A 72,089-nucleotide genomic window follows, 5' to 3' on the forward strand; every position below is an offset into this window, starting at 1 on the left:
AGGGCAATTTTAACTCGCTTTTGCTTCTGGGAGCCTCATTTGGTGCAAAGAAATTGCGTTCTCTCAATTTATTGACTCCAGGTGATGACTCTGGGAAAGCCCTTCCTACTTTAATTCCACACCTCAGGCATTTGAGAGTGCTTAATTTAAGTGAATGTGGCATTAAATTGATCCATAAGTCCATTGGTGACTTGATGCTATTGAGATATCTGGACCTCTCCAACACTACTCTTCAAAGACTACCCGAATCTGTTTGCCACCTCTGCAATTTGCAGACGCTGAACTTATTAGGTTGTAAAGATCTTGTGGAGTTGCCAAGTGGAACGTCAAATTTGATTAACCTGAGACATCTGAATATGAAGGACTGTGTGAGACTCATGAGCATGCCAGACCACCTTGGAAAGTTAAGGAACCTTCAAACACTGCCAATCTTCATCATTGGGCACACGTTAGAGAAAAGCCTTTTCCAACTCGTGCATCTGGAGCTTCGGGGTGAGTTACAAATTAAGCGCTTGGAGAACGTGGGAAAAATTGTAACGGATCTATGCTTAGTGAACAAGCAACTTCACTCACTGTCACTATCATGGGGAAATGACAATGAAGGAAATTTGGACCATCATTCATCGGGCCACATTGTTGAAGAATGTAGCAGTAATGTCGAGAATATGATCAGATGTCTTCAACCAAACTCGAATTTAAAAAAGTTGTCTCTAAAGGAATACTCGGGTATGATGTTTCCACAATGGATGAACCATGCCACACTCCCAAACTTGACAAAGTTGGTCCTTATCAACTGCAGAGGATGCAAAAATCTTCCATCTCTTGGCCAACTTCAGTTTCTCAAGGTTCTAACCATGCAAGGAATGGATTCGGTGGGGAAAATTGGTGGCAATTTCTATGGTAAAGAAAGCAGAAATCGATCTTTTCCATCGTTAAATGAACTAACCCTAATAGATTTCCCTGAATTGGGAACATGGGAAAGCATGGATTCAACAGAAGCATTCCTTTGTTTGTACAGACTAACCATCATCAAATGCCCAAAGTTGACAAACATGCCGCGCTTTCCATCTCTTTTTCATTTGGAGTTGCGGGAATGCAATGCACCTATATTGGGGTCCGCCGCAGAGCTGGACTCACTTTCCAGCCTTGTTATAGACACCTTCCCAGAGCTACTCTCCATACCAGAAGCATTGTTCCAAAACAATTTATTTCTTACTTCTTTAACAGTAAGCTCTTGTCCCCAACTCCGCTCACTGCATCCAAGATTTGCTGTCTTTGCTGCCCTAAAATCATTGACCATCCACGGATGTCATGAACTAGAAACTTCGCTGCATGAATTGCTACAATTGACGTGTTTGGAGAACTTGGAGATTGTGGAGTGCCCTTGTCTTGACTCTTTGCCAGAGAAAAGCTTTAGAGGCCTGAAATCACTTCAGTCATTGCACATTAAGAATTCGTAAATCTACATTTAGATTTGTAACAATTTGAGACTGCAAATCTTTATGGAACACCTCACGGCACTGGAGCTCTCGACAGTTGTGCGCTGTCCTAATCTGGTTTATCTACCAGATAGTCTGCACTGGATCATCAGCATTGTGGCAGAGACAGGACATGGTCCCCGGGTCTTCAAGTAGAAGCAAATAAATTCAGCTTCTATTCATGATCGACTGGGTAAGTCAGTTCAGTCCTTAGTTTTAATATTAATTTTTTGCTTTGAAAGTAACATTGCACAATTGGATGTGTGCTGTATTCCATATAAGTTGTCAGTCTGTTCTTCAAAGAAAATGAACAATCAGATTCCATTTTCCAGAATTTAAACTTTTTATTAAAGGTTTTGTTGAGGAATGCTCATGGCTTGGGCTTCACAGCAATGTTACAAATAATTTTTTAGCAAATCAATTTTGATCTCCAATCTTGTTTTTTACACAGGAAAAACCTCAATTGGAAGCTTTTATTTATTTATTTATTCTTGTATATATATTTATTAACTTTGAATAATATTTTTTATTTTTTATATTATGAATTGTTTAATGCAAAATTTATTTTTCTCTGAAGTATAGGTATTTATTTATGGGTTTTGCTATTAGAGGCTTTCAGATAATGAGAAATTTTTAGCTTTCTTTTTAATTATTTTTTTTGGATTATGAGGTTTTCATCCTTTTTGATTGAGGGTATTTGTACAAAATTGAATTTGTTTTTGTTGGGCCTTGGAGAAAGAGGTTTTTCAATTATTTATTTATTTATTTTTAATAATAGGCTGCCTTTGAAACATTTATCTGGGCCTGTCAGGGAAGAAGTTTTTTGGGGCACTTACCAATGCACAAAATTCAAAATTCATCTAATTTTAAAACAAAAAATTTACATCAATTAGTCTTACATATTTTTAAGAGGCATTTACACACAAGTCTTAATTTATAAGCTTATATTCCATTCAGTCCTAATTAAGATTTTTTTGACCTTAAAATCTTATTAAATTTTTAATAGTCAAAATCATCCTTGAAACATTGATTGTTCATGATTTATGTTTTTTTTTAATAAAGAATAAGGATTGAGACCCCCTTTCCCCATCCCCTTTTGACCCCATTTCTTTTTTGATTGGTCACTTTTTCTTTTTCTTTTTTTTCTCCTCCTCCAATCACCACCCGCCACGTGTGTGTGGGGGTGGTGGGGGTTGAAGTTTGAGGGGGTCTAAATTATTGTTGTTTTATAAAACAACATAATGATTTGACATTCATTTTGATTTTCAAAACTTTAAAACTATCAACTTTTAAATTGAAAAAACTAAAAACAAATTATGTAAAAATAAATAAGAATTTTTTTTTTTTTTTTTTTTTTTTTTTTTTTTTGTGTATGTGTAAAATTGAAAATTTTATATCTATAAAGGGGCATGATGATGGAACATTGATGTGCAGACAATAAGTAGAATGACAAAAATATTTAGGCCAAGTTTGGCTAACAAAAAAAAGTACACTTATTTCATCTTTTTATCTTTTTGGGATCACATCAATCAACATCTTCTCTCTATTTTTTTTACACATAATACAAAAAAAGTCAAAAAGTACACTTATTTAGTCTTCCCAAACTTGGCCTTAATCTCATACTTTGTTTTTTTTCCCCCTCAGCTAGTGAAACTATTATCTGGTATATTTCTTAATTTTAAAAATTAGAAAAAGCTGATAATATTATCAATTTTACTAAATAAGGCTTATTGATTCAAAAAATCTTAAATAGGACCTGAGCTACCATAACATTTGTAAATAGGACTTTTATGTAATTAACTCTATTTTTAATTGTTACCAAAAAATTATTTTTTTTATAACTTTAAAAACGTTGTTACATCCCACCATTATCGGATTTCAATCAGACAGCCATCAGAGACTTGTCAGAATATTCAACATCACTGGAAAGTCGCTAGAAGTTTGCCAAAGTATCACCGGAGTGTTCTAAATGTCACTACAAATCGTTGGAATGTCCAGAATATTCACTAAACGTCAAGAACATCATTGAAGACTCACCGGAATTTCCAGAATATTGCCAAAAAAAAAAGATTAATTAAGAAATTATAGTGAAAAAACATAGCAAAATATAATAAATATTGATAAATTGAAAGGGAAAAAAAAAACATAACAACAAAAAACAACAATAGGAAAAAGTATATATTATTTTCAAATAATCTCCAATATTGATCAAATTGAAAAGCAGGCTATAAAACTATAAAATGTTACAGTTTCAAAGTATAATTCTATTAAGCATTTATCCTTATTAATCAAACTGAAAAATATGTTATGAAATTACAAAATTTTACAGTTCTAAAGAATGTTATGACTGCAAAATTTTACAGTTTTAAAATATGATTCATTTCAGCACAAAAAATTAAAATTGTAAAATTTTACAGTTTTTACCTCCTATAACTAAAACTTAAAAATAACTTGTTCAGAACTTGAAAATTTTCTCTATTAAAATAAAAAAAATAGAAATGTGTAACAGAGGAAATGTAGAAAAATTGAAAAATTGAAGGAGAGAAACAGATATAGAGAGAATATTATAATCCGGCAATTATTTTTTGTTTATATTTAGTCGGATCTCATGTAAATTTGCTCAGATCTGATGCAGATCTGAGTAAATCTACATCAGATCTGAGTAAATCTACATCAGATCTGAGTATATTTACTCATCTTCTTTGCTGAAAACCTGTTCTTTTGATGTCGATAAGGATGAAATAAGAAGTCGATGATTAGTGGTTGTCGGTGAACTGTAAGCAATAGTGGTCGTTTGTCGCCAGCGATTATATATTAGAAAGAGAAAGAGAAAAAATAAAACATGGTCGCCAGTCATCGAAAATTAGGAAGAGAATGAGGTAGAGAAGAACGAATGTAGAGAGAATAATGAAGAAGAAAAATACGTAGTGAACTTTTGAGATTATTCAAAAGGTTGTGGGACTAAATAGAATTCTCCTCTTTTAAATAAGACTTTTAATTTTTTTTTTGATTTTCTTTTTAAAGCATAAAGTTTTTAAATTTGGACAATAAAGTTTTGGACCAAGGAAGTTTTCTTTTGTTGGGCTTTCTTTCAGAGCAAAAGGTCTTTTATTTGTTGGGGTTTGGACAATAAGAGCTTGGGATCTATTTCCAATGAGACAGGGCCCGGAAGTCATTGCTTCAATGTCTTGGGCCTTAAGCTGGGCCATGTTGTTTCAACATAAATCCATTTCTCTTTTTTTTTTTGTATTCTTTTTGGTTAAAAAAATTGAGAACAAATAAAAAATAAAAATAAAAACTTAAATTTATTAGAGAATCAGAGAAATTACGAAGGATAAAATTAAACAAACAAGACTAAATGACTTATTCCTTTTTGTTTTTGAAACATTTTTGTTTTCAAGCTAACCAAAATGGTAAATAAAATAAAATTTTAATTCTTGATTCAGATTTATGACAACCATTTTATGATTTATATTTTAACCGAAAGAAAAAGACAGAAAAGTTGTTTTATTTCCATAGTATGTGTTCAATTATTGCAAGAAAATTTGGGTCTACATTTTCTTATTTTTTAAATGCATTATGAGAATATTCAAATTTTATTTATACAAAACTTTCATCGAAATTCAATGATTAATAGAAAAGTAAATCATTTGTATTTTATTTTATTTATTTTTCCTTTTATTTTCTGAAACCAACTTGGATGGTTTGACATTAATTGGTGTGTATGTTGAGAGACTCCAAACTCCAATATGCGGATTTAGTGGCTTCAGTTTGGGGTCTGGAGATATTGCTCTCTCACTAAAGTGCTATCAATTTTTTGGGTCACGTCTGTGGATTTTGTCTGAGATTTATCCAATCTACGTAGGGGGAACGTTTTGCATGGGTCTCAAATTAGTCGAAGTGCACGTAATCTGACCTGAAAAATAAATAAATAAATAAATAAACCTCCATCTTTTAGTCAATTCCTCAATTATCCGAAAGATTAGCTACTTTTAAGCCTTTGCTATCCAAAGTGACATCCTAGCAAACTCCAAAACAAATATATATATATATATATTACAATCTTTGTCTCATTAATTGCTCTGTCAATTTTTTATTTGATCTTTCAATCGAGATGTGTCAACAAAAAATCGTCCAAATTTTAATTGGGTCCCATCCCATTTTCTTATATTTTGTTAGATGATGTAACAATTTCTTTCTGGTCAGATGAGAACTACCCATTTGAAATTTCCAGTTTTTCATTGTCTTTATATTTCTTATTACATAATGGCATGTTTCCTCACCCCAACACCCCCCCCCCCCCCCCCCCCCCCCACCCACCCAAAACAAAGAAAAAGAAAAGAAAAAATGTTCATAATGGCATGTGTAAAAACAGAGTAAATCAATTGAGATTGTGTATTGTCCTTCAACAAATTTATATAAGAAGCATGCATACCCATAACCTCTGGCACAAGTTTTTTTGTGTGATCGATCACTATATATATCCACTGTCACCAAGAGGTTGCAGCAGCAGGGTATGGCTTAAACATAAACACCCATTTGGATGCTGGGAAAGAAATCTACAAACAACAATTGCTTAAACTTCATGTTGTTTTTTAGTACATTAATACTGCATCGAAGAGAGAAGGTTTGATCTTGTTAAATGACTTGTTTCCCAACAAGGTCTCACTTTCTATCTACATGTTTCCTCAATAAAAGTACTGTTGAAGGAACTCATAAAAACTGATGGAAAAAACCCTATCTCAGATCTCCTGCCATTCCTTCAATCAATTATTAGGATTACTTTATTTTATTTTATTTCATTTTTTGAGTTTGATGTTTCTGTGGCTCCGGTATGGATTGAAGAGTCTAGTTTATGTGCGTCAATACTTTTTATGAATTAAAGATTTAGATTTTTTTTGAAAAATAATTGGGTATCTGGGCGAGTTTATGCGTACCTCGACTAATTCCAAGAGACCAATCCCACCACCGCCCACTCGCAGGGGCAATATTTAAACCAGGGCAAACACCTTGTATGAACATGGCCTAAGAAATTTATTGTTATTAATGAAAATTGAACCTCAGACCTACGATGAGCACTCCCCTAAACCCCAAATTTTTCCTACTATGACTTATTACATAGCATTGGGTTTGCAAGTAAATAGGCAGAATCTAAAATTTTAATTTACCAAAAGTGTCAACATGACATAGTCGTTGTTTAGCAAACAATTTTTAGTTGGCTTTTTTAAGTTAGGATTTTTTTAGTTTGGGACTAAAAAATTTGTTTGGGTTAATTTTTTTGACTTTTACGAAAGAAAAAAGTAAAATGATTATGATTTAAATATAATATTTTATCTTATTTACTTATTTAATCTATTTTATTTTTTTTGCGCGTTTTAGTTCCAAAATCCCTAACCAAACAAAGCCACAATTTGAGAGTTCGAAGTGACTCTCCAATTATACTTACTAAAGAGAAGTATTTCACTTTTTTGTTACTTTTAGTTGTTATCATATGACTCTTTGGGCTTTGCCTTATTGATTTTCACATTTATGTAATTACCCGTCTCAGATATGTCAAATAATTTTCGAAAATAAGTCTTCAAATAAAGGAGAAGTAGGAAATGAAACCTAGGTTGGTAGTGCCTAAGTCAAGTTGAAAACTTTTTTTCAATAGAATATATGTAACAGAATATTTAAATTATTTTTTAATTAAAAACATAAACAGAATATCTAAACAAATTGAAAACACGAAATTTTATAAATTACTAGGGGTGCTCGCGATTTGACGGTTCGGTTGTAGCCAAAAGAATTTCAAATCCGTCATCCATCCAAAACTAGACAGATTAGAAAAAAAATCAACCCGCAACCGTCCGTTCGTCATCACGCATCCATCCAAAATGTAGCGGATTGGTTCAGTTCGGTCGGTTTAAACAGATCAATATATCCGCTGCTCACCCCTAATTGGTATAGTCCTTCAGATTTCGAACCTGTCAGGAAGGTACAGATGGTACCCTGGGGTTAATTCCTTGATAATATGCAATGGAATTGAATTCTCATTTAACAAAATAGAGATTGAAAGGGAGGGCATGGTGCAGGTATATGTTACAATGATGTGCAATTGTTTTTGTTTTTGGTTATGTGGGCCCTATTTTTTTAGAAAATTATGTTCTTTAGAAAGGAGTTGGAGTGGTTAGTAATTAGTAAGTGTTAGTTGGAATTTAGGTTTCATTATAAACAAGGATTGGTCAGAGAAATTCTTGATTAATTGATGATGATTTTATTAAACACCCACCCATATACTTCCATGATGAGAGTTTTGACTTTTTAATACATGATTGTGGCCCATTACAACACTAAAGATGATTACTAATTACTATAATAATAAAAATATGCAATCAATTATTTGAAACCAACATTAGTGTAAGGCATGCCCTACATTTGATTATGGAATCTGAAAAAGAAACTAAATTGTTCTAATATTAGGAGGGTTTGCATGCAAGTTTTTATTCATTTATTTGTTATTACTATTTATTTTTAGCAAGTTTTTGCATTTCTAATTGGCATTGAACTACAACATTTTGAATGTTTTAGTCTTACAAATATATATATGTATATATATATATATATATATACAGGTATTGACATTTCATATTTGATTGCCATACAAGAATAATATTTCTGTCAATAAATTTTATAATTTTATGATTTTTGGCTCAATTTAAAGATTGAAAATATTTAGTATAACAGGTACAACTTGGTAATGTCCTTATTACACTCAGACAATGACTTTAATCAAAGACATCTTGAATCAAAAATTTCAAAATCATGTTAAATTACCGATTGTCACAAAAACTTAATATATAATTTATCTTAATAATATTTAGATACAGCTCGAGAGTGGTTCATGAGTAAACAATCTCATCAATCTTATTTTGAGATGCAAATGGGGGGCTCAAAGGGTGGGGATGGGTTGTTCATGTCACATGTTTTTAGATGCCAATAGTTCATCATCATCCTATATGTTTTATGTCATGATCCAAACCTAGTTGCTTAGGGCTGAAATTGTAATTTGTTAACTAATTCCTTGATACGAAGCAACTAAAATATACATAAAATATTATAGCATGGGACAAAAGGGCCTAAAACAGCATGGACAAATAATATTTTGTCACCAGCTTTCCATGATGATTTTCTGTGATAACTCAAGATATACGTAAAATTATAGTGATTCAAAGTATAATATTACTCACCTTAATATTGATTCCTCACTCTTATTTCCGCCATCAAAGGCCTTCTTAACTTGTTTGCTTCATTCCTTTCCAATATTTTTCCATTTTGTTGCTTTGAACTTGAGCCAATCCTCCCTATAGGGAGGCAACCGTGGGCATCAAGCCACAAGGCTACCCTCGGATCATACACATGTCTAATCCAAATCCTTATCCATTTAACTCATACTTATCTCTAAAATGTGCCATTTTAGCTTAACCTTTAGTTTAATTACACTTTGGTTCAATTCTCAAAATAATTATACACTATTTTTTTTTTAAATATATGATCTCCAATTAAATTATACTTTATCACATACAACCATAACTATTATATATATACATTTTCGTTTTTACGTGGTATTTAATTTAACATTTAGGGGTGTTATATTTCCTCTCTCGTAAATAGAAGCTTGTCCCTAAACTTGTCGTACCTTGGTTTTTGAAAAGGTATAGGTATTTGGCCTGCATTTGATTTTCAGTTTCTCATGTTGCTTCTTCGACATGGTAATTTCTCCATAAGACTTTTACAAGAGGTATAGACTTATTTCGGAGAACCTGATCACCACAATCGAAAATCTACATTAATCGTTCTTCAAAGATCTTATTGAACTTCCAGGTTCTGATAATTGACAACAAGCTCTGAATCTTGAAGATATCATCGAAGCATTGAAACGTGAAACACATTGTGGACATTGGACAGTTCAGGTAGCAGTGCAAGGCGATATGCCACAGGGCCAATCATTTCTAGTATTTTGAATGACCCAATTTAACGTGGGTTCAACTTTCCTTGCTTTCCAAATTGGATAACCCATCTTGTTGGTGGGATCTTTAGAAAAACATGATCGCCTATTTGGAATTCCAATTTCCTTCTTCGTTTATCTACATAGCTTTTCTGGTGGCTCTAAGTCGTGCAAATTCTGTGATGACTAGTGCGTGTTTTGCTTTGTTCTCGTGAGCTATGTTGGAATTATTGTTATTTAGATGCCGGGTAAGTTGTTGAAAATTCTTTCTTAAAATATTTTTCTGTTGTGGATTGTCTCAGTTCTGAGTTTTCACTCGTTCCGGAGGGTGCGGGGTCGGCTCCGGTGTGTCGGGAGTGAAGTCGAGGATTTTTTCAGGCTGGGGGCCAGGGTCACACGTGCAGGAGGCTAGGCTGCACGTGCGGGAGGCCAGGCCGCATGTGCAGGAAGCAGGAAAGAGTGTTGTGTGCACGCTGCCTAAAAGGCAGGTGCGTGAATGGAGGTGCGGAGGAGACCGCATGTGCGGGGGTGGTAGCCGCACGTGCGGGAGGCCGCTCCGCAAGTGTGGGGGTGGTAGCCGCACGTGCGGGAAGCCGCTCCGCAAGTGTGGGAGAGGGCGTCGCACGTGTGGCTAGGCACGTTTTCTATTCCGTTTTTCGTGCTTTCAGCTATATTTTGCTCTTTTTGTCCTTTTTTCACCCATATCTGAATATATCACTCTCTCTCTATAATGTTTATCTCTTTTTCTCTCATCTCTCTCTACCCAAATCCTCAAAGTTTTACATTTTCTTTTGATCCCATAAATCCATTGAGATTTTGGTGCTAGTCCTTTATACCAAAATGATGAGCATGTCGAGGGCTTCGTCTTGACCAGTGGAGATCGAATTCCGGCGGAGTTGATTTTTGGGCTTTTCTCCTCTTCTCTCTTGAGGTAGGGATTTCCTTGATTTTCTTCAATGCTTCCCCTATAGATAGACATGTGGTAAGTTTTATTGCATAAAAACCATATTATTGAGGATTTTTCAAAAAATCATGATAGAGGATTTAAGATTTGGGTGTTGAGATTGAGATTTTTATGAGATTGGTTGATGTTGGGTTAATTTGTGGTGTGATTTAACATATTTAGGATTAGAGAGATATAAAACCCTAATTATTTTGTAATAATGCCTAATAGCTAAAAAGGGGTTGAAATAGTGAAATGATCATGTTGTGAATTACAGAAGTTGATTAATGATTTGGTGATTTATTGTAATTTAATCGGGTCTCATGATCTTTTTTTTTTTAAACATCTACTTTGTGATTGAGTTGATATTAATTAAATATAATGAATGGTTAATTTTGATTAATTGTTAAAAAAGGAATTTAACCATAAGATTGGGAATTTTGGGCAATAACCTTGTTGAGTTGAAATTGAGCGGATTATGATTTTGTATTCGGTGGGTTGAGCTGTTGGTTAAATGAATGAATTGAGTCTCTTCATTATATATGCTCATGTACAAAAGTTGGTGTATTGCGAATTAGAAATTTCGGAAATTGACATTAGAACGTAGAGAAAATTATAACTCTTTTGTGAATTGAGAAAGAACCTTGATAAAAGTTAAAAACCTTGGAACATCAGAAATGTTGTTGGACCTGATGCCTCTTAAGAATTGAATAATTGTATTTTGTGCATTTAATACATTTTGCTTAGAGGTTTGTCCTTGGTCATCGGTGGAAGATGACATTGTTGTGTTGATAGTTGTGTGTATGCATTACACCTGTTGATTGTATTGTATCATGTTGTGATGGTTGGTAACGTGTATTGCGCTGATAATGAGAGGTACCATTCCCTTCCAGCTAACGCCTGGAGAATTGGCAGGGGTACCATTCCCTTCCAGCTGGTGTTTGGTAAATTGGCATTTCATTGTGAGAATATGTATTATTGGCTTATCGTGCTTGAGGCAAGTAGAGTGGAATTGATTTAATACTATTACTTCGGTATATTTAGTGTGTTATGTGTTATGGTGATTATGATTCAATAAGGTTGAGTTGCCTCATATGTTGAGTAGATGTGTTCATGTATGTGTGGACGTGCTAAAGGGTGTTACGGGAATTTCCTACCTTGAGTTATTTTATTGAAGGTATTTTTTTTTTAAGTTTTGAGTCTAAGATTGAGAATGTGATGAATGTGTGGAGTCAAACTTGGGTTATATTATGGGCATGAACAATGTGAAGAACTCGGATTCAGTGAACGCGCTTTCAAAAGAAGGAAAAACAAAGAGAAATAAAATGGATATTATGTGTTATTTTGTCACTAATGGAAAATACAGTTATCGTGTAATGATTGTTTAATTGGGAAATAGGTAGTAAAAACGAACCTTGGTGTTGTTGAATAAACTAAACGTTTTTTAGAAAAGTAATTATGTATGTATACTTTGGTTATAAAATGTCACATTATTTATATGGTATAAGACTAGCATTCACGATCATAGCTATCTGTAAGTTATTATTGCTGAGGATCAAGTTGAGATACCTACTAGACTTTATGTTCATCCCACATTGCTAATCCTTTTTTAGGTGAACATCGAGGTGTGCTACAAGGTCATGGATTTTCCTTAACTGTTGGGCACAGGGCCTTTTATTTGTAGGCGGAATGCCTTTGATGTAAAAAGGGTTAAACCCTTTCTTGTACTTTAAAGATATAAGCCTGTGGGCAATTTATTTAGTTATGTTCATGTCGTATTCGTTTTATATTCGCTTGAGAGAACTTTTCCTTATGTATTCTTTATAAATATAATGAGCTTCTGTATGCTATCTCTAAAATGGAACTTATGATAATGGCTTTGGTAATGAATTCCGAGTAATAAAAAGTGGGGCGTGACAAATTCGCTGTTGGATGAGTTAAATTTTATTACTCATTATTTGCACGATTTTAGGGCCTAATAACTTTCTATCTCTAACTTCCGCCTAGCACAAGGGTAATCGACACCTCCTTCCATATAGTGTTTCGTATGGTGCCATTCTAATGCTTGCTTAGTAACTGTTGTTATAGGCAAATTCTACTAAAGGTAGGTGCTAATCCCAATTACCCTTGAAGTCTAGCACGTAGACACATAACATATCTTCTAAGGTCTAGATTGTCCTTTCCGATTGTCTATCCATTTGCGGGTGATAGGCGATACTAAACTTCAGTGTGATTCCCAAAGCCTCTTGCAATTTGTTCCAGAATTGAGATACGAAGCGGGGGTCTCGGTCAGACACGATTGAAACTGGGGTGCCATGCAATTGAATTATTTCCTTGATGTATAAGGTAGAAAACCTATTGAGAGTGTACGTGACTCTGACTGGTAGAAAATGCGCTGACTTTGTCAATCGGTCTACTAAAACCCATATTGCATCATTCTTCAAGACTGACTATGGTAGCCCAACCACGAAATTCATAGTAATGTGTTTCCATTTCCATTTAGTAATAGGGAGTGGCTGTAGCGTTCTTACAGGTCTCTAATGTTCTGCTTTAACACGTTGTCAATGCAGGCATTTGGAAACGTGGCTTGCAATGTCTCTTTTCATTTATGTCCACTAATAGTGTTCCTTCAGATCGTGATACATCTTTGTATTGCCATGGTGGATTGCAAACCTCGAGCTATGAGCTTTCACCAATATCTTTTTCTTGAGCACTGAAATGTCGGGTACGCAAATTCGATTTTGAAATTTTAACATCCTATTGCTTATAGTGAAGACAAAATCGGGTATACTTATTTGCTTCTCATATTTTTTCTTCAAAAGTTTATCTTCACATTGGCGTGCTCTAATTTCTGCTATCAACGTAGGTTCCATGGTTATGTTGGCAAGTAATCCATTGATCTTGCGGGGAACAAGGGTACATGCCAAACTTCTAGTAGTCTTTCGACTCAATGCGTCAGTTACTATGTTAACTTTGCTTAAATGGTGATGGATCTTTACATCGTAGTCATTCATAAATTCTAGCCATCGTCGTTGTCTCATATTTAGTTTATTCTGGGTAAACAAATATTTAAGACTCTTGTGATCAGTGTAAATCTCGCAGGTTACTCCGTAGAGATAATAATGCCAGATCTTGAGGGCGAAGATCATTGCCGCTAATTCTAGATCATGGGTTGGGTAGTTCTTCTCATGAGTCGGCATATGCAATGACTTTTTTATTTTGCATAAGAATGCAATCCAAACCATTGTATGAGGTATCGCTATAAATTATTCGTTCCCGTAAGAAGTGCTAGTATAGGAGCTGACACAAGTTTGATTTTTAACTCTTGGAAGCAATGTTCTTGTTTGTCAATCCATTCAAAGGGTGTGTTTTTCTAAGTCAGCTGGGTCAAGGGTGATACCATCTTCGAGAAATCTTGAACGAAGCATCGGTAATAGCCGACTAGACCTAGGAAGCTTTGAACTTCAGACATGTTAGTAGGTCATGGCCAATCCACGATCGTTGTAACTTTTGGGGGGTCAGCCGAGATGCCATCTTTGTTAATGACGTGACCAAGGAAATGTACACTAGTGATCCAGAATTCGCATTTCTTCAACTTGGCATAAATCTTGTGATCACGTAGTGTTTGCAGGACTGTTCGTAAGTGTTGCTCATGGTCCTCTAGCAACTTAGGGTGTGTTTGATTGGGGGGATTAGGAGGGGGGACTATCCACTATTTGGATTGTAATCTAAATAGTGCACCTTATCCGTCGTTTGATTTTTTTTTAGTCCGGCGGACTCCATGTCCGGCCGGACTCCATGTCCCCCATATGGGGGACTATCCTGTCCTGGGGGGGGGGTGGGACAGAAAGTGGGGGACTAATCACTGTTTGGATTATATGCGAAAATGACCATTTTGACCCTCTACTATTTAATTATGTATTATATTTAATAAAATTCAATAAAATTTAAATGTCTCAATTTAAAAATAAAATAATTTTATTTAACTTTTTATTAATGTTTTATTTATTTAATTTTTAAAAATAATTTTTTATAGATATTTTATTGGTGTTTTATTTTAAAATTTTGTTTATGTTTTATTTAATTTCATTGTTTAAATTTAATAGATGTTTTATTTGAACAGTTAAATGTTTAATTTCAACAATAAATAATTTCATTTATTTAAATTATGTTTTATTTAAACATTTAAACAGTTGTACATCAACATGTTTATTAAATTATTTCAACATCTGTACATCAACATGTATATTTATTTAACATCTATTAAATTATGTTTTAATACGTCAACATTTGATTACATCTACATTTGTTAATTGTTAATTACATCAACATTTGTTAATTGTTTAAACATAATCTATACATTAACATTTATTTAATTGTTAATTGTTAATTTTTTAAACATAATCTGTACATCAAAATAATTTCAATGTTAATTGTTTAAATAAAAATTTAAACATTTAACCATTAGTATGTTTAATTTCAACAATAAATTTTTATTTGTTTAAATAAAAATAATCTATACCAATCAAATTTTTTTATCAATATTAGTATGTTTAAATATCTTTAAACAAAATTTAACCATTAGTATGTTTAATGTTTACTAAAAATAATTAAAATATTAAAGATATGTTTAATATTGCTATTACATAGTAAACAATTGAAAAAGGGTAAAATAGTCTTTTGTTCATTTATCATATCCAGTCCGTCCAACCAAACGTTGGATTCACTGAAAATAGTCCTATCCAGACATCTAATCCCATGAAAAAACAAACACAGGATACATATCCAATCCGACCAAATAGTCCAGGGGATTCACAGTCCCAGGATTCAAGTCCGATGGATTCTAATCCCCCATTTTCCAGTCCGTCCAATCAAACACACCCAGAGTATATGAGAATGTCATCAATGAAGACGATAACAAACTCATCAAGATAGGGTTTGAACACTCTGTTCATGAGGTCCATGAGAGCTGCTGGAGCATTTGTGATGCCAAATGACATGACGAGAAACTCCTAATGCCCGTAATATGTTTTGAAGGCAGTCTTTTCGATGTTTTCCATTTTGACTTTTAGTTTATGATAGTCAGAACGCAAGTCAATTTTCGAGAATACTTGGACGCCTTGAAGTTGATCAAACAAGTCATCGATTTATGGTAGAGGGTACCGATTCTTGATGGTGACCTTGTTCAATTCTCGATAATCAATACACAATATCATGGTACTATTCTTCTTCTTTACGAACAGTACTAAAGCTCTCCAGGGCGAGCTACTTGGTCGAATAAAGCCATTGTCCAATAGTTCATGGAGTTGGGTCTTCAATTCTTTTAATTCTGTTATTGACATGCGTAAGGAGCTTTAGATACTGGTTGTGTACCTGGTTGAGTTTCAATGATGAATTCAATTTCTCAATCAACTGGGGTACCAAGTAGGTCTTCAGGAAATACATCTGGGAATTCTCGAACCACAATGATTACATCAAGTGTGGGGGCCTCTTGTTGAGTATCGATCATATAACAGATATAACTACAATAACTTTCTTAGAAGTCATTAAACTCCAGTTCCATCATAGACAAGCTCGAGTTGGTTTGGTAACTGGAGGGAGACCTTTTTGGCTTTGCAATTAATAGAGGCGTGATTGGCAGCCAACCAATCCATTCCTAAGATCACATCAAAGTTACCAATGCAGAGGGGAATCAAGTCTATGTATAAGGTTTCGCCTTTTAAGGGTATAGCACAAGATTTGTACACATCAGTACCAAAGGCAGAATTACCAGAAAGAAATGACACAAATAGTATATATCTTAAAGGTTCAGGTGTTGATGCTAACTTGGAAGCAAAGTGTAGTGCAACAAAAGAATGAGTTAAACCAGAGTCAATGAGAACGTGAGTTAAATGACCACAAACAGAAAATGTACTTAACACAATGTTCTCGGTAACTTCCGGGTTTTCAGGCACCAAGGCAAAAGCTTTTCTTTGATGTTTTGGGTCCTTCCTCACTCCTCCAGGTACTACAGGTTTTGGGGCTGGTTCAAAGGGGCCTACTATAGGATTGGTAAACTTTGGATAATCTCTCAGCAAGTGACCAATTTGCCCACATTTAAACCATGCTCCCGTGTTTCGATGGCATTGTCCCCAATGAGCCCTTCCATAAGTAGGGCAATTTGGAATGGTGCCACTTTTGGAGTTAGTAAGACCTTGATTGCCTGAACTAGTTGAGCTTGTATTTACCTTCTTTGGGGGTGTAGCACCAAATCTTTTGTTGTCTTTTTTCCAAAATCGTTTCTTTTGGCTCGTTTCCCCGGAACGTGAGACTTGAATCCGTTTTTCGGCAATGTATGCTCGATCCACCACTTCTGCATATGTTGGCAACTTCAAAACTTCAATCTTGTTTCTGATGTCATCATTTAAGCCGACTTCGAACTTCCTAGCTTTCCGGGCTTCGGTAGGAATGACATATATTGCTAATCGAGCTAGTTGAGTGAATTTGCTTTCATATTTGGCCACCGACATCATTCCTTGGTTTAGATGTATGAATTTTGATACCTTTTGTTCTCGTAGTGAATCTATAAAGTATTTTTCGTAAAACACTTCCAAGAATCTTGCCCAAGTCACGATTTTTTCTTTTTCCAAGGTAAGAAGCCATCATTCCTACGCATCATCTTCGAAAGTGAAAGTGGAAAAGGTCACTTTTTGTCTTTCGATGTAGGATAGTGTGCGAAAATTTTTCTCCATGTCCCTGACCTAGGCTTTTGCTATCAGTGGGTTTGAGTCGCCAGTGAATGTGGTGGATTTCAGATCCTAGAACTGTTTTATTGTAACCGGCTCTTCTCGGCGTTCTGACATTCCATTGTTTATGTTGGTTTGCAGAGCTTGTAAAAAGCTAATAACTACTCTTTTCATGATTTTTTTCCATTGACTTTGTTCTGTTAACTGACGACCCAGTTCCGTTACTATCATTGGCCATTACTACAAGGTAAAATTAGTGAAAATAATTTAATGAGCGTGACATCATGTGTACAAAGCATCATATATATATAGAACACCAACTTTACCATTGATAGAAATATGGTATTAATACTACATCCTTATCCAAAAGTTAAAAGTTATGTTAGTGTCTAATCCTTTGAGTACAAAAATAGGGATTAGAACTAATCATAGTTAGCTCACGAAAAGGATCCTCCTCTTTAGAGTCTAGATCGGAGAGTCAAACGGCTAAGGAAAGTAATGCTACATAAGAAAATTGAATTCCCATCCCAACTACACCACTCCGAAATAAACCCACGCTGCCTAAACTGTATAAATGGAGACGGACTGTAGGCATCCCCAAAATGCTCGGTCAATGATCCACCAAGGTGTCTCGACATATGTTAAGTCATTACTGAAATCGACATTCTGGACATTAATAATGTCCAAGGGGGTTGAGGATGTCGGTGAGTATGTAGTTGTCGGAGAAAACGTTTTCCCTCATTTCAGCATAACTTGGGGGCAAAGGGCCAACTATGTACTGAGGGTAGTCTAGTCTTGGGGCAAGCCTGACCATGTGGGTAGGTTCGAGATACCGTCCTCGAGTATAGGTACGGCTCTGTTTCCATAATAAATATGCCAAATTATCAGGATCGACTTGTAGATATATCGATCAACCCATTAGCTGGTCAAGGCCCAAGTGTAATTGTCTGACTATGTCCTCAAAATCTCCCCATCTTTTTGGCGGGGTAGGGGCGTGATATTCTCCTAAGATTCCTTTTAGACTCAAACTTTCGAGGTCATTCTAGAATGCCTCACTGAGAATTTGCTCGAATATCCTTACATCACATAACAATTAACAATGGTGCAAACAAATATTAATCTCTAGATATGTATATATTTTGTTTTAACCTTGCTCTGATACCACTTTTGTCACGACCCAACCTTGGTTGCTTAGGGCTGGAATTGTAACTTGTTAACTAATTCTACTTTAAAAAAATTAAGTAGCGCAAGCGAAGGCGGAATAAAAGCAAAACAATAATTAAATAGATAATTAACTTGATTACTTAGCCTATGACTTTAATAAAAGGAAATATACCCATCGAGCTTTTATTATTTTTTTTTCTCAGTGACAGACAATTTGACAATTATTACAAAAAAAAATAAAATAAAATAACTACATTGGGTCTCGTGTTAGCCCCATTATACGAGATTATCGCTTTTCCTTACACGTCATCACCTGAAAGGGAATAACAACTATAAACACATAGCAGAGTGAGAAATATTATATCAAGAGTATAGGGCACAAAATTACCATGGATAATTATTTAGGCTAAAACATTATGCATTATTGAATTTGAGCTAAACAAATAATGTTAAATAGCATAAATGATTTTCAGAATATAAATAAAGTAATTATAATCACAGTACAAAACATAATAGAACAGAGGTCACAAAAGTAACAAGCAAAATAGAGATCAATGGATCCACGACAATAAAGAGTCACAAAGTGTCCAGTCAGAGACCAATGGTTATTTAAGTCCCTTAAAATATGGAACTCCCGTGGTGGTACTCACAAAATAAATATTTATCTAATTATTATCTAATAAATTTCAAAATTTAAACAATTTTATCCATAGGTTTCAAGCTAAACAAATAGGGTTTATAAAGTCAGTAACGTAATTGAAACATGAATATAATTATTAAACATGAATTGTATAAAATAAACCGTAATAACTCAAGATATACGTAAAATGTTTTATGGTGACCCAAGATATAATATTACGCATCATAATATTGATTCCCCACTACAAAAAAATTTGTTTTTTGCGACGGTACACGGCCGTCGCAAATGCCCCGAAAGCCGTCGCTAATGTCTTTTGCGACGGTAATGTGGCTTTTTGCGACGGTAAGGGGGGGTCGCGACAGACGGGGTTGCAAAAGACTTTTCGCGACGGTAAGTACCGTCGCCATTAGTTTCTGCGACGGTAAGCCAAGTTTTTTGCGACGGCATTTTTCCCGTCGCAAATAATGGTGAGAAAATCACTTTTCGCGACGGCACGTAATTTCCGTCGCTAAAAGTGAGTTTTTGAGACGGGAACATTACCGTCGTTAAAGGCTCTGGCATCTATAAGTATTGGCGACGGCACGGTTTACCGTCGCTAAAGGTGTCCTGTACATTCAATAAGCCAGCTTTTGCGACTGTGTTGGTACCGTCGCAAAAGCCTATTAATGGTTTTTGCGACGGGTTCTTCTCCCGTCTCAAAAAATAAAAAAAAACCCTGCCGATAAATTATTAAAAAAATTAAAATAACCTGTATTAGATAAAAAATAAGTATAAAAAATTGAAAAATTACAGAATAATACAAATACGTACATAAACTAAAATTGACAAATAATGAAAATTAATAATATTGTTCAATTCATAGCAATACATAAATAAAAATTCAGAACAATAAAAATTATGCCATTACAAAACGTCGCATAATACATACATAATGTTGCTCCCAAATTTAAATAACATAAATCAAAATCAAAATCAAAATCAAAAGTTTTCGTCTTCATTCGTTCGTGGGTTACAAAAACAAAAATTAGTCATAATCTTGATACGCCCGCATTCCAGAAAAAGCCAACTGCTACTCAGGAAATATCTGAAAAAAACAAGATAAAAATAATTAAAAACCATATAATGTGTTAATATTTTAATTATAGAAAAATATAAAAAAAATTGACTACTATATAATTAGAAAGATAGTTTAGTAAATAATTTTGACTGGACCGAAATCCGGCTCTAACTCCCAAACCGGGAACCCGATTCGAGCCCCGTCTTCTCCCACAAGTCTCTCGTGCCTAGGCGGACGTGTGTGCCAAGTTTCGTGCTAAACCGACGCCGTTTGGTGATTTTGGGGCGTTAACGCCTCGACTTCAAGTTTCTTAAAGAAGTAGTTTGCCTAAAGTGAAATCCGACTCTAACTCCCAAACCGGGAACCCGATTCGAGCCCCGTCTTCTCCCACAAGTCTCTCGTGCCTAGGCGGTCGTGTGTGCCAAGTTTCGTGCTAAACCGACGCCGTTTGGTGATTTTGGGGCGTTAACTCCTCAAATTCAAGTTTCTTAAGGAAGTTGTTTGCCTAAAGTGAAATCCGACTCTAACTCCCAAACCGGGAACCCGATTCGAGCCCCGTCTTCTCCCACAAGTCTCTCGTGCCTAGGCGGTCGTGTGTGCCAAGTTTCGTGCTAAACCGACGCCGTTTGGTGATTTTGGGGCGTTAACGCCTCGAATTCAAGTTTCTTAAAGAAGTAGTTTGCCTAAAGTGAAATCCGACTCTAACTCCCAAACCGGGAACCCGATTCGAGCCCCGTCTTCTCCCATAAGTCTCTCGTGCCTAGGCGGTCGTGTGTGCCAAGTTTCGTGCTAAACCGACGCCGTTTGGTGATTTTGGGGCGTTAACTCCTCAAATTCAAGTTTCTTAAGGAAGTTGTTTGCCTAAAGTGAAATCCGACTCTAACTCCCAAACCGGGAACCCGATTCGAGCCCCGTCTTCTCCCACAAGTCTCCCGTGCCTAGGCGGTCGTGTGTGCCAAGTTTCGTGCTAAACCGACGCCGTTTCGTGATTTTGGGGCGTTAACGCCTCGAATTCAAGTTTCTTAAGGAAGTAGTTTGCCTAAAGTGAAATCCGACTCTAACTCCCAAACCGGGAACCTGATTCGAGCCCCGTCTTCTCCCACAAGTCTCTCGTGCCTAGGCGGTCGTGTGTGCCAAGTTTCGTGCTAAACCGACGCCGTTTGGTGATTTTGGGGCGTTAACTCCTCCAATTCAAGTTTCTTAAGGAAGTTGTTTGCCTAAAGTGAAATCCGACTCTAACTCCCAAACCGGGAACCCGATTCGAGCCCCGTCTTCTCCCACAAGTCTCTCGTGCCTAGGCGGTCGTGTGTGCCAAGTTTCGTGCTAAACCGACGCCGTTTGGTGATTTTGGGGCGTTAACGCCTCGAATTCAAGTTTCTTAAAGAAGTAGTTTGCCTAAAGTGAAATCCGACTCTAACTCCAAAACCGGGAACCCGATTCGAGCCCCGTCTTCTCCCACAAGTCTCTCGTGCCTAGGCGGTCGTGTGTGCCAAGTTTCGTGCTAAACCAACGCCGTTTGGTGATTTTGGGGCGTTAACTCCTCAAATTCAAGTTTCTTAAAGAAGTAGTTTGCCTAAAGTGAAATCCGACTCTAACTCCCAAACCGGGAACCCGATTCGAGCCCCGTCTTCTCCCACAAGTCTCTCGTGCCTAGGCGGTCGTGTGTGCCAAGTTTCGTGCTAAACCGACGCCGTTTGGTGATTTTGGGGCGTTAACTCCTCCAATTCAAGTTTCTTAAGGAAGTTGTTTTCCTAAAGTGAAATCCGACTCTAACTCCCAAACCGGGAACCCGATTCGAGCCCTGTCTTCTCCCACAAGTCTCTCGTGCCTAGGCGGTCGTGTGTGCTAAGTTTCGTGCTAAACCGACGCCGTTTGGTGATTTTGGGGCGTTAACGCCTCGAATTCAAGTTTCTTAAAGAAGTAGTTTGCCTAAAGTGAAATCCGACTCTAACTCCCAAACCGGGAACCCGATTCGAGCCCCGTCTTCTCCCACAAGTCTCTCGTGCCTAGGCGGACGTGTGTGCCAAGTTTCGTGCTAAACCGACGCCGTTTGGTGATTTTGGGGCGTTAACGCCTCGAATTCAAGTTTCTTAAAGAAGTAGTTTGCCTAAAGTGAAATCCGACTCTAACTCCCAAACCGGGAACCCGATTCGAGCCCCGTCTTCTCCCACAAGTCTCTCGTGCCTAGGCGGTCGTGTGTGCCAAGTTTCGTGCTAAACCGACGCCGTTTGGTGATTTTGGGGCGTTAACTCCTCAAATTCAAGTTTCTTAAGGAAGTTGTTTGCCTAAAGTGAAATCCGACTCTAACTCCCAAACCGGGAACCCGATTCGAGCCCCGTCTTCTCCCACAAGTCTCTCGTGCCTAGGCGGTCGTGTGTGCCAAGTTTCGTGCTAAACCGACGCCGTTTGGTGATTTTGGGGCGTTAACTCCTCAAATTCAAGTTTCTTAAGGAAGTTGTTTGCCTAAAGTGAAATCCGACTCTAACTCCCAAACCGGGAACCCGATTCGAGCCCCGTCTTCTCCCACAAGTCTCTCGTGCCTAGGCGGTCGTGTGTGCCAAGTTTCGTGCTAAACCGACGCCGTTTGGTGATTTTGGGGCGTTAACTCCTCAAATTCAAGTTTCTTAAGGAAGTTGTTTGCCTAAAGTGAAATCCGACTCTAACTCCCAAACCAGGAACCCGATTCGAGCCCCGTCTTCTCACACAAGTCTCTCGTGCCTAGGCGGTCGTGTGTGCCAAGTTTCGTGCTAAACCGACGCCGTTTGGTGATTTTGGGGCGTTAACTCCTCAAATTCAAGTTTCTTAAGGAAGTTGTTTGCCTAAAGTGAAATCCGACTCTAACTCCCAAACCGGGAACCCAATTCGAGCCCCGTCTTCTCCCACAAGTCTCTCGTGCCTAGGCTGTCGTGTGTGCCAAGTTTTGTCATAAACCGACGCCGTTTGCTGATTTTGGGGCGTTAACGCCTCGAATTCTAGTTTCTTAAACACAAAGATGTATTTTAGCTTAGAATGCAAAGATAAATTTTATACCTGATCTTCTGGTGGTGGTGTATATGGATTCTCGTCTTCTGCAGATTCCCTAAATGCCCGGTGGCCACTCGATGCATCAGGAACCTATGTTAGTCAATGCATAATGTGTTAATCATATTCGAATTTCATACATAATCTTGAGTGAAAATTGAACTATCAAACAATTGTGATGTTTATATGGAACCTGTCTGTTGGGATCCACACTCGCCCCCTGTGACACAAGGGCCATCATCTCAGCTCTCATCTATAGCGACCCCGGTCTTTTCCCATTTGATTATTGTATCCGGACTGTTCCGTAGATTCTGTCATTGTATAATTGTTGTTGTTGTTGTTCTTTATTTTCTCTTTTGGAATTATAGGATGTGTTGGGCAGGTTTGTTCAGGTTGGTTGGGTTTAGAAACCAAGTGTTGCTGTCCAGAATTTTGGTTATTCGCTCGAGCGAGGAGTTTGTCGCTCGAGCGAGATGTTGTTTTGGTTCTTCGCTCGAGCCGGGGTTTGGTAGCTCGAGCGAGAGTTTGCGTCTGGGTTGGACCTGTAGCTTTGCATTCTTGGCTCGAGCGAGCTTTTCTTCGCTCGAGCGAGTTAGTTTGTTCTTCGCTCGAGCAATAGTTCCTTCGCTCGAGCGTGAGTCTGGTTTCAGACCTGAGGGTTTGAGTTCTTCGCTCGATCGAGCTTTCTTTCGCTCGAGCGAGCTTTTGGGTTATTGGCTCGAGCAAGGCTTCCTTGGCTCGAGCGTAGATTCTCTGTGTCTGGTCGCTCGAGCGACCAAGTCTTCGCTCGAGCGAGCCTGTCCAGTTTAAATACACAGCAGCGGGATTTGATCAGTCTTTTTTCATATTCTTTTGATTCCAAACCCTAGGTTCGACCTCTCTCTCTCCCTACTCACCTTCTCTTTTAGGTTTGATCTGTTTAGAGAGTGTTTCAACCCTAGTTGCTTTATTAAAAAGATAGAGGGAGTCAAGAGCTTTCATTTAATCTGAACATTTGGCAATTTGGAGCATTTTGGTCTTTGGGCACTCATCTCTGTCTTCACCATTTGGGTTGTTTTCTCTGAGGTAGGGATTTCCTACTCCAATTTATAGGTTACGTTCTAAGTTTTGGTGTTTTAATATGTTGGGAATACTTTGGTAAATTTTGGGAAAAACCCTAGTTGAATTATTGAATTGATTTGTATAAGTAATTCATGGAATTGGGGAATTCATTGATTAAATGGCATAATTGGATAATTTGTATTATTTGTCTATTGAATTGTGGACATAGTTATTTTCATTTTAGAAATAACTGTTTTGGGCTATCGGTGGAGGATAGTCGTGATTGTTGTAGTCATTGCATGTGGATTAGGATTAACTGAAACTAATCACATTGGTTAAGTCATAAATTTTGACTATTGCATTGATAGAGAATAAGTGTATTGATTGAGCATTGCATTTGCATACATTGTTTTGTGTGTGGGAGGAGATAGGGGATGTACTCCACGGTTTAGGGGAAGATAGGGGATGGACCTCTAAACCGGATTTTGTTTGGGAGGAGATAGGGGATGGACTCCATTAGCATCACTTTTATGTGTGCTTATTTATATAGAAGTGTTTTATTGATACAGCACTAAAATGTGTATCAATCTGGAAGTATGAAGTGTTTTGATTTATTTGAGCTTGAGTCTCATTTGTTTGTTGATATTGGAAGGATGTGAATACGATATATGTAATTCACTGTTGTAAGTTTGGCCAGGTTCTGAGCCATGTTGATAAAACTGGGAAGTAAAACGTATCTTAGACAATAGTGTCATGAGACTGTAAAATGAAGTAATTGATTATCCTGGTTAACCATCTGTTGAATGCTATTGCTTTATTCGTTACTTATATGTGGTTTAGTATATTTCTACTGGGCTGTGGCTCACCCTTTATGGGAACATCATTTTCAGGTTCAGGGGATAAGCTACCTCCAAGGACTTAGCTTGGAAGGACTTGGATTCTGAAGACTATTTTTCTGTTGTTTGCTTTTATTTGTTAGTACATGTAAAAACTCAAGCCTAGGGCTTTTCTTGTATTGAGTTAGAACTCGTATTTTTGTATCCAAGTGTTGGCTTGGAAAGATGTAAGCCTGTAGGGCATTTTATTCGATTATTTAGTAATACTCTGATGAATGAATTAATAAAATGTCTTCTTTAAATAATGCATGTCGATGATATATAATGGGTTAATTTTGAGGGCGTTACATCATCTGCTGCAAATGTGTAGAGAACTCTGCTCGCAGCTCCTCCCTCAACTCATCCCTTAGCTCAGCACGAACCTGCTGCGTGATCTGATCAATAGTCGATGGATGGGGTGTTGACTGTGATGGCCCAGCACCATCCTTATACACCACTCTCCGAGGCACGATTCTCCCGTATGTGCGACAATATCCATGTCTGTCATGACCTATCAACTCATGGAAAATGGCATTCCTAGCCTCCAAAGTCCGACCATCCTCAGGTAGCATAGAGAGTTGACGATTAAACTCATCCTGTATTGAATAAGACACACAAGTATACGCGAAATTAAGATGGTTGACACACAAAAAATAAACTTTAAATACAATCAAAGGTGTTTGGAAACTACCAAGGTCTGGATAACCTCTGGGTCATCTACTCTACGTGTCATAAGTCAAACATTCATCTTATCAGTAGACTCCCCCTTACTGGTCATCTAAATTTTTTTTTAGAAATATGAAAATTAGAATCCAAATAATTTGCAAATATACAATGTTTATTTATATAGAAAAATAAAACAATAAAATGTAAACCTCATGCCGTATCTGAGAGAAAGTAGTACGCCCTGTGGTATGAGCTATGCCGTGAGCTCGCCGATTTTTAGCGTTCCTACTTGCAATTTTCTATAACAAGTTCAACAAATGTAAGTATGTAAATATGATTTGTATGTTTACATATCATAAATATAACGTAATTGTATACCTCAACATCGGAAGTATGCCAATACTCTACAAGTTGTTCCCACTGGCTTGGCACAACGTTCATAGGAACATCATCCTTCAGATTAGGATCAGAGCTTCTAGGCTTGAAATACTTAGCCTTAAGCTTGTTCTTGTGATCCTTCCATATGCTGTTGCAGTTTTTCATGCAGATTGGCTTGTACTCCTCTGGACATATATTCAAATTGTCCTATAAAACACAAAGTTTAAGGCTAAGTATAACACAAATTTGGAATTCGAATTTGTGGACAAAAATATACTTTTACCTTCACATCCTTCCAGATAGCATCAACAATATCATCAGGCACACTGTTCCAGTCAACAAAAGTAAGAGGAACAATGTTACCATTCCGGACAATAATGCCAAGTTGAGTAGTTAACTTGGCCACGTTATCCCCTATTGGGCAGTAATTTCCATCAAATTGTATGTGCAGCTTTTTACCAGTACCCCACTCTTTAATGCCCTTGGCACATCCTCTACCACGCCTAGTCGAGGTCGATGAAGAACTAACATGACCTGCGATATACAATAATAATAAACAATATGCAATGGTAACAACCAAATGCAAATTTAAATAATGTGAATACAAATCATATCAAATAAACCTGATGTGGGCTGTGAAGAAGTCGAAGGGTCTGCAAAATACAATGAGAATAAACAAGTTATATATAATGAGCATAAATAAATGTATGTGTAAATAATTTCCATGCAACTCAAAGCAAATTTAAATACCTGCGGATGGCTCATAAACTGATGATGATAGCTGCTGTGGTGCCATTGATGGTGGACGCACCGATGGTAGGCGTGGAGGCCGAGTACATGGTAGCTGCTGTGGTGCCACTGATGGTGGTCGATACAGTGGTAATGGCCCCTCAGATGCTGGTGGCACTAATGGCCCCTCCGATGCTGGCCGATGTGATGCCTCCTCTAATGGTGGTGCTACTGATGTCCTGTTATGTAGCACATCAAACATCATGCGCCGGGGATGATCAGGCTTCCTCTTCCTTCCCATAATAATCTTCAAGCAATATAACATTAATTGACATTAGAAACATAGACAATGGTTTGTCATCAACTATAATATGACATAATTTGAACTAATACAATTACAAAGACAAAGTAAATTAAGAAATTGATGATTAACTACAACCTTGGCCTTAATTGAATTACTAATGTTGATTACATATCAGCCTATTTGAACATCAACTGTTTCCCCTTCTGCGGCTTCCCTCACCCAACCAACTTCTTCATCACGAAGCATTATATTTTCTTCCAATTGTTGGCTCATGTATGGCTCGATTTGTGGATCAGTTGAACTCATATCAAATAAACCTCTTTGAGACATCTTCACCACGACTTGCCAGTCTGGTTGTAACGGGTCTGCAACATACCAAACTTGCTCTGCTTGGGACGCCAAGATGAAAGGTTCATTGGTAATTCGATCATCTCGGTACAACAAATGATTGAAGTTCACCAACGTGAAATTGAAGACATCTTCTTTCTTTCCGTGAATGTTGTCAATCCAATCACACTTAAACAACACATGTTTCTTCTCATTGGAATATCGAATCTCAACAATATCTGTCAATTGTCCATAATAGTACACAGACCCCAGACGAGGATTCTTGTCTTTTCGACTAGCATAACTTATGGTATCTGCCTTCAAAGCTACACCACAATTTTGTGTGGCTCGACGATCATCCATGGCCTTTACTCGATACCGAAACCCATTCAGTATATACCCGTTGAACCTCCTTGCCAGGTTATGAGGACCATTTGCCAATAGAATAAGCTCTTCAGAAAGTATGACATCAGTAGTCCTTCGCAAAGTTTGGACCTATTTAACACGAAATGTAAAATTTAAAATGTACATCGACTTAAGTAACTAGAATCTATAGAGTTAAATACATACATGTTCCTTGAACCAAATGTGAAAAGTTTCAAAATGTTCACGCCGAAGTTGATGATCGTCGACACGAGGCATTTTGAGCTTAAGTACTTCAAGGTGTTTGCTGTGTAGATTGAAATTTTAGCCATACAAAAATTTTAGTTGAAAATTCAATAAACATAATAAAATATTGAGTGAGTGACTTAACCTACTTTATGAATGGTTGAACCGCGCTTGTATTGCATAAGTTGTACCGATGAGCTTGTACCCAAGAAGTATTATCAAGATAAAAGCTTGTGTTTTCACCAGTAGCATGACCCAAATTATCAGCACCACTATAGTTCCTCACGGGTCGACTAGATTTGGTTTCCACATCACTGAGATATTGTGCACAAAAATTCATGCATTCTTCCATAAGATATCCTTTAGCAATTGATCCTTCAGGACGAGCTCTATTACGCACGTATTGCTTCAAAGTAAGAAGATACCTCTCAATTGGATACATCCATCGAAACTGAATCGCTCCACCCAATAACGCTTCATCAGCTAGATGTATAGGCAAGTGCTCCATTATATCAAAAAAAACTCGGAGGAAATATTTTCTCTAGATGACAAAGTGTTACAGCGATACGATCTTTAATATATTGCAAATCCGTCGCACGATTCACTTTCGAACACAATTGTCTAAAGAAATTGCTCAATTCAATCAAGGGTTCAATTACATTCTTCGGTAACGATCTGCGAATAGCCAATGGAATAAGTTGTTGCATCAGAATATGACTATCGTGGCTCTTAAGACCCCAAATGCTTCTATCATGTAAGCGCACACGACGTGATATATTGGATGAATACCCGTCGGGAACTCTTACTTCCTTCAACACTTTCAAGAACAAATCTTTCTCATCCTTGGTCATCGTGAATTGTGCTGGTGGTAAATAGGCTTTATTCGACCCTCTTAACTGCAAATGTAGGGGTTTTCTAATATTCATATCTTGTAAATCACGCCGAGCATTAACACCATCCTTCGATTTTCCTGCAACCCCTAATATTGTCCACAACACATTGTCACAAACATTCTTCTCTATATGCATCACATCGAGGTTGTGTCTTATTAGATTGTGCTCCCAATATGGCAATTCATAAAAGATACTCTTTTTCTTCCAACTATGGGTGCGATGTCCAGCTTTCTCCTTCTCTACCTGTCTCCTATGCCTCTCCTTAAGGTCATCCCTATTGTATTGGGTTAAAATACCCTCAGATTCTAATTGTAGCAACATCTCAGTTCCAGACAACAATTTTGGTTTGAGTCTGACTTCCCAACTACCATCAAATAATACTTTATCCTTCCGGAATTTATGGCCAGTAGGTAAAAATCTGCGATGACCCAAGTATGATTGTTTCCTACTATGCTTCAACCAACACGATGTAGTTTCCTTATTGCAACAAGGACATGCATATTCTCCTTTAGTGCTCCATCCTGACAAGTTTGCGTATGCAGGAAAATCACTAATTGTCCACAGTAAAGCTGCATGCATTTGAAACATTTGATTTGTTGATGCATCAAATGTTGACACACTCTCATTCCATAGTTCTTTCAACTCCTCAATCAACGGTTGCATATAAACATCAATCTTGTCACCAGGTCCTTTCGGGCCGTCAATAAGCACCGATAAAATTAGAAATGGTTGCTTCATGCACATTCATGGCGGCAAGTTGTATGGAATGAGCACAACAAGCCAAGTGCTATGAACTATGTTCATCGTCCTGAATGGGTTAAAACCATCAGATGCTAAGCCAAGCCTTACACTTCGGCAATCATTACTAAAGTCAATATTCCGACGGTCAAAATCTTTCCATGCAAGGGAGTCCGCAGGATGCCTGAAGACACCATTATCAGTTCGTTCCTCTGCATGCCATCTCATTAACTTGGCCGTCTTGGATGACATAAACAACCTCTGCAACCTTGACTTTAAAGGAAAATACCTCATCTGTTTTGCAGCTACTTGTTTGCCGCCTGTGTTAGGACCATTTGAACCACCATCACCATTTGATTTCCATCTAGAACTGTTGCATATGACACATTTATCAAGATTGGCGTCCTCGTTTCGAAACAACATGCAACTGTTGGGACATGCATCCCACGTCTCATACGTGAAGCCCAAATCTGTTGTGACCTTTTGAGCTTTATAATATGAATCCGGGAGTTTCACACCCAACGGAAACGCCTCATTCAATAACTCAAGCAACATGTCAACAGACTTGTCCGTCCACTGATTAAGCACCTTCAAATGTAGAAGTCGAACAATGAATGACAAAGATGTGAACTTCTGACAACCCGGATACAATTCACTTTGTGCATCTTGAAGAAGTTTGAAATACTTTGCAGTCTCTGCATTTGGACCGAGCTGGGGTTCAGATGCACGGGGATCAGGCCCCTGTGGTTCATCACCCTCAACACTTGTACCGGCATGTGGATTTCCCATAGCCCCTTGTATCATTCCAATCATATCATCTCCAATGTCTAAATTAGCTAATGTTTCATTCTCTCGATTACTATGCAGAGATATGTAAGATTCCCCATGATTAATCCAATGTTTGTATTTTTTAAAAAAACCATTCAAAATCAGATGCTCCCGTACACCATCTCGTACAAAATAGTATCGATTCTCACACTTCCTACACGGACAACTGATCATCGAACCTTCAATCCTATTGGTGTAGGCAAACACAAGGAATTCATCAATCTCATTAATGTATTCACTCGACATCCTATTTGGCAAATCAATCCAACTCTTATCCATCATCTGTACACATCCACAAGAATATCTCACCAAAGTAACTCTAAATATAATACCTACACATAAATATTCACTCGACATCCTATTTGGCAAATTAACGAAATGTCTAAAATTCCTATTTAAGGTTTAAATTAATTAAACCTTCTTAAATTAACTTTATAATTGAGTTTATAATTGAGTTTGTCTCATGGTTATTTGTAATTGAGTTTGTCTCATGGTTTTTTAATCGTCTCAAATTAACTTTATAATTGAGTTTGTCTTATGGTTATTTGTAATTGAATCTTCTTACACACCAATATAATTTGAAACGATTTAAACAATTAAAGTATTAGTTTAATTTATTTCGTTCTTAAGTTCGTAAACTCAACACAAGTAACTAAAAAATACCAAAAATAATATATTTTTAATGTTTCACTAGCTGAAACTACTAACTGCATTTACTGAGCCAAAACTACGAAAACTAAAATAGCTAACTTGATAGTTATTAGTTCAATGGAGTTGAAATTTAGTGATTTAATCACTGTTTTAATTAAAAAAATAAAAATAACTATTTTGATAGAGATGCTCTAATATAATATGAATAAGAAAATAGTTGTTTGGCCGGATGATATGGTTGTCTAAATTATAAGATTAAAATTTTTCACATTATGTTAGGTTGCTACTGTTACTGATTTTGACAAACTATTTCTAATTAGAGCATATGATTTGGAAAAAATAAAAAAATAAAAAACTTGAAGGATTGAATGGTAAAATTGATAATTTATGGATGAAATAGAAAAAAAAATGATAATGGTTGAAGAGATATAAATGAAAACAACCATAAAAATAATTAAAAAAAATTAAAAACACTAATTGATAATAATTGATAAATGTTGATAATAATTAAAAAATAAACATATATATATATATATATATATATACATATATATAGACAGATTTATTAATAACCATGAGACAAATCTGTTATATATAGACAGATTTCAGATTTATATACATATATATAGACAGATTTATTAATTAAAGTATGTTCTTAATTAAAGTATGTTATTAATAAACAGATTTATATATATATATATAGACAGATTTATTAATAACCATGAGACAAATCTGTTATATATAGACAGATTTCAGATTTATATACATATATATAGACAGATTTATTAATTAAAGTATGTTCTTAATTAAAGTATGTTATTAATAAACAGATTTATATATATATATATATATAGACAGATTTATATATATATATATATAGACAGATTTATATATATAGATTTCGGATAAACAGATTTATATATATATATAGACAGATTTCAGATTTATATATATATATATATATATAGATTTATATACATTGCATATATATATATATACACAGATTTATATATATATACACAGACCGAGAGAGAGAGAGAGAGAGAGAGAGAGCGTACGCAGAGGGAGAGAGAGTCGTCGCCGGAGCACCACTCTTGTCGCCGGAGCCGTCGCCGCCGCACCACCGATGTCTTCCTCGTAGGCCGTTTGGGGAATTTGGGGGTGAAGTTAGGGATTTGGGAGGAGGATCGAGCGGCAACCAAGAGGAAAAAGAAGGGGTTTTTTTTTTTGGACTTTTTGCGACGGTATGATGTAGACCGTCGCAAATAGAAGGCAAAACGGCGCCGTTTGAATTAATCATTTTTTGCGACGGCAAATTTCCGTCGCAAATGATATATGCCGTCTCCAAAAAAAGATTTTTTGCGACGGTTTTATTTACCGTCGCTAATACTTCCGCATTTCCGACCCCTCCGCTTGGTTTCATTACCGACGGGTCAGTACCGTCGCTAAAGGGGTATTATTTGCGACAGGTGCAGTTACCGTCGCAAAAAACCGTTTTTTGCGACGGGGGGCGCGGCGTCGCTAAAAATCCGTGTTTTTTGCTATGTTTTCTTGTAGTGCCCCACTCTTATTTTCCGCCATTAAAAGCCTTCTTTACTTGTTAGTTTCTATCCTTTCCAATATTTTTCCTTTTTGTTGCTTTGAATTTGAGCCGATCCTCCTCATTTATAGGGAGGCAACCGTGGGCATCAAGCCACAACACTGCCTCCAAATCATACATGTGTCCAATCCAAATCATTATCCATTTAACTTATGCTTATCTATAAAATATGCCCTTTTGGCTTTACCTTTGATTTAATTACACTTTGGTTCAATTCTCAAAATAATTATATATCATTTTTTTAAAATATATAATCCCCAATTAAATTATACTCTATCACATACAATCATAACTATTATATATATATATATATATATATATATGTGTATACATAATTTTATTTTTTTTACATGGTGTTTAATTTAATATTTGGGATGTCACACTTTAGGATTGTCCATGTCAAATTTTGGATTAGGTCCCATTGTCTTAAATGTGGGAGTAAAGCATTAGGTTTGGCATTAAAAAGGTGAAGATTTTTTGGTTCATAGGCATTTGTGGGTGCAAAGGCCCTTTCATCAATATTGTGGGGCTTAAAAAACAAAAGAAGGTGCTAAAATGGAATTCACAAATCATTATAATCATTGAAAAAGTACTGTATCAATTCAATTCAATTCAAGTGTAAATCTTTGTGTTTTGGAATTGAATATTTGTGCTCTAATGCCAACCTTGAAACATCAAGGACCAATTAACAGTGGGCTATGTCCTATGGACATCTATCAATTAGGCACTTTTGGGTCCATTTGCCATAGTTAAATTCCACAATAATGTTGTCCCTTGTTCCAAATTCGATCTTGAAAAGAAAGGAAACTTAAAACAAAATGACAAAAAAATTTGAGAATTAAATATCTAATTTACAATTGTTATTTTGATCAATCAAGACATGATACAGATTGAAAATAAGAGATTTGAGTTATAATTATTATAACGACCAATCAAAATATATGACACATCAAAATATTCATAACCAACAGTGATTTTCAGAGATATGATTGTGTATTGCACCCTAAGAGTTAGAGACCCACCTACAAAATCTCACATAATCTTAGTGGTTGCATAGATCCCATATCCAAATGATTGGGAATCATATAATGCCCTCTTGAAAAGCTCAACAATTATGAATTCATATGCTACATTTCTCATCCCAAAAGTCAATTTCGCTTGGTGCCACCAAATCAATTTTTTATATATGCATTATTATTAAGATTGTTTTATCATCTTTTGAGTTTTTTGTTTTTGATTTTTTTGGTTGCTTTTTCTATCCAGTGTGACATTGATTTTACTTTGCTGGTTTTCCTTTTTGTCTTATGACGAAATAAAAATGATTTTTTTTTTATAAAAAAAAATTAAAAGTAATTGTCACTTGATTGGAATGATTCATCTAGCTAGGTCCATTAATATTCGGCCCCAACCTTTGTGATTCACGCATTTATGTATGCAAAAATGCCTTAGATCTCAAGTGGGTGACCCTACCATCCCTACTATTTTTTGATTGGCTCACATTTTTTTTTATTTTTTTATTTTTTTAGTTTTTCTCTCACAGCCCCTACGTGGAGGTGGAGGTGCTGGGGCCCCGGTACTGTTGTTATGTATGGGCGTCCCTATCCACACGGTACCAATTTATTTCAATTATTTGTCATAAATAATACTATACGTACTAATTAATATACTAACTAATATATTAATAGACAATGTGGCATATTAATATATTAACAGATGATGTGGCATAATTTTATAGGTTTTGGATATTTGTAATTTATATAATAGGTAGGGTCATTAATAATGACATAACACTAGTTGACATACTAATGTGTACATAAATTAGTGCATGTAACGCCACCGATTTGCCGTACCTTATATTTTAGCAAAGGTAAATGCAAATGATCCTTAAGGCATTTTTTAATATTAAAATTGTGTAAAAAGTGTATTAAAAATGTGAAAATGCTAAAAAAATTAAAATCAATGAAAAGTATTTTAAATTAATTAAAAGTTTTTTTTTATTGGAAAATATTAGTTGTTAGTTGTTAGATTACTATCTATGGGAAAAAATCTCTCCACCATTGGCAAAGAGCCTAAGTGTTTGCACACCTAACTCCCCCCATGACCTCTGGGATTAAGTCCTGAGGAAAGTATGGTAGCCAACTAGGTTAAGCCTAGTTGGTTTAAAATTAATTAAAAGTGTCATGTACACTTACTTTTTTTTTGTTTTTGTTTTGTTTTATTTTATTTGTTTTTTTGGGAGTTCTAAGAGCATCCCAGCAATCCCCCAAACCCACCCCTTATCTATTTTAAGGAGTTAGAAATCGTTTTATACACCTCCAGCAGAACCCCTAAACAATTTCCTAAACTAATATTTGCTACAGTGACTTCCTATTTGTAGGAGTCACTGTTACTCCCTTAAATTAGCCAAAACTTGCTTTGTCGGTCGTCCACCCGAACATCCGGCCGATCGACCACCCCCTCCACTGCTCTGCTTTACACTGTCTATCCTCAACTAAACCAAATAATTGAAGCATATATTGTATAGATATACACAAACAGTGATAGATGGAGAGAGAGACCTTGAGTATATATATCAATTTGCCAAAGGACTTGGGTATATATACTTCAATTTGTCAAAGAACCCATGAGAGAGAACCTGGGTGAACGAACCTGGGTGAACACCATCCCAGCTCAGAAAATTCAAGAAGAAGATGAAAAAGTAAAAAATAGAGAAATAATATTTTAATAATATTTTAGGAAAAAAATAGGAAGTTTGTTGAGAAAACTAAATGAAAAAGTGATTCCTAAAATAAGGAATGAATTTTTTAATAATATTTTAAGGAAAAATCTAAGTAGGCTGCTGGGGATGCTCTAATGGCATTCGTTTAAAAGACTCTTGGCGAAATCATATTGGCCACAGATAGACATTAATGTGTATCCACACACACAGCAAACATCTTTTTTTTATTCAAGTTTTTTTTTTTTTTATTCAAGCACACACAGCAAACATCATATGTACGTATAGGATCAATGTGAATAGATGGTGTTTATTGTATAGATCTATATAAGAGATGAAAAGGTTCAACAAAATATTCTCAGTAGTGAACCTTGTATCTGACAAGGTTGGGGTGTACAAATGCATCTTTAGCTCCTATCTGTTCCACTCGCCCCTACCACTTGACGACTTCTCCTCCCACACCCTGAAGAATATGCTAGATAAATATTTGTATTCTTCATCCTAAAAATAAAATAAAATTAAAAGTTGCACATTTACCTTAATTAGTGATGTGATGAGGCACAATAGAACTATTTCACATAAACATGTATTAGGCCGTCTCCAACATTTTCTCAAATCTATCATCAAATTTCAAAATTTTAAAAAATGAGTTTCAACGTTTTCATCAAAGTGATATTAAATAGAGAAAGAATTACTTTTTTCATCAAATTAGGACAACTTTATCCTTTTACCAAATTTGTAGGTGACCATTAGACGTCCTCTTGAATATCCACCCAAACAGCCGGTTTTAGAATGAATTTGATGAAAATTTATTCTAAACTAGACGACTGTCTAAATTTGATGAAATCATTGGAATGCATCATATCATATCAAATTTTTAATCACATTTAATGAAAAATTTGATAAAACGTTAATGATACTCTTATGCATTCTCTCTCTTTGGGTGATAAATGAACATGCATGTCTTGTTTTTTGATGATTGATCTAACTTAAGAAAATGGTCATTGCTATGCTTATAAATTTAAAAATACATGGGTTGTTGAGGGATTCTTAGCAGTTATCAGTTCAAATCATGTGCCCCAATAATGGCATCATCTCAACCACCAAGCTTTCCCTTTCAAACTCAATTAAAAATACTCTCTCATTTGCCAAAGATATATTCTCTTCTAAGGACCAATCTCCTCAGTCCTCCCCCCCCCCCCCCCTTTTTTTTTAATCCTCTCGTCCATGTGACTGCACCAACTCAATTAGTGTCCCTTCTAACTAATTATTCTGCTAATAACGGCTAATCTCAATTATTAAAAGGGACAAAGCTTCCCTCTGGTCCGTTAAATGGACTAGAGCGATTGTGGGCCAATAAAAATTATTGTCCCTTTCTTGGTCCTCTATAAAAATTATAATTATTTTGTTTAAACATGAATTCTTTTTCTAGGGTTGGTTTGGTTGAGACAAAGGAGCCGAATGACGGGTCCTTCACCATCAGCAGATATTTGAAGCATTGATGACATGGCAATGCCATTTGCCAGCTCATCATCTCCACCTTTGCCATGTAGATCATCCAGGCCAGTAGTGGAGTAAGGGAATGTCTACCTTAATTCTAAGCTTTATTATATTTAAAATTAAAAACCAATCTCAGTATATCAATTATCTAATGTCTTTTAAGTGATTGTGAATCGATCATACTTGATTAAACAAATAAATACTTGTTTAAAGTAAAAAAAAAATTTAAAAGAGAGAGAGAGAGAGAGAGAGAGAGAGAGAGAGAGAGAGAGAGAGAGATCTGCAACTGTGTAGTTGTTGAGGATTTGATCAAGGTGGCAGTCACATTAATTTCCATATGCATCTTTCCAGTGGCACATGGTGATTGCAGATTATGGTTTCGGGAAGTACATTTTAGAGGGTTTTTTTCATAATCAGAGTACTTATATTTATTTATTTTTGTTTAATTAACGTGGCAATGCAAAGTCATTAATGGTGTGCTTTGTGTATTAGAAGATACTCTTAGGCCAAGTTTGGCAACTTCAATATAATTCATCTTTTTATTTTTTTTCCATCACATCACCTCTCTATTTTTCTGCACATCTTTTCATAAAAAGACAAAAAATACACTTATTTAGATCATCCTAAATAACCCCTTAATATTACAGACGAACAATGTTGTCACCGCATTGGGGTAGGCGTCCTAAATTAGGTTTGATTTTTCTGCACTTAAAATTCATATTATCTTTTACTCAGTACATTTTTAATTACATGGTGTATTGGGAATTTTAAAAAGTAAATATCTTAATGTGACTAAGAATTCATTGAATATATCAAAATAGAAATTTTGAGTACAAAGAATCCGTGTGCTAAGACTTTTTTAAGAGTTAGTTAAAAAACTATCTTGTTTGCTAAACACAAATCTACAAAAAAGTTAACCGTAAAAAAATTAATTTATTTGGTATAGTTGTAACTTTTTGATTTTTTAAAATGACTAAAGTGATTTTTTTTTTCTTTAAGGAAATGAATTTTCCAAATAAAAAACTTTTTGAACAAAAGAAATTTTTTTTAACTAATGAACTGGGTTTTTAATCACAATCAAATGAAACCTAAATTAGAGTTAAAAAGATAGCAACTTAGATCTAAAATACTCAAATTTTGCATGCGTTATGTGTCACAGCCCCAAGTTGGAGTTTGCAAAACGATGAGATCTCTCTCTCTCTCTCTCTCTCTTTCTCTCTCTCTCTCTCATATGGGATGTTCAATAATGTCATGTGCTATCTGGGCATTTCTTAAACTCCAAACTAATGCCGACTTTCACAAACTTTTGTACACACTCCTTTGATTAAACAATTGCTTCATACAAGTTGCAATCTCTGACAAACACCTGTCAAACTACAATTATATAACTATATATATCTAATGGTAATACAGAAATTTTTGTACCAAGTTGTAAGTGCATTGTTCTTTGATTACATTGCAAGCATACATACATATATAATAATAATAATCTGTTTGTATGCACAAAATATTAAACAAACAAGTTCTTGATCCTATCTTGGGCTGTTTTAGCTTTGTTTATTCCAATAGTCAAAAAGGTAAATGGTGTTTGGTCAGCAACCACATTTCATAAAATGTATTATTATTGAATCATATTTTTTACTCAGAATATATCTTTCATCTATTATAAAAATCAGTTCTTGCACTGAAGAATTAATTGGACAAGGGACTCACATATTTAATAGGACCCATCACATTTAAGAAAATTGTGTTCAATTCTCTAATCGCATTATGTGAATTTTAAATTTTTTATATAATTATTTAGTCAAAATAAACCTAAACGGTAAACTATCTCATGTTTTTTCATTTTTAAATATTACTTCATGTTTTGGTTTATGAGAGAGGGAATTTTTTTTTAATTTTATTTTATTCATTGTTAGAAAGTAAATCGATAATGGAAAGTAAGTTTTATGAGATGAGAGACATATGATGGTGATGTTTTATTAGAAAGTATGTTAAATACTGATTTTTTTAGTTTTTTAATTTTTTTTTAAAAACGTGTAAAAAAATAAATAGATGATGTCATTTATAAAAATCAAAAAAATTACTTTTAACCCCGTTGCTAAAACAAGCCTGAATCACAATAATTTTTAACTAAGATTACAAAATATTTTTCTTAAAATACCAGGTTCATATTATAGTTTTTTTTTTCAATTATATTTTTAAAGAATATATATAGTATATATATTGTAGACCAACCTTTGAACTTGGAAAATACTCTAGTCTCAATGAATGAAAGGATGGAGAGTGGCCACAAGCAGATGTATCTGTTGCATACAACCACTAAAATACAGTCATGAAAAGGAAGGCACTCCACATTTGTATGTAACATTAGGTCAATTTCAAATCTTTGAATCAATCATTTTGTATCATTATTATTATTTTTAATTTTTGTTTTTGCATTTGAAAAACATATTTTCTCTACAATGCTATGACACACTAGTCCTACTACTCTTGTGCATTGAAATATTCTAAGATTCTGAAAAGTGTGTGTAAAATTTATATTTGAAATTAATTTCAATATGCACATAAATTTTTAAAATAAATTTTCTGAATTTCTTAAATATCAAATTTTTTTGTTGTGCTGTATATGAGGATGAGAAGGATTTTGATTGGGGCAGTAGTGGGGTCCACCTCAAATCACAACAGGGGTGGCAGGGTTTGGAGGGAAGTGATGATGATCAAGAGGGTCCCAAGTTGTAATAAAACAGGCATTATCATATAATCAGAGAGTAGACCCATTATTGAATGTCATGTGTCCCAACCTCCCTTGGCTCTGGTATGGTGACCACACTGATCACTGTAACCACTTCTCTTGTTTTATGGGTCCAAAGTCCTCTAACCAAACCAGGGTGACCAGTTCTTCCAAATTATTATGAAACCAATAATTTAAATTTATGAGTTACCTTTTTTTTCTCCTTTGACCTCTCATCGTTTTTGGACATCATCCAACAAATATTTTGAATTTTTTTTTCCTTAAACACCCATCTTAATTCAAATTCTATTCTCATTTATAATCTTTTCAAACCATAATCCTAACAATTTATCACTATCACTACTACCACTACACATCTGGTAATCCCTTTCCACTCTTCCTAACTCTTGCCACCTCTCACTTTTAACTAGTGGTGTAGTCAGAAATTCAAGAAAGAGGGGGCACAAATTAATGAGAACATTAAATTATTATTTTTTCATAATAAACAATAATGAGATATTACTAAACTTAAATGTTAAGAGTTCATTTGGATAAATGTAAATTTTAAATTAAAGGATTTGAGATTAAATTTTATATAAATATTGGAGAGTAACTATTTTATAGGTGGATTAGAAAATTAAAAAAGAAGATAAGTTGAGATAGAAATGATATATTTTAGTAGATAAATTCTATAAAATATACCGCAAAAAAAGTTTCTATCATATGTCGCAATTATGATTTTCATGGTCTTTAGTTATAATACATTATAGTGTTAGATATAATTTAGTTATAATTTCTTGTGATTGTTATTTTGGTTATGACTATATGTCAAGTAATAGTTAGTTATGACTCATTTTGATATTAGTTATGACCTATTGTAATTTTTTTTTTTTTTTTTTATAATTGAAGATGTGTTGCTTGATTATAATTTATATAGTGGTCATTTTAGTTATGAAAGGAAAGAAACACATGGAGGATAATCTCCACAAACTCCAAATGTCAAATGTAATTAATAATCCAATAAATTTCATATCTGCATTGAAATTAATTATGTTTGCATGTCAATAATGACAGATATCACCATTATATTGAAATTTTCATAAATAATAATATGACTTATCATAGTCTCTTTATTTTCAATCAAAATAACCATTATTGTTCTCATAATTTTAAAAATGTCATTGACATTTCACTTTAAATAATATTTTTATAAAATTTTTTTATTTAAAATATTTTCTTTATGTTTAAAAAAAATCCCAAAATCCAAGGGGGTGCACGTGACCCCCCTGGGTCCTATGTGCCTCCGCCACTGCCTTTAACAAAATCCCGTCGTATTTTTCCCTGCACTCCTCACCATTTCTCGCCACCCCCTTTCGACAGGCCTTTTCCCTTCTCTTTTGTCTCTCTTCACTCCTAACCCCAACCCTAAGTTAGAGAAGAAAAAGTGAAAGCATAGGAAGGGAAAATTGAAAAGAATTCACAGTAGTAACTATGGTTATGCCGGGGGTGGAGCGGAGGGGAAGTCGCGATAACTAAGAGGGGGCGGTGCGGAGGTGGAGATGGGAGTGGCAAAGGAGGGTACATTGAATAGGGGAGGTGGGAAGAAAGGGCGTTGAGGAGTGTAGGAGGATGGTTAGGTGTTACTGGAGGTGGTGGTAGTGGAACCGAAGATGAAGGAGTTGATGGTTGGTTTGGTGTAGAGATAGAAGACTAGGGATGAAAGTCACTACAAGAAAAGCATCTTTGGCGACTAAAAAAGCATATTTGGTTGCTGAAAGTATAAGTTTTGGTGACTAAAAAAGCATTAGTACCTAAAAGTAAAATTTTTGGTGACTAAAAAAATTTAGTAGCTAAAAGCATAAGTTTTGGCGACTAACAATCTGTTTGGTCACCGATATAAGGCTTTTACCGACTAAAAATATTTTAGTAACCAAAAGGAAGGCTTTTACCAACTAAAAAAAATTTAGTAGCCAAAGTGAGGCATTGGGCAACTAAAAAGATGTTTAGTAGCCAAAAGTGAGGCTTTTTGGCGACTAAAAAAAAGTGTAGTTGCCACAAGTGGTAATTTTAGCGCGGGAATTAAATTTTTTAACGACTAAAAAAATTAGTAGCCAAAAGTATAGAATTGACGACTAAAAAGAAGTTTAGGCACCAAAAGTCGTCTCTATTTTTTTTCTAGTAAATAATTTATTTTTACATAAATTATGTTCAATAAAAAATAATTATCTTTATATATATATATATATATATATACTTTCATATTAATACGAGTATATGTATTATATAAATAATATATGTTGCATATATAATCATATGGTGCTATAGAGGCGTAGTGGAAAGAGTGTCTTGTATAAGATTTATGGTGTGGGAAGTTGATGGTTTGAATCTCCACAAGAGCAGATGAGAAGCTAGTGAGTGTAATTTTTGTTTTTTCATGAATGAGCTTTTGGCGACTAAAATGTTTGGTCGCCGATTCCTTGAGTATTGGTCGGTTAATGTATAATTTAATTTTATATAATTGACTATTGGCGATCAATAATTTAGTAGCCAAACATTTAATTTTGCTGACCAAATAAAATTTAGTAGCTAAAATGTAACATTGTCGACTAAAAAAATAGTAGTCAAATGTTTCACTTTCAGCGACCAAACACACATTTAGTCACTAAAACAATCACCGACAGGGTTTAGGCGACTAACTTGGCGACAAAAAAATTTAGTCGCTTATTGGTATCAGCGACAAAAAATGCAACCTTTGGCACCTAATATTTTGGTGGGCAAAACTATTATTTCTTGTAGTGAGTATAGGTTGAAATTATATATTAAAATAAAGTTATAATTAAATATTATTAAAAGATAGGAATTCAAAAAAATATATGGGATAATTTAGGAGCACTCTTAAGTTTAAATAAATATTTTTCTTTTAAAAAAAAGACATTAGGGATTGTTTGGGATGTCCTAAATAAGTGTACTTTTTGAATTTTTGAACTAAAAAGTTGAGGAAAAAAATATGGTTGTTTGGGTTAAAACTTTGACTTTTTATGGAAAAATATGTATTAAAAAATTGTATAAATTAGTGTGTAAGGAAAAATTAAGATTGAGAGTTGTGCAGTCATACTTTTTGACTTTTGGTGAATAGTGATAACTTTTTAACTTTTTAAATAACTTTTTGACTTTTTAGGCACATGCCAAACTTGGCCTAAATATGCCCAATATGGCACATGACTTTATATGAGAAGATGGAACAAAATCAATGATAAATTATCAATATATCATAATAATTAGATTTAATTTTTATTACTTATTGAAAGTTATTCATAGTAAAATGATCGCTAAAAATAATTTTTTTAACGATTTTTTGCATGTTGCTAAAAATTGATAATTAGTGACTTTTTTTCACGATTTTTATAAATTGTCACTAAAATTTATAATTAATGACGTTTTTCTGTGAGGAATTTTCGAATTGTTGCTGAAAGTTAAAAATTAGTGACATTTTTTTATGACGATTTTTTTAAATTATGGCTAAAATTTATATTTAGTGATATTTTTTATGACTAAATTTTTAAACTATCGCTCAAAATTAATAATTAGTGACTTTTTTTAATAGCAATAAAAAATATTATTAATTATCACAAAACTTATTAAATAATAAATCCACCAACTAAAATCTATACGTAAGTACTCTTGAAATTAATAGTCACGGTAAGAATATTTTTATGAGCTATTGATAAAATAAAAATAATATTAAAATATTTATAATTTTCTTATAAAATTAAAAGATTAGTTTGGTAAATGAGATACTCTTTTTTATCAGGAAAATATTTGGTTCAAATATACTTTTATATATATTATAATTTATTTTTCATATATTTAACTATTTTTATAAAAGTATTTGTTTAAGAGTATTTTCAACGGTGTATCAATTTTTCATCAAATGTGAGGGGTAGTTTGGGATGTCCTAAATAAGTGTACTTTTTGACTTTTATAAAAAAAAATATGTAGAAAAATAGAGATGAGATGTTGATTGATGTGACTCAAAAAAGATAAAAAGGTGGACTAAAATAGGTTATGCCAAACAAGGAGTAAAAATTTGAGTGAAAGCTTCATTTGATATCAAGTGCTCTAACGGAGAGTTTTCGTTTTTTATCAAACTATCGGTCAACCAGGCGGACGACTAGCTGGTCGATCGATCAATATAATTTTTTCACAAATTTTTGCCTTGATCGTGATCATCTAGAAGGATGACCGGAAGACATTCGAGAGACATCCGGTAACGATAATGAATAGTAATTTAATGAAAAAAACATTATCCTTAATATGATGAAAGAAAAATAAAAACTTTAATATACATATTTGATACGACAGTTAAAAAAATATATATATATTTTTCATCAAGTTTAAATTTAATGAGATCTTCTAACTAATTTCTTTAATGCTTCAAGAATATTCACACAGTCATCACTCCCTAATTGGACAATGCATGTGGTATGCCAGTGCCACGTTGGCACGTAAGCGATAAATCACTACCTCGGAAGTCAAAAAATTATTGGTTGATGTCTCACCAATCACAATACCTCATACTTCCTTAGATTTTTTAAATTTTAATATAAATTTTTGATAAATATTACGAAATTTAGTATTTTATCAATATTTTTACTTAATATTTCAAATAAATATGTAATCCACACCCATATGAATCTATATAGAATATCTAATAAAAATATTAATAAAACATATGAAATTTTTAACATTAATTGAAATTTATAAAATACACCCAATACCCATACTAACCAGGTTCCATTTGGAATACACATTTGGACTAAAATAATTATATAAGACAAAATTAGTTATTTTAATTAAATAAGTCAAAATATCACATCCAATGTATAATCATTTAATTCTTTTCTCACAAAAATTTAAAAAAATAAAAAATTTATTCAAAACGAAATTTTTTAATTCAAACTAAAATAATTAAAAAATATAAAAATTAAAATACCAGCCCAAACCGCAAACCAACTCCCAATAACTTTTCCACGCCATTACTTTCGATATGATGTCTATTAATGACGAGTTTGACTCCTTTAAGTACTAAATTAATTTTAAAAATGGTATTTTATTTGTTTGATTTGATAGTGAGAGTTTTAAATTACCTAAAATAATAATAACAAGTTAATTAAAATTTTTAAAATATGGAATGTGAATGATTTTATATCAATTATTGATTCACTTGCTAAATCATTAAAGATTTTAAAAATATTGTTTTAAGAATTTCAACATTTCTCTTTAAATTATAAAGCTTGCTAGGTATTTGATTTGAAGCAAAAGTAAACAATAAACCAATCATAAATGTAAACAATAAACCAATCATAAAATAAAATGTAATCATTTCACATAAATGTGAGATTTATAAATAAAAAAAATGGAATTCACCTCAAATGAAAAGGTTAAGTTTAATTTTGTATTTTTAAACTTTTCAAAATAAAATTTTTCTCATTATGAAAAAAAATAACATAGAACTTTCTGTATATGACATTAAACTATAATTAATCTTGTTAGAAATCTGCTACAAATCTTATAAAGAAAATAAAAAAGTTATTCAAAAAGTTCAATGTGTACCTCAAATTTATTGTGAATGTTTGTTTCAACATTTAAAATTTAGAGTAAATTATAAATACAAATAGAAAATTTATTGAAAATAAGAATTATTCCCTGCGATTATAGAATTTACAAATACCCTTTCATTAAATTTTTATTTAATGGAATTAATAAAATAAAATAAAATAAAATTCTAACTACTCTCTTATATAACAATAAAATTACATAAATTACATGAATTGTTAATTAAATATATTTCTGATATCGTTAAAAAATATTAATTATTTGATAATTTATTAAGCAAATAAATGAATTGTTATGTGGTTAAAAACTTGAAAAGCGTGAGAGGTGATTTTTAAAATTATAAAAGGTAATTTATAAGAAAAATGTTTGAGGGTCCAAAATCAGTGGCTCGAATTCGGCTCGAAACCCAAAACAACGTCGTTTTGGGTTTCAATTTTTTTTTTTCTTCATTTTCTTTCTTTTCTTCTTCTTCTTCTTCGTTTTGAACACAGGAGAAGAGAAACAGAGGCGAGAGAGAGTCGTCGCAGCTCGTCGGCCGATCGTCGCATCGTAGCCCCGCCTCCGCCTCCGCCTCCGCCTCCGCCTCTAGCCCGATTTTGATAATCCCTCCAGTTCTACTTCTCCTTCTTCTTCTTCTTCTTTCTCTTCTTCTTCTTCTTCCTTCTCAAATTCGAGCCAAATTCGAATCGGGGCTTTCAGGCTCTGTGGCGAGGCTGAATTTATAATTTAAACAAATCTCAAGATGTATTCCTAATTGGGAAGATTGCAATTCAATGAAAACATGAAAAAAATAATAATTACAAATCAATGGTAAAGCTTATCAATTTTAATAATTGAAGTGATAAGTATTATGATTTTGCAAATTTTTTTGATCTTTCCACTTAATTACAATTTTGCCTTCCTAATCTATCCTAAAATTGAAGGAAATATTTGAGACTCAAAAAATTCTCACAATTCTACTCACAAATATGATATATCAAAATAAGTATCAAATTATGATTTGTTATATATTTAATAATTAAAAATCTAATTTTTTATTACATTATTATAAATTAATTTGTAATTTCCAACGTTACTCAAAATTAAATCTCCACCCTCCATTAAGTGGACGAAGGTGTAGTAGTAGAGTGTAGAGTCACAGTAGTAGTCTGATAGAGCATTGAAAAACGTTTTAAAGATCAACAAACAAGCGTGATTGGACCGCACCTTATTTAAATTATTCTTTACTTACCCATTCATTTGGCAATTACTATTAAAACCATTTCTGTTAAAAACATTTTTTTATTTTATTTTATTTTATTTTTTATCATCAGCTTCTGTTAAAAGTAATTTACTACCATACCAAGTTATTATTGCTATATGAGCATTTTTATCAGATTATTTAAATTTTATTTTAAAATATTATTAAAAAATTTATTCTTTATTTAAAAAATTACTTTTTCATCTCCTTCTCTCAATAAATTTCATATTTTTTCTTTATTCTATTAAAATAATATTTTTAATTACTTTTAAATTTAAATATTTTTTTAATAATAAAATAATAATAAGCAAATGCAATAGCACATGCAACAGCATATGGAGCACAGGAAAGACAAGGGCAGTTGACCGATCAAGTTAATTTTGGACAGTTTTTTTCTTTAACTCCAAAACTTTCACGAGACATTCGGGAGATGTCTGGGGACATCTAGGAGGACATCTTTTGCGCCTTCAACACTAAATAAAATAAAAATTTAGTAGATTTGAGAGAGTTATAGTGACTCCCTATAAATAGAGAATCACTGTAGTAATACTTATATTTGGGGATTGGATAAGGGAATTGCTGAAGATGTCTTTTGACACAAAAACTCCTTATTTTGAGTAACGAGGTAATATAAGGGAAGATATAGGGATGCTCTAACTTGGTCTTTTTTAACATTTAGGCTTCCTTTTAACTTTTTAATGTTTTAACTTTTTAGTTTTATAGTTATTTTAATTTATGCTAAAAAATTTGTTTGTGTTAACATTTTTTATTTTTTTATTTTTTGTGAAAAGAAAAGTAAAATAATTATGATTTAGATATGACATTTTATCTTATTAATTTTAGTTTATTATAGTTTTTTATGACTTAATTTAGCCAAAAAGCCAAATTAGCCTCTGTTTGGCAAGTTGGTTCTTGGGCTTTTTTGGCTATTTTAGCCACAAAAGACAAAATAGGCTATTTTAGCCATAACAAACAAAACATCATATCCAATCCATAATCATTACATTCTTCTCTCACAAAAAAACTCAAAAAAGCCAAAAAGCCAAAAAGCCCTTCCCAAACCAAGCTTTTAAGCCCAGGTTAAAATAGCCAAAAAAGCCAAAAAGCCAAAAAGCCAACCCACTTCCCAAACGGAGGCTTAGTCTAATTGTCAAATGAGGGTTTAATCAACGGTTCAAATTATTGAACTAAGATTAGGGTTTCAAATAACATGATCCAAACCTTTGCGGACTTGAGAAAATCTATCTCCTTAACCCTTCTTTAAGAAGGTTTAAATTTAAAGTTTGTTTGACATTCCATAAATAAGTACACTTATTTAGATAAGTGCACTTATTTGGATTACATCAACCATTTATTTTTTTATACATCTTTTCATAAAAAAAAATTAAAAAATATACTTATTTAAATCATTCTAAGCAACCTTTACTATTATTTATTAGGGCAATGCTACATCCCCTAAAATAACCCCCCCTAATCCCCCTAATTTCCATATCAAGTAAAAAAAAAAAAAAAAAAAGAAAACAGTTGCCCAAAATGAAAATTAAGGGGATTAGGGGATTATTTTAGGGCTCCAAATCATTTTCCTATTTATTAATCTTATAGCTTAAAAGTAAAGCATCAAATAATATAAAAGCATCCAAAGCTAAGGGGGGGCCATTCTTCACTGGGCAAGCCTTGATTGAGCACTTCTTTTCCAACCTAAAAAAAAATAAAGGAAGCTTCTAAAATTCATAATATATATATATTTTTTATATTTTAAATCCTTCATATCACATAGTAAGGCACATGCAACTTTGATAGTCACAGTCCTTTTCATTTTATATAGTAGTGAATTTGGATAGATTTTTATTCACCATTTGTCAAATGTATATCTTATCAAATCTTTTGAATAATTTTTAAATATCACAGCAAAGATCTTTGAAGCTACAAAGTTGAAAAAAGAAGAGGAACAGATCTTAGAGGGGCATAGACTCACCTAGGTTTTTTATAATATCATCACTTTTGGATTGTGAAATCTTGAACCATGCTTGAAATCGTAATTATAATTGATATTGTTTGAATGTTGTAAAAAAAAATGGGATTGAAATCTATGATAATGTTACAGATCAATGTTTTAAAAATCAGATCAGTGAGTGAATCGAAAAAATGATCAGGTGGACGGGTCACCGGTTCAACCGTCGAGTTGAACCGAAATCGAACCGTGAAGTCATAAATATATTAAAATTATATTTAAATAAAAATATAAGTAATAAAATTAAAAATTTTAATAATCTTAAATATTTCTCTTAATACTTTTTTTATTAAAAAATATAAAAATATATTTAAAAATATTATTAATTTAATTTTGGAAGTAGAAATCAAATATTCAATATTCCCTCCATATGATTTTAATTCAAATAATTTGATTGAAAGAAGAGCAAAAATTTTGGCGGGATATCAAAATTTTAAGTTTCCCTCCAATAAATTTGATTAAATCCCACATAAATTTCATGAGTTTTTTTGGAAGAATTTTTCTCTTATAAATAGATAGAGGCTTTCACAATAATTTCAAATTCTCAATGGGATTCCTCACAAGAGAAGACCCTTAAAAGAGAGTTTCCAATTAAATTTTTATTATATATATTCCCTTAAAAGAGAGTTTCCAATTAAATTTTTATTATATATATATATATATATATAATAAGAAAGAAAGAGAAAAGAAAGAATACAAAAAATACAAAAAAATCGTTTAATCAACCCGGTGAACCGGAATCGGGTCGACCGGTTCGGCGGTTCAACCGTCGATTTTTTCGATTCTTTCAAAACAGACCGGTTTTCCACTATGACCGGTTCAGTGGGTGTACCCGGACCGGAACCTCGACCGGTCGGCGGTTCAACCGGTTGTACTGGTCGGTCCGGTCTGGTTTTTAAAACCATGTTACAGATAATGCTTAATAAATATTTGAACAAAATATTAATTAGGGGCACTTTTTCATAAAATCCAGTTTGACCTATTTATGTTCCATTAGTTCATATTATTTTTTTATATTCCAATAAGTTTTATGAGTGACATAGTTACCAAAATACCCCTAATAATATTTACATTTACAGCATGGATATTTCGTGATGTGAATGTTCACCGTTGATGTGAATGTTCACATCGTCAATGTGAATGTTAACATGTCCAGGCTCGGCCCTGATATTTTCGGGGCCTAAAACCAATGATCAACTAATAAATTTTTGAGGCCCTTCACATTTTTTTTTTATTGCATGAAAAAAAAATGAAGATAAAAGACAAAAAAATTGTGTCAAAATCACAAAAAATACTTAGTATTACATTACAACAATTAATAAGTGTCACTTGATCCTCGCTCTTCTTGCATTTTTAGAAGCAAATAAATTAATCATACTTGCATAATCTATTTTTTGTAAAATCATTTTCAATGAATAACAATACTAATTATTTTAAATGGGCCTTTCAATTTTTTAATGGGTCAATTTATTTTAAGTTAGTTTGGGCCTTCCTTAATTTTTTTTTAGATTTAAAATATACCTAATATATTAAAATAAACTATAATAGGAGGACCTTTTTTTGGGTCTATTTTCAATAGATAACAATTTTAATTTTTTTGAATGGACCTTTTAATTTTTTAATGGGTCAATTTATTTTAAGTTAATTTGGGCCTTCTTTAATTTTTTTTTTTAACTTAAAACATACATAATATATTACACTATATCATAATAGAAGGGGGCCACCGTTTTAGGTCTATTTTGAGGAGCCCTAGGCCATGGCCTTGTTGGCCAATGCCCAAGACTAGCATTGAATATGTCAATATGAATGTTTACACTGTCAATGCGAACATTCATACATCAATGTGAATATTCACATTGGGGTGTCTGGCAAAAGTTTTTTTTTTAGCTTTTTGGGCTAAAATCCATAAAAAGATAAAATAGGCTAAAATAGTCAATAAGACAAAATGTCATATCAAACCCATAATTGTTTTACATTTTCTTTCACAAACATCATATCTAACTATAAAAAAAATCCAACTATATATCTTCCTAAACATAAAAATTTTAGCCTACTAAAATAGCAACTTCCCAAACATCCACATTGTAAAATATAAATGTTCACATCACCAAATTGCTAACTGTTCAAAAAATATTTATATGGGTAGAAATGTCCATAAAATACTTTAAATATAAGAATTAGGATTTTATAAATCAAATGTTCAAATAATAAGATCTATTAACATAGAAAAATATCTTATGAACTAATTGAGATATAAACACTTAAAAAAAGATTTTCTAATAAATTTCCCAATTAATTAAGACAGAGAATTTTGTATATTTTTTTTATCACTTTATGTAGATTTTGGGGGGTGACTCAATAATATGTCTAGTAATTAGGGCATTTTCAATGGAGAAGTAGATATGTGTGTTTTAATTGACGAGATGTTTTAAAAATGAGACTTGGGGTTGTTTGTGTGTAATAAATAAGTGTATTTTTTATCTTTTTAGATTAAAAAGTTGAAGAAAAAAATATGAATGTCTGAATTAATTTTTTGTCTTTTTATGAAAAAATATGTAATAAAAAATTGTATAAATAAAGTGTATAGGAAAAAAAGTTGAGTAAGTTGTACGGCTGTCCTGTTAGGGCAGCGTGTCTTACACAGCAAATTATTGCCTCCTTCGGGGCAAAGCGTTTGTACAGTGATGGTTGGTCCGTGGAGGCCACTACGGGTCCCATTTTAATAATCTGAACCGTTCAATATGTACAACTCGTCGAGTATTATATGCTTTTAAAAAATCACATTGATCGGATATCGATAGTTATATGACCGGATTAGTTTTTTTTAACAGTTAACTATCACACCGTTTTGTTTATACAAAACTGATTTGATCATATAGTTAATGATATCCGATCAACGTGATTTTTTACAAACATATAGTACTCGACAAGTTCTACATATTGACGGTTCGGATTATCAAAACGGAACCCTTAGTGGGCCCCCAAGGGCCCAACATTTCCATCAAACTTTGTGACTTTACATATGTAAATTTTTTTTTTTGCCCAAAAAGTGTATGACCTGCCATCTTGTTGAGGCAGTACGACTGACAGTGTAATGAAAACTTTTGTATTACAAAAATGTATAAAATATTTTTTAATGTTTTTTATTTATGAATAAAAATGATTTTTTTATTTTTTATATAATTTTTTAACTTTTAAAATTTTTCAGAACTTACCAAAACCTGACCTTAATTTTGTGCCTTAAGTATTTATTAATTTATGGAATGAATGAGGGTTCAAATGGAGATGCAATATGTGTTAAGTGTAAAAGTAAGATTTAAATATATATCATATATAAAATAAATTGAATAAAATTTAGGATGTAGAGCTGCTTAAATCCTAAACCCTCTCCCTCACTCTTTCCACGTCACAGGATCATTAGAGTTGAAATTTGCAACGGATAATATCTGACTGTTGATCTTTGACTCTAATAATAAATCATTTAACATTTGTACTCAAGATGCTCTTATGTTTATTAGTACCATGGGTAGGTAGTGTCCTAAAATCATTGTAATGGGGTCCCTTATAATATTAGAAAAATGCTTGGGAGCATTAATTGGTGCTCTCACTAATTAGGTGGCAGTGGATCTCGCCATTAATGATGTGATGTTTTGGTCTTGGAGTTGTGTTTTTTTTTTTTTTTTTTTTAATACATTAGTGCTATTAGTGGTGATGTTTTTAGTGCGATGAATCATTGTTGATAATATTACGGAGTATTTATGCGTAGATTTTAATAAGTGAATTTATTATTTAATAAATTTTAAAAAAAAATTATCATAAAAAAAATTATTAATTATAAGTTTTAGTTTCAATTCGTAAAAATTATAATAAAAAAAAATTATTAATTGTCAATTTTTTACAACATAAAAAATTGTCACAAAAAATAATTTTTAGCGATAATTTTACCAAAACTTATTTTTAATAAAACTTGATAGAAATTAAATTCCCCTATTAGATTCTATTGATAATTTACCCTAATATTATTTCTAAATAGAAATTACCATGAAAGATCAGAACCTTTTTTGTGTCATCCTTATCAAAAGTACCCAATTAAAGTAGGTGGGTGACAGACAAGGAAACCTAAACAACACTTATAAAGGAGACAATTAATAAATACATGCTTAAAATTGGGCTTTACATTTTCCTAACTTGATTAAATTAATACTAAAAGTTTTATGTTAAAAATCGCCTTATGAGTTTTAGTTAAAGTTTAAATAATAATGATAATAATAATAAAAGTTTAGTATAGATTCTAGCACTGGTTTGGAAAGTCGGATTAGGGTGGATTGGGACTAAACCAATCACAATAAGATAAAATTAATTTTTTAGCTCTAGATTAAAAAATGTCATATTCAAATTATAATTATTTTATTTTTTCTCTGATAAAAGTATAAAAAGTCAAAAAAATTTATCACAAATGAAACTTTTTAGCCCTAGAGTAAAATAGGCAGAAAATTAAAAAACCAAACTACATCCCAAACAAAACCTAAATATATATATCTTGTCCTAACTGGTCAATACTTTAGGGTTGTTTTGGATATATTTTATAAGTTAATTTTTTTACTTATTATAAAAAGACGTACATAAAAGTAAAGAAGTAGGCTAAAATAGACTAATTAGCTAATAAATTGAATATTTTAAATGTTTTCAAAAAAGGTTTTAATGAGAAAAAATTATTGATTCATCTTGAAATACTACCATGCAGTGCTCGAATAATATTATAATTAGTAAAAGAGATAAAATTTACGAATATATATTAAAAATTATAATAAATTATGACTAATAAAAAATATTATCACTAAGACCAACTAATAATTTTTTATTCTGGTGGAGTGGTTAACAATTTTTTCATATTAAAATTACGTTGAAGATTGATTGATGCTTTATTGGTAGTAAGATTAGATTAGATTTTTTACACTCACCCCAAAGTCCTAAAGAAAGATAAGACTTTTGACAAATGACAAGCACAGTGTTGTTCCAGAAGTCGCGGGGTTCCTATGACCAAAAGACGTCAGCGAAAAAAGTAGGCCACAGCCTTCGATTAAAAAGGCAGTCGCTTCTCTCCAATTTAAAATTGCACTGGGGCGTATTATTAGCCCTCGTTTCGAAACAGATTTTTTTTATAGTCATTTTTTGAATTTTTGGTTAAAATATAATATAAAAAAATTAATATATTTAGAATAAATTTTTAATTTTTTATAAAAATATTTGTAAAAGTAGATAGAATTTTTTTTTTATTTTTTAACATAAATTATTGATTTTTTAATTTTTTTAAATAAATTTTTAACTTTTTATCTAAAAAAATCACTTGCCAAATGAAGCCTTAGACTTTCATGAGTTTACTACATAGTTTTTATTAGGTTGTGTTTAGCCTAAAAAGTTTGGGTTAAAATAATTATAAAAAATGAAATAAGTTAAAAAAATTAATAAATTAAATTGAATGTTTAGAAAATTGTTATATTAGTAAGTTATTTTAATTTTTGATTATTTTACTAAGTTAAAATTTTTTGTATTTGAAAATATAGTTTATTTTTTTTTTAGTTAGATATGATATTTGTGAGAAAAAGAATGGACTGATTATGCAAATTTGATGTGACATTTTATCTTATTAACTATTTTAGTTTATTTTGTTTATTTGTAAATTTTAGCCAAAAATAGGCTAAAATCCAACTTGCCAAACAATGTCAAAATGTCACATTCAAATCATAATTATTTCATTTTTTCTCTTACAAAAGTCAAAAAAATTCATCTCAAACGAGATTTTTTAGTTCCAAAAAATTAAAAAATCAACTTATCTCCTAAACGAATGCTTAATATATAAAAGGACAAATTACATATAGCTCCCTTGAGGTTTAGTTAAATTACAGATACCCCCTTGAGGTTTCAGAAATTACAGATACCTCCCTAAGGTTTATATTTTCATAACAAATTGTCTCCTGAGATTTATATTTTCATAACAGTTTACACCCTAATTTGTTATGCAAATATAACCTTCAGGGGAATATCTGTAATTTTACTAAACCTTGAGGGGGTATATGTAATTTGCCCTATATAAAATTCATTGAGTGTTTTATTTCTATAAAAAATTACTTTAATTGGATATCTATAGTCATTTAATTAAATTAAATTTGTATCAACGATAATTATGATTTTAAAAATAAAATATTCACACAAATATGACATAATTAAATAACTATTAATATCTAATCAACTTAATTTTTTATAAAAATAAAATACTCAACAAATCATACATATTAAACTGTTTGAATCGTGAATATAAACCAAAAATGACCCACAATGTGTCGGACTAGACCGTTGAATTGGCTAGTCCAACTAGAGAGTCCAAGTCCAATTAAAAATATTATATTTTGTATAAAAGTCTTGTTTGGATGCAAATTATTTGTTTATTGTTATTATTATTACCCTTATAAAATTAAGGGATGTAGGAGCCGTTTAGATTTCAAGATTAGCAATTTTCACTGTTTGACATCATTTTTATTTTTATTTTTTGTGCGTGTAAAACATAATTACTTTGAAGTCAAAAGTTTCTTTCCACGATCATATATTGTATTGGGGATAACAGTAACATTACATAAACTAATATAAACTGGACCATTTTGATAATTATTTGAATTTCGGTCATTAAGAAAATCTGAAAGTACAAATTTGAATCTTTTAACAAATATTTGAATTAATTCATAAGTATATATTACACTTTTAAACTTTTTAACTATTTTTTAATATATTATGTAACTAAATATCATTAAAATTAAAATTAATATTTTTAAGTAGATTGATCAAGCCAACTTAAATTAGCATTCTTTACTCCAACTTAAATATTTAAATTAATATTTCTTTTGGAAATAAGTAATTTTAGTAATTCTTTTGACCTTTTTATTATAATATAGAGTTTAAAAAAATAGTATATTTGAGATGAATTTTTGACTTTTTACGAAAAAATATGTAAAAAGTAGAGAGTATTTTTATTTTTATTTTTATAATTTATTAATTTTTTTAACTTTTTTAATGACTCATTGATTTTTAAACTAAAATAGATAGTTGCCAAATCAAGCCAAAATAAACCAACAACAGGGGTTGGTTCAGTGGATAAGATTTTCGAATCCCTCGCTCAAGGCTTGACTTTGAGTCTCCATAACCCTTTATTGGGGTTAAACATACTCTTGAGCGCCTGGAGCACGCAGGGGCCTAAGTTTCGACTCCGACGTAGGTGCGGTGGAGTCCCTGCAGATATACTGTAGGTGCTAAAGGGCCATACTCCCTGACTAATATGTTGGAATAGCCTATCTGCATATCCATTTCTTAAATCCAAAAATAAAATAAAATAAAAAAATAAAACCAAAATAAGCTTAAAATCTCAATTATTTGATCATATAAACCAATTTATTGAGAACTCCATAAAACATCAAAGCCTTGGGTTGGTTGGGTGGGCCATCAGGCCAATACCTATTTGGTACATGACCAATAAATTAAATTTGGTCCCTTTCTTTATATAGAAATGCTAGATAACCCAATGAACATTGGCTAAGGTTAAAAAATATGTAAAAATTGGTTTTTATTAAAATATTTTACAAAATATAATAAAGTACAAAAATTATATTGAATTGTAATTTTATTGACATTATGTAAAGCTTAACCAATGCCCATTCAGCGGTGATTAATAAAATCTTTCTTTATATTTATTGTATAAATCTATACAAACAATTTTATCCAAAAATATAATCAGCAATCATATATTAAATTTTCTTATATTATAGGTATATATGAATCCTGTATGCATAGCATTGATCCATAATTTTTAGAATAATGGTATGGTACACAACTTCAAAAGAGTTTGTAAAATACACAACTGACATTTGTGGGTTTAATTTTTACAAATATCATAATTTAACTCTATAAGATTCATAACCTTGAAAAAAAAAATTATAATCAAACACTACATGAGATATAATCAAAGAACTCTTGAATTATAATTAAAATGTCATAACTAAGATCACAATGAGGGTTGTTTTGAGTATGACTCATAAGTTGACCTTTTTACTTATTACAAATGTGTTGTTTGGTGCAGCTTATTCTAAGACCTCGTTTGGCAACTGAATTTTTTAGTTAAAAAGTCAAAAAGTTACTCCCTCCGTCCCATAATATTAGTCCCTTATTTCATTTTTCATTGTCTCAAAATATTAGTCCCTCTTCAAAAATCAAGTACAAAAATAATATAAATTTCCTATTTTGCCCTTCTTTTAAATTCATAAATAATATAAAAAATACAATTATGACATTGATATTCCCAAAAAAATGTACTATCAAAGGGTAATTTTGAAAAATCAACTTTTTAAAAGTACAATAATTGTACTACCAAAAAAAGTTAGATTCTCCAAAAGGGACCATTATTTTGGGACGGAGGGAGTACTAAATTAGCCAAAAAGCAACAACCCATACCAAAAAGTCAAATATTCTTTTTTCTTTCTACTTTTTGCATATCTTTTCGTAAAAAGTCAAAAAGTCATCCCAAACATACTAGTTTTTTTTAGCTCATGTTTTAGCCAAATAACTAAAAAGTTACTAAATTAGCATGTTCCCAAACGAAGCCTAAGTTACAAACTGATAATCAGAAAGCAGAAACCAAAAGTACCCATTCCACAACTTCTAAATAAATAGTTTTTCTCAACTTATTTAAGCTATTTTTGGTTAAAAAGCTGTAAGCAGAAACTGCACCAAATAGTCTGGCACAAATTTGTTAGAAATGGTTTAGAAAAAAAAAATATGGAAAAAATAGAATTTTTTTCTAAACTTTGGTCTAATTTTTAGGTGGGACTCATGCGCCGAATTTCGCGGGTCTAAGTGGTAACGTGTTCTATGCCACATTGTGATTCACGTGGTATATTTGGTTGCTCAAAACCATTATAAGGTGAATGGGAAATTGAAGCCAAAGTGACCTCCATGGAAATAGAGTTTTTGGTGAAAATTTCTTAAAGTTTGAATAATGGCTTGTCCCACATTGATTTGGTAGAAAAACATTAAGTGGGTTTATAAGACTTGGAATTATAACTTAGAGAGTGCCCCAAGGGCATCTCAAGTTTGTAGAAGGGAGAGGTTATAGGCAAATTGAGCTAGACCTATTGGACCCAAAAAAATAACAACACGCACACCGCCTCTGCCGGTCATCAGGTCGATCGAGCGACCTCAGCTTGGGCGCAGGCGCGTGGTGTAAGGTTGGGCTTGTCCGGCCCAATACTAATTTTTTTGAGCCAAAAATATTTGAATTCAATTTTATTTTGTCCAATTTCAAATTTTTTGAAATCAAAATTGTTGCACCTTTTTAAAATTTTACTGTACAGATTTTATCTATCCAAAATTAATTCAAATCTTTGCAAATTAAACCAAACATATTTGGTTATCTGTTCAACAGTGCCGAATAGGTCTTACACCTGTTCAAATAGGTTTCGTACCTGTTTATTCAAATCTGTACAACCACCACTCCATCTATAAATAGGTAACCCTCATTTGATGTATTAATTCAAATTTTCGTTCTTCTCTGCTGCAATTTATCTCTGCATTTTGCTGCATTAATTTTCTGTAAGAAAGAGTATATACACTAAGTGTGTTCGTTGTACGAATAAATTGTAGTGCTGCATTTATTTGTTATTGATCATTTTATCCTGGGAGATAGACGTCCACATTTTGAAAGCACCATGAAAATGACGAATCTGTCTTAAGGACACAGTGTCAAACACTGGACTTAATTATAATATTGTTCAAGAAATTAATCAAGTAAGTTGTTAATTTATTTTCTGTTTTATTTATTTATAATAGATTTTGATTTTGTTTTTGTAACAAAATAAAATATGTTTACATTAATTTTATTTTATTTTCTGGTTTGATTTTTGTAATCAAACAAATTCTCTCATTTCCTTTATTTTTTTTGTATTCTGTTTGTTGTTAAGTACACAAACATAATTTATTTTTCAAATACAGTAAAGATTATCCAACAAAATTTTCAAATTAAAATAAGTTATAATCGCCTCCTATAATCTACACCAAACACCTCCAAAAAGACGTATACAAAAATAAAATATGATATGATCCAAATAAATCGATAAATTAATAAACTTATTATTTATGATATTGCCAAAAGGTCTGAATAATAATTAATATTACAATAAATCAAAATGAAACACCACAAAAATCATAACGAAGCAAAAGGGACACACTCATAAATTTTTGGAAAAATTGCAAATAAGTGGAAACTTCACAAGATATGTGCAAATTCATGAAAAAAAATTAATTATTAAAGTTGATAAAATTTATTACTAATTTAAAATTATTTTTCAAAAAAGATCTATAATTTTTCCTAGTTTTTTTTTTTTTTTTTTGAGTAAATTACACTTTTCCCCTTTTATGTTTGGGCACTTTCTCAATTTAGCTCTTAAAGTTTATTTTTTTACACTTTAACCCTTTATGTTTTTTTTTTCTTTTTTTAAGTTTACTCCTAAAATTAACTTCAATTCAAAATTAGACACAAAATGTTATATTAACTATCACATAATATAAAAAATATATTATTATATTAAAATTTAAATTTATGTCAGATATGTAAATTATATATAATAAAATATTTTTATATCACGGGATTATCAATGTATCATTTTTTGTCTAATTTTTAACAAAATTTAATTTTTGAATAAATTAAAAAAAACTTGAAATATAAAAGACTAAAATGAAAAAAATAATAATAATTTTAAGAAGCAAAGTAGAAAAAAAATAAACAAGTAAACATAAAATGGGTAAAATGTAATTTATCATTTAATTTTTCGATAATGCTACGTAGCTCAAATTTTGTGGCTCAAAAGTGGCTCAAATGGCCAAAACGACGTCGTTTTGAGTACAGAACAACATAAAAATGGCCAAAACGACGTCGTTTTGGCCATTTGAGCCACTTTTGAGCCACAAAATTTGAGCTACGAGACATTTTCCTTAATTTTTTGCATAGGCCATTCTGACTCTGAGCCCCTATCTGGTCCTACAGTAGCATGCATAAATTCTCACGACTTAATACTGCAATCAATGATTTTTATTATTATTTAAAAAATATTTAAGATCTAAAAATAATAATAATGATAATAATAATAATAATAATAATAATAATAATAATAATAAGAGCAATGATACAATTCTTTAATTTTGAACCTCTAATTGAGTTCAATGATGTGATAGTAAATAAAAAAAAAAAAAAACACAAAGGCCAAAACATCACATCACAATAGGACTTACTCCCATTAGAGCACCTCTATTAGAGGTCTGAATCATTTTTACAATAATAATAACCTTACAATTGTTTTCATAATAGAATCCTGATAGAGACCCTCAGTTTTTCCCACTCCCACCACCCCACACACACATGGGTAATGGTTATTAGAAGAATCAGATCCCACTGGGGGTCACCCCCTAGTGGGGGTCTGAAACATAATGCTTCATAATAATTGTTAACTTTTGTGGAGATATTTTTTGGGTCAGTCCCACCACAGACCCCCACAAAAAGTTCACCCCCACCGCCCCCAGTGACGTGGCTTGTGGATCAGACCTGCTTTGGACTTTTGCAATGAGCAAAGCGTGAACACATGCGTTCTGAAAGAAAAAAAAAAAAGTGTTGTGCTCTGTTGTCTTCTCCTTCTATCTCCTCTCTCTCTCTCTCTCTCTCTCTCTCTCTCTCTCTTCTCTTCTCTTCCTAGCCTCATCTTCGCCAGATTTGTAAACTGCAAAAAAAAAAAAAAAATAAAATAAGGAAGAGGAAGAGGAAGGAGGAGCTCTATAACCACCACAAACCAAATTCAAAATCAAACCCAAACCCAAAATGAAACCCATAACCACCACAAATTAGAACTCACAGCCACAAATCAGAATTATGTTTAAATCACATACAACTCTCTATTTCCTTCAATATATATGTTTTTTTTTTTTTTTTCATTCTATTCCAATTCAAGACTAACTTTTCGAAACCCAAAATGAGAAGGAAAAGAAGAGCTGTTTTTGAAATTTCAAAAACCCATTTCAATACATTGTAAATCCGCAATGAAGGTTCAGAAATGGCTAGAATTCTTATCAACATTTGATTGAATTTGGTGATATGCATTCATATATATCATATAAATGTAATGAAATTGAGTTGTCGGTTATGAAGAATGAATGAATGTAGGCTGGTAATCCATCGAAGGCTTTCAATCATGGACCGAAAACTCCAGCATTCCCCACACCAAAACTTTTCTGATCTCTTTCTCTCACTTTCACTACTTTCTCTCTACTCTCTCTATATCATATGACATATACCCTCCCTACCTTCTCTCTCTAAAAACTCTTTTCCTCTCTCTTTTTCTTTCCTTCTCTCTCATCTTCTTCTCTTTCTCTCTATTTCTTCTGTTATCCCAGTTAGGCAACCCAAGAGGGGGGGTGAATTGGGTTATTAAAAATTTCACAATATTAAATATAACACAATATTCAGAATTTGAATAAATAAAAACAAACAGAATAATAATTATCAATATAAAGGTAGAAGAGATAGAGAGAGAAAATCAAACACTGCGATTTATAGTGGTTCGGCACGCCAGGCCTACGTCCACTCCCCAAGGAACCTCCTTGAGAATTTCTTTACTATCAATTGAATAAATACACCACCAAGCTTGTGGATTTGGCACAGGACTTACTCTTATCTATTGAGCCTCACTCAACAATAAATGCCTTACCCTTACAAAATCTCTCACAAAAATAAGGAATAAGAATAAGTGGTAATTGAACCCACTTTTACAATAATTCTCTCACAAAGAGTAGATATGAAAGTGTAAGAACAAAAGCTAGACTTAGATCTGAAAGTGAAAGAGCAGAATACTCAGAATTTTGGAGCTCACAGAAATATTTTCTCTTCAAGTTCTTGATTTCTTCTCCACATCCAACACCTCTATTTATACACAAAAATATACCCGTTAGACACTCCTTGCTGACGTCATGGCTTACATAAGCACGCTCCTGACGTCATGGCTTACATAAGCACGCTCCTGATGTCATCGCTTACATAAGCAGGCTCTTGATGTCATTGCTTACATAAGCACACTCCTTAAATTTAAATAGTCAGCAAATGATAAGAATTAAAAATATAAAAATAAGATTGATTTTTTCTTCTTGTTTTTTTCAAACATGGAGCCACCGTTTTTGTAGACAATTTAATACAAAGTTCACAACTTTCAAACAAACAAATAATTTTCTCCATCTAGTTTATAATATATATATATATACATATATACATAACTCCATCTTGTTCTTCTTGTTTAATTATAATATGATATAATTAATGTAGTGTAAAAAATTTAATAGCGCACGTGATGTATTCTGCATATAATGTTATATAAGTTCTGATCAAAATTTTGCATACAGAAAAATCTCTATAAATAATATTTATGATGGATCTGAAAATATATGTCAAAAGATGAATAGTAATTAACCCTATTTTTCAAAAAGTGAATAGTAAAGTTTTTTGAAAATATTTAAAATAATCATTTTTGTCAAAATAATATAATTAATCGATTTGTCAAAAGATGAATAGTAATTAACCCTATTTTTCAAAAAGTGAATAGTAAAGTTTTTGAAAATATTTAAAATAATATTTAACATATATATTTTAAAAAGATAATATTATTTTATTTAAATAATATTTAACAAATATATATATTTTTTAAAAAGATAATAATTTGTGTCAAATAATATGTATATTAACTAATATATTTTAGACATCATCAAAATTAAATAATATGATTAACAATCTCCCCCTTTTTGATGATGGCAATATATGTATGGATTTGACACAAAATAAATTTGACAAAATATTTGACAACCCTGCGACATATAATTTTCAAAATCATATTTTTTCTCCCCCTTTGACATCATCAAAATAAAGATGAAGATAAGAAACAAACACAAGGGATACAATAATCTGGGGGGCCAACAATAAAATAAGGGGCCGGCTGTCTTGTCGGAATCATTGTGGGGATTTTGTAGCATCTCGAGCGCAGGAAGTATGGACAAACAAAAGATTTGAGCAGATATAGCAGATATGCATCGAGGAATGGAGCAATGGAGTGTATAAAAAGTGACACAGATCAGAAGCAAAGATACGAAAATCATCAAGTGTTTGAGAGAAAAATTTGTTTTAGCTCATTTTATAATCATGTCATTCCTTACCTTGTCTATCAATGAGTCGGACCTGCATGAGGTGCCTGTAATGCAAGCAAATGAGAGAGTACCAGTGACGCAGGCACATGCTATGCCTGTAAATGAGGGTTCTAGTGGTATTGGCAATCGAAATGATTTCGATGCTATTAATCACACTATGGCTCTTAGTACACAGGCCATGACTGCAGTTTCCAATATGGCGCGACGATTACAAGCAAGAGTACAAGAAAATCAGCAATGGAGAGATGAGGTGTGCTTGTTAAAACAACAAGTAGTGAATATGTGTAAGGAGAAGAAAGAGTTGAAAAGAAAAAATGCACAGTTGGAGAATGCAGTGCAGTATTATGCAACGGTGATAATGCCAAGACTCACAGAAATCGAAAACAGAGAGAGGCATGTAACAGAGGCTCATGAAAAATTGTTGAGAGAAGTGAAAAAGAAAAAATCTGTGAAACCTTCTGAAAATTTACCTGTAATCGAGTAATATTTTCTTTTTCTGAAATAAAATTGTGAGCATTTCTTCCTTTATGTATTTATTATTATTATTATTATTATTATTTTTAAATTTTGACTTTGCACAAAAAAATTGTTTGTTGGTGCAGATAAGGAGTATGGCAGATAAGAAAAAAAATGTATATATATACTCCCCCTAAAATTATGCACAGAATATACACATGCCCTTTTTTTTTTATATATATATATATTTTTATAATGATTGTTAATCTCAAAATATGAGTCTCCCCCTGAATTAATGCACTAGAAATTTCATAAAATTGAAGAAATAGATTACCAATCTATGATACCAAAGGCCCTTAAGATCTGGCCATAAACAACTACACCAAGTGCACTAGCATAAAAGGAGAAAATAAAAATAAAAACAAATACTTCAATCAAGGTAGAAGCAACCAATATTAAATCCAAGAGAATTTGGAGCACATATAACAAGAAAAAAAAATACAACACAGTGCAATAATAATTTTAACATGTTGATCGGTGATGACCTTGATGATCGGAAGAAATAGAGAAGATTGGGTAGATCGGTGGCAATTTATGTAGATCGGCAATGGATCTTGATGGATCTGTCACGGATCTTGGTGGATCGGCGATGGAACTTGATGGATCGGCAAAGATGGTGATGCAGATTTTTGGGTAGAGAAGTGATGGAGTTTTGTGGATTGGTGAGGGATTTGGGTGGATGATAGTAGTGATGAAAGTGATGGATGATTTTGTGGATGGTGGAGATGGTTGTAGATGATGGTGAACATGGATATGGAGTCGGCTGAGGAAGAAGGAGAGAGCGAGAGACCAAGAGAAAGAGAAAAAGAGAGAGTAAGGAAGAGAGTGGGTGAGAGATAGGGACGGAACGGGAGAGAGAGAGAAAAAATTATATATATAAATATATGTATATTATTATTGTTATTAATTTTTTTTTTATAATAATAATAATAATTACAATATTTATTTTATTTAATTATTAAAAAATTATTTTTTTAATATAAACATTATATTGGAGTATTCATCATACCAAGTTCTGTTCTAATATAACAAAATTGTTCTTCATTTAGAGGCTTGGTAAATATGTCAGCTAATTGACAATTTGTAGGCACAAATTCGAGTTCAATGTCACCTTTGAGTACATGATCTCTCAGAAAATGATGCCTTATTTCAATGTGTTTAGTGCGTGAGTGCTGAATAGGATTTTTTGAAAGGTTAATGGCACTTGTGTTGTCACATTTTATAGGAATATGATCATAGTGAAGTCCAAAATCTTGAAGTTGTTGTTTCATCCAAAGCAATTGTGCACAACACCCAGCGGCGGCAATGTATTCTGCTTCAGCAGTTGACAAAGCCACTGAGTTTTGTTTTTTGCAAAACCAAGAGGTGAGTGAGTGTCCAAGAAAATGACAAGTGCCACTAGTGCTTTTTCGGTCAAGTCTACATCCCGCAAAGTCGGCATCTGAGTAACCAAAAAGTTCAAAGGTGGTTCCCTTAGGATACCATAATCCCAAATTTTGAGTGCCGACAAGATATCTGAAAATGCGTTTGACTGCGATGATGTGTGACTCTTTCGGTGCGGATTGAAAACGTGCACACATACAAACACTAAACATTATGTCGGGCCTACTTGCAGTAAGATAAAGTAAAGAACCAATCATACCTCGATATTTCTTCTCATCTACGGGTTTACCTTGCTCATCTTTGTCGATTTTTATCGATGTGCTCATTGGAGTTGCTGCAGGCTTTGATGATTCCATTTCAAACCTTTTGAGTAGATCTTTGATATATTTCGTTTGATTTAAATGGATTCCATCATTAGTTTGTTTAATTTGTAGACCAAGGAAGTAATTTAATTCCCCCATCATACTCATTTCAAACTCACCCTGCATGTCTTTAGCAAACTCTTTGCACAAATTTTCATTAGTAGCACCAAAAATGATATCATCAACATAAATTTGAACGATTAGCATATCTTCCTTTTTGATTTTTATAAAAAGTGTTGTATCAATTTTTCCTCTACAAAAACCTTTGTCAAGTAGAAAATTACTCAATCTTTCATACCATGCTCTAGGAGCTTGTTTTAAGCCATATAAGGCTTTTGAAAGTTTGAAAACATGATCCGGGTATTTATGATTTTCAAAACCGGGAGGTTGTTCAACATAGACTTCCTCCGAAATGTACCCATTTAAAAAAGCACTTTTAACATCCATTTGATATAATTTAAAATCTTTAAAACACGCAAAAGCAAGTAACATTCTAATAGCTTCAAGTCTAGCAACTGGTGCAAAAGTTTCATCAAAATCAATTCCCTCTTCTTGATTATAGCCTTGAGCTACTAATCTAGCTTTATTTCTAGTAACAACTCCAGATTCGTCCATTTTATTTCGAAAAACCCATTTTGTACCAATAACTGGATGATCCTTAGGTCGAGGGGTCAAAAACCAAACTTCATTTCTTTCAAATTGATTTAATTCTTCTTGCATTGCTAAAATCCAGTTTTCATCATTTTCAGCTTCTAAAAATGATTTTGGTTCAATTTGTGAAACAAATGCCAAGTTACCACAAATATTTCTAACAGAGGAACGAGTTTTTATACCTTCCGCCGCATCACCTATGATGAGGTCTTTGGGGTGGCCATGAGCATACTTCCATTCTTTTGGTAGATTTGAGTCATTTTCTGGAAGAGCATATATTTCTTGAAGATTCTCCATTGTCATTTCTTCGTCATGTTTGCGTAATGGATTTTCTTCATTTTCCTTTTTATAAATACTCTCCATGCTTGGTTGATTTTCTACAATATCATTACTTAACAGATTCTTGGAAATAATATCGTTAGATTCATCAAAAACAACATGCACAGATTCTTCAACAAGTAGAGTTCTTTTATTAAATACTCTATAAGCTTTACTAGACATAGAATAACCAAGAAATATAGCTTCATCCGATTTAGCATCAAATTTTCCTAAATTATCTTTATTGTTATTTAATACAAAGCATTTACAACCAAAAGCACGCAAGTGACTAATATTAGGTTTTCTACCTTTCCAAAGTTCGTAAGGAGTTTTCTTAAGAATAGGTCTAATCATGGCACGGTTTATAACATAGCATGCAGTGTTTACAGCTTCCGCCCAAAAATATTTAGGCAAATTATTTTCACAAAGCATAGTACGAGCCATTTCTTCAAGAGTTCTATTTTTTCTTTCAACCACACCGTTTTGTTGAGGAGTCCTAGGGGCTGAGAAATTATGATCTATTCCTAAGTCATCACAAAACTTAATAAAATCATCATTTTCAAATTCTCTACCATGGTCACTTCTAATACTACAAATATTAAGATTTTTCTCATTTTGAATTCTTTTACAAAGTTTTGAGAAATTATAAAAAGCTTCATTTTTGTGTGTTAAAAATAATACCCATGTATATCTAGTGTAATCATCAACACAAACAAGGGCATAAGATTTTCCTCCTAAACTTAATGTTCTAGATGGTCCGAATAGATCAATATGCAAGAGTTGAAGCGGTCTAGTAGTTGAAACGATATTTTTGGATTTAAAAGAAATTCTAGTTTGTTTTCCAAATTGACATGCATCACAAAGTTTATCTTTTTCAAAAACAATTTTTGGTAAACCTATGACTAACTCATTTTTTGAAAGCTTGGAAATTAAATCAAAATGAGCATGTCCTAATCTTCTATGCCAAAGCCAACCATTATCATTTATAGCAGATAAACATTTAATGTTAAAATGAGAAGATAAATCATGTAAATCAAACACATATACATTCTCATGTCTATAACCTACAAATAAAGTTTTGTTTTCTAAGGTATTTTCAATAGTGCAATGAGTTTTCTCAAAAATAACTCTATAACCTTTATCACATAATTGACTAATACTAAGCAAGTTATGTTTTAAACCTTCAACAAATAAAACATTTTCAATAATAGGAGAGGGATTTTTACCAATACTTCCTACACCAATGATTTTACCCTTGCTATTGTCGCCAAAAGTCACATATCCGCCATCCTTTGGTTGGAGTGTGGCGAACATAGCTTTATTTCCAGTCATGTGCCTCGAACATGCACTGTCGAGATACCATCTATCGTTACTAGATTTTGTCTTGAAACATACCTACAAAAATTTGATTTCTCTATTGGTACCCATTTTTTCTTGGGTCCATAAAAGTTAGAATTTGACACCCTTGAGATATCCTTAGGAACCCACATCTTTTTTATTTTAGCAAAAGGATTTCTTTTAATAGGACATGAAGGTGAAATATGACCTTTTGTTCCACAAAAATGACATGTGAGATGAGAGTGATTAGAAGATGCATATACAAAACCATTTTTGGCAGTTTTTACTTTTGAAAAAGGTTTATATCCAATTCCGGCTCTACCAAAAGTACGGTTTTGATTTTTAAGAATTTTATCTAAAGTCTCTCTACCTTGAGTGAACTTTGAAAGAGTAGTTTTCAAGTCTTCAATATTTTCTTTCAAAATAATTTGCTCATTTTTTAAAGACTCGTTTTCTTTTTGTAATACAACTAAATGTTTTTCAGAAATTGAAGACTCTTTTTGAGTTAAAATCTCATTTTCCTTTTTCATTTTCATGGCTTCATTTTCTAAAACATTTATCTTGGAAGTCAATGATTCATTTTCTTTTGATAAACTTGAAATTACTTTCTTTTGACAATTATTTTTTAAACTAAGTTTCTTAAATTCTGCATGTAATTCATCAAAAGCTAATTGTAATTCATCAAATGTAAAGGATTCGTCATTTACCTCATTTTCATTTCCAAGTGCCATTAAACATAGGTTAGCTACCTCGTTTTTGCAAACTTCGGTTTCTGTGTCGCTTTCATCACTATCTTCTCCCCATGCTGCAATCATAGCTTTCTTTTTGTCCTTCTTGAATTTTTTCTTAAGTTCTGGACATTCTGATTTGTAGTGTCCAGGTTTGTTGCATTCATAGCAGGTTACTTCAGATTTTTTGTGATTTTCTCCTCTTTGAAAATCCCTGCTGTTGAAGTCTTTTCTGAAAAAATTTCGTACACCTTGTTTCTTTCTCACAAACCTTTGGAACTTTCTAGTGATGAATGCCATTTCCTCATCCTCATCTGAATCATCTTCGTTATCCTCTTGATGTTTCGAGGTGGATTTGAAAGCTATTCCTTTCTTCTTGTTGTTGTCTTCCTCTTCCTTTCCTTCTTGCATTATGAGCTCATGAGTTAAGAGAGATCCCATTAACTCATCTAGACTTAGCTTTGATAAATCCTTGGCTTCGGTAATGGCAATGACTTTTGTCTCCCAACTTTTTGGCAATGACCTAAGCACTTTTCTTACAATTTCAGCATTAGTATATATTTTGCCAAGAGAAGTTAAACCATTAATAATATCAGTAAAACGAGTAAACATTTGAGGAATAGTTTCATCAGGCTTCATTTTAAAAAGTTCATAATTATGGACTAGCAAACTGACTCTAGATTCTTTAACTTGTTCGGTTCCCTCATGAGTCACTATAAGCTTGTCCCAAATTTCTTTAGCGGTTTTACATGTGGAAATTCTATTGAACTCGTTGGCATCTAAAGCACAGTACAACATGTTTGTAGCTTTGACATTAATTTGGGCCATTCTAGTATCTGATTCATCCCACTCATCTTCAGGTTTTGGTACCCTAAGTCCATCTATAGTTTTGGTAGGAATTTTTGGACCATTACAAATAATTTTCCAACATTCATAATCATTAGATTGAATATGTATGGTCATCCTAGTTTTCCAATAGCTAAAATTTGTGCCGCTAAATAGAGGTGGCCTATTAGATGCTTGTCCCTCGGGTAAGGAATAACTAGGGGTTGCCATGATCTACTCTGAGACGGTTAAGTCACAAAAACTAGAGTCTAGGCTCTGATACCAATTGTTATCCCAGTTAGGCAACCCAAGAGGGGGGGTGAATTGGGTTATTAAAAATTTCACAATATTAAATATAACACAATATTCAGAATTTGAATAAATAAAAACAAACAGAATAATAATTATCAATATAAAGGTAGAAGAGATAGAGAGAGAAAATCAAACACTGCGATTTATAGTGGTTCGGCACGCCAGGCCTACGTCCACTCCCCAAGGAACCTCCTTGAGAATTTCTTTACTATCAATTGAATAAATACACCACCAAGCTTGTGGATTTGGCACAGGACTTACTCTTATCTATTGAGCCTCACTCAACAATAAATGCCTTACCCTTACAAAATCTCTCACAAAAATAAGGAATAAGAATAAGTGGTAATTGAACCCACTTTTACAATAATTCTCTCACAAAGAGTAGATATGAAAGTGTAAGAACAAAAGCTAGACTTAGATCTGAAAGTGAAAGAGCAGAATACTCAGAATTTTGGAGCTCACAGAAATATTTTCTCTTCAAGTTCTTGATTTCTTCTCCACATCCAACACCTCTATTTATACACAAAAATATACCCGTTAGACACTCCTTGCTGACGTCATGGCTTACATAAGCACGCTCCTGACGTCATGGCTTACATAAGCACGCTCCTGATGTCATCGCTTACATAAGCAGGCTCTTGATGTCATTGCTTACATAAGCACACTCCTTAAATTTAAATAGTCAGCAAATGATAAGAATTAAAAATATAAAAATAAGATTGATTTTTTCTTCTTGTTTTTTTCAAACATGGAGCCACCGTTTTTGTAGACAATTTAATACAAAGTTCACAACTTTCAAACAAACAAATAATTTTCTCCATCTAGTTTATAATATATATATATATATACATATATACATAACTCCATCTTGTTCTTCTTGTTTAATTATAATATGATATAATTAATGTAGTGTAAAAAATTTAATAGCGCACGTGATGTATTCTGCATATAATGTTATATAAGTTCTGATCAAAATTTTGCATACAGAAAAATCTCTATAAATAATATTTATGATGGATCTGAAAATATATGTCAAAAGATGAATAGTAATTAACCCTATTTTTCAAAAAGTGAATAGTAAAGTTTTTTGAAAATATTTAAAATAATCATTTTTGTCAAAATAATATAATTAATCGATTTGTCAAAAGATGAATAGTAATTAACCCTATTTTTCAAAAAGTGAATAGTAAAGTTTTTGAAAATATTTAAAATAATATTTAACATATATATTTTAAAAAGATAATATTATTTTATTTAAATAATATTTAACAAATATATATATTTTTTAAAAAGATAATAATTTGTGTCAAATAATATGTATATTAACTAATATATTTTAGACATCATCAAAATTAAATAATATGATTAACATCTTCTATCCATCGCTGACGCCGATTGTTGATTTCCCTTCCCAACCCCTTCTTCCAATGCTGACACCAAACCCAGCAAACATGACAAATCCACTCTCAACAAACACGCTCTCTCTATCTATCTATCTCTCTCTCTCTCTCTCTCTTTCTCTCTCTCTCTTTCTTTCTAAGCTCTTCTCTCATTCTCTCTACTGACGAACGACGACGCAACGACCGATGACGAATGGTGGTGGTCGGATCTCTTTGTTGTCGTCACGATACTTTGGTGGTGGCGATGGAGGTGGTTGGAGCAATGGTGAAGAGAGAGAAAAGAAAAAGAAGGGTTGAATGGTTTACACAGATGAGAGAGAAAAGAGAGATGGTGGATGAGATGGATGCGTGGTCTTTCATTCACGTGACACCCTCCATGTCAGTTGTCGGTCTTGAGGGTCACTAAAATGGGGTCTGAAGCATTTTTATTTTTGGGTAGTCTACATGGCTGATGTTCCACATGGGCGGACTATGGTGCCGAGATATTGTGCGATAATATTGAAATCTGAGATATTTGGATAGAGAACTAAAGTTTTAAATGACATCAAGCCACCTATTTAGATAGAGATAAGACTCTTGAAGAAGATCATCTCAATCTGAATAGTGTGAGTTGTGATAGATGTTATCCTTGTAAAGAATAAAGTCCTATGAAGTGAGACTTCTAGGGGAAGTTGGACACTGATCATTATAATAAGGCACGCAATGGGTCTAAGGTATGTGATTTATGTTGTGAGCTCTTGATTTGAGTTGATGATATCTTGGGAGATAAGTGATTAACTTGATCATTGGAGTGTCCCTGGGTGGGCGAGCCACTACGGTAATTCTTGTCTTCTTGTGCGCAGGTGCTTGGTTTAATATATTCTGTCGCGTACTCTCCAGCTAAGTTCCGTGTTTGGTTGTGAGGTCAAAAATCAACACCCACAATTTGGTGCTGTCTGTGGGAACTTAATAGGAACAGATGACCATCATCGTGTAAGATCAACGTGTTAGTAACAACGAGTTCAGTGAAGATGGAGAATGCGTCAACATTGACGGAATGAAGACCCTTCCAAAAGGAATAAATGCAAAGATAATGGAGGCATGAGTGCTCCCGAGCAAATGAAGACGACCTTTAAGTAGAAAAGACATCGACCTAGGTGAAGCAGATCCTAGATGAAAGAGCATGGCCTAGGTAAAGCAGATTCAAGATTGAAGAGCATAGCCTAGGTGGAGCATATCTCAGATGGAAGAACATGGCCTTGGTGACACAGATCTAAGATATAAGAGCATAGCCTAGGTAGAGTAGATCCCAAATGGAAAAGCATGGCCTAGGTAAAGCAGATTCAAGATAGAAGAGTATGGCCTAGGTGAAGTAGATCCTAGATAGAAGAGCACAACCTAGGTGATTAGATCTCAAATCCCAGAACACAAGATCTCGGCCTAGATGAGTAAGTCTGAGAAGACAAGAGCTCAATCTTAGTGAGCAGATCCCAGATCCCAGAAGACAAAATATTGACCTAGATGAGTAGGTC

General features: G+C 33.0%; 4 protein-coding genes across 4 annotated transcripts in view; 1 reads left to right on the forward strand and 3 right to left on the reverse strand.

Annotated features, from left to right (window-relative positions):
* Positions 1-1,460, forward strand: part of LOC145822132 (putative disease resistance protein RGA3) — a 3,090-nt gene extending 1,630 nt beyond the window's left edge. The window contains exon 1 of the mRNA XM_082918731.1: positions 1-1,460. This exon is cut by the window's left edge and continues 1,630 nt beyond it. Within this exon, the coding sequence (XP_082774857.1) occupies positions 1-1,460 (1,460 nt within the window).
* A 14,494-nt stretch (positions 1,461-15,954) lies between these two features.
* Positions 15,955-16,917, reverse strand: LOC145822133 (uncharacterized). The gene has a single exon (XM_082918732.1). It carries the CDS (start codon positions 16,915-16,917, stop codon positions 15,955-15,957), a length of 963 nt encoding a protein of 320 aa, XP_082774858.1.
* A 10,172-nt stretch (positions 16,918-27,089) lies between these two features.
* LOC145821236 (uncharacterized) lies at positions 27,090-28,119 on the reverse strand. The gene is made up of 2 exons (XM_082917755.1): positions 27,906-28,119; positions 27,090-27,830 (listed from the first exon to the last, which is right to left on the reverse strand). The coding sequence occupies exons 1-2, from the start codon at positions 27,975-27,977 to the stop codon at positions 27,180-27,182; spliced, it is 723 nt and encodes a 240-aa protein (XP_082773881.1). The 5' UTR covers positions 27,978-28,119; the 3' UTR covers positions 27,090-27,179.
* Positions 28,120-67,148: 39,029 nt separating this feature from the next.
* On the reverse strand, positions 67,149-70,126 carry LOC145823015 (uncharacterized). Its single transcript, XM_082921793.1, has 2 exons — positions 68,021-70,126; positions 67,149-67,323 (listed from the first exon to the last, which is right to left on the reverse strand). The coding sequence occupies exons 1-2, from the start codon at positions 69,095-69,097 to the stop codon at positions 67,294-67,296; spliced, it is 1,107 nt and encodes a 368-aa protein (XP_082777919.1). The 5' UTR covers positions 69,098-70,126; the 3' UTR covers positions 67,149-67,293.
* Between the last annotated feature and the right edge of the window lie 1,963 nt (positions 70,127-72,089).

This window comes from Camellia sinensis, chromosome 3, assembly GCF_055761805.1.
Source record: "Camellia sinensis isolate YWXY chromosome 3, ASM5576180v1, whole genome shotgun sequence".
In the NCBI taxonomy this organism is placed as follows: Eukaryota; Viridiplantae; Streptophyta; class Magnoliopsida; order Ericales; family Theaceae; genus Camellia; species Camellia sinensis.

Bases quoted from the DNA above. Each gene is read 5' to 3' on its own strand.
- LOC145822133 (XM_082918732.1), bottom strand. From the start codon at position 16,917: ATGTCGGTGGCCAAATATGAAAGCAAATTCACTCAACTAGCTCGATTA.
- LOC145821236 (XM_082917755.1), bottom strand. From the start codon at position 27,977: ATGCCTCGTGTCGACGATCATCAACTTCGGCGTGAACATTTTGAAACT. The intron at 27,831-27,905 runs GTATGTATTTAA...CGTGTTAAATAG, and splicing joins ACATTTGGTTCAAGGAACAT to GTCCAAACTTTGCGAAGGAC.
- LOC145823015 (XM_082921793.1), bottom strand. From the start codon at position 69,097: ATGGCAACCCCTAGTTATTCCTTACCCGAGGGACAAGCATCTAATAGG. The intron at 67,324-68,020 runs GTAAATGACGAA...GTATCTCGACAG, and splicing joins CACTTGGAAATGAAAATGAG to TGCATGTTCGAGGCACATGA.